Raw genomic sequence first — 71,346 nt, 5'->3', positions numbered from 1 at the left:
GGAGCATTACCCTGGGCTCAGCTTGGGTTATTGGGGTCTCCGAGTCTGGGCGGCGTCAGTTCAGCAGCTCCAAAGCCAAAGGAGGGCAGGAGGTCTCCCTGGGGCGCTCTGGTCCCCGGCCCCTAGAGGTCAAGGCCCGAAAGGCCTGGGGACAGTCACCAGCCCAGTGTCCTCGTCGTTTGCACAACGGGCATGGCTTGGAAGGAGGTCGCGGATTGGGGCACATCCTGGCCCAGTGCCCTTCTTGGCCGCACTTGAAGCAGGCCCCTAGAAGGGGGTTCTGGGGCCCCGAGCCCGCCGCCGGCCGCAGGGCCACTACCAAGGCCTGGGTTTGCTGGTTTAGGAGGCTTGCCTGAAATTCGGCCTTTTGCTTGAGCCTTGCCTTTTGGCTGGCCTCAGCAGTTTCCTCGCGGGCATGGTAGACCTTAAAAGCCATTTTTACCAGGTCTCGGATAGGGGTCTGAGGGCCGTCCTCGGCCTTGGCCAACTTTTTCCGGATATCGGGGGCAGACTGGGAGATAAAACGATTGGCCAAGGTGGCCGCCCCGATGGGGGACTCAGGTGACAGCCTGGTGTATTGGACGAGGGCCTCGGTCAGCCAGTTAAGGAACATGGCTGGGTTTTCATCGGGCCCGTGGGTCACCTCATCTAGTTTGAGGAGGTTTACAACCTTATGAGAGGACGTTTCCATCCCATCGAGGATACACTCTATCATATAGCGTACTCGCAGCTGGCCACCACCCCTCTCCTGGTAGTTCCAATCAGGGTCAGTGTCAGGAACCGCCTGGGCCCCCGGGGGGCGCTCGGGGGAGGGGTTGGCATAGTGCCGCTGATCGGCCTGAGCCTTGGCTGCCGTCCAAATGGCCTGCCTTTCCTCAGGGGTGGTGGTAGACCCCAGGATAACATATATGTCCTGCCATGTTAGGGCGTAGGAGCGGGTCAGACCAGTAAACTGCTTAATGTACTGAGTGGGGTTGGAGGAGAAGGAACCCAGTTTGGCCTCAATCTGTGCTAAGTCTTGGAGAGAGAAGGAGACATGGATTTGGGCCAGACCCTCAGCTCCAGCTACTTGTCGGAGAGGGAATAGCGTGGCTGGGGGAGGGGGAGGGGAGGCTCCCAGAGGGTTGCTGTGGGAGCGAGTGTGGGAGCTAACCGGGGAAGGGGAGGGAGTGACGGGGGGAAGAGGAGGATACAAGGTAGGGTTAAGGGCCGGAGGATCCAGGGCCGGCGGTGGAGTCTCGGGGGCTGGAGCGGCCGGAGTGGAGGGGGTGGCGGCCGTGGGAGAGGTATAGGGAGGAGGGGCCACCAGATCTTCTGGGGGAACAGAGAAAGCAGAGGACTCAGAGACGGGAGGAGCTGGTTTGGCCCGGGAGGGTGGAATAGGGGGAGCCATGGTAAGCAGGATTTGGCGGGGAGTGCACGTGGTGCACAGGGTGGGGCAAGAGCGCAACGCCCGAAAGGCCTGAACATAGGGGGCCTCAGACCATTTTCCCGTTCTCCGGCAGTAGTTATCTAAATCACGGAGGACGTCAAAGTCGAATGTCCCTGTGGCTGGCCATTGTGAGCCATTATCTAGGGGATACTGAGGCCAGGCTTGTGAACACAGAAAAGTGAGCTGCTTGGAGTGGATATATCCCTTTAGTTTTAGGGTCCGCAGGTTAGCCAGCAGGCACTCTAAGGGGGTGGAATATTGGGGATCGGGTTTGGAGGCCGTCGATCCCATGGCGATCACCAAACGGAGACTAACCCTCACTGCCCGAACGTCTTCGGGTGCCAAGGGAAGCCGGGGGTCCACACAGCCGTTCGGGACGTCTCCCTCCCGAGCTGGGGACCGAGGAAGGCCGAAGCCGGAGGTCTACACAGCCGTTCGGGACGTCTCCCTCACGAGCTGGTGACCGGGAGGACCCAGTAAGTGGCCACTGGTTACAGTGTCCTAGGAAGTGGTCGCCAGGGAGGGCGGGCTCCAAAACCGAAGGGACTTACCCCGTATCCTGCCGTCCGGGGGGTTGGTCAGCTGCCTGGGTCTGGGGGTTACCGTGGCAGTGGAGCTCGAGGGGGCCTCAACGGCGAGTGCCGGAAGCCCTCACCTCGAGCCCCACGTTGGGCGCCAGATGTAAGAAACGCCGCGGGAAGAAGGAACCACCCCTATGGACCGTTGAACAGGGCCTTTTATTGGGCGGTCGCTCTCGGGCAGAACTCCCGGGGGCGGGTAAGCAGGGAGCGAGGGGGGTCTGCGAAGCAAAGGGAGTCTGCGGGGTAAAGGGAGTCTGTGGAGTCTGCGAGGTGTGAGGGGTGGGGAAGGGGTTTTATAGCCCAGGCCGGGGCTCCCATATAAGGAAGAAAACGCGGGCTCAGCGGTGATTGGTGTTCAAGGGCTCCGTGTCGGTTCCTGATTGGACAGCAAGGGCTTCATGTCGGCTCCTGATTGGTCGGCTTGGTTGCCAGCCCGTCTCCGGGGTGTGTCTGCAGCGCCCTCTGCTGGGGCATGTCCCGACATGCCCGGGCATGCCTCAGCATGCCTGACCTTTCCCTGACCTTTTGTCCTGACCTCGCCCTGACCTTTCAGTGACAAAGAATGAAATCGTGACATTTGCATGGCCATGATGGAGCGAGGCATGACGACACTAGCTGAACTACTGCAGCGCAGAGGGAGAAAGACAGGATAGGATATCACTTATGGACAGAATATGAAAACCGGCACATATCAACTCCTTACACACCAAGCAGAGGGTCCCAGAATAAAACAAGACGAAAGGCAAAAGGAGGGGGTCAGAGAGTAGCTTTGGATTCACATATGCAAACTCATATGCCCACAGGAAGCTCAGCTGGGCGCTCTGGAATACTTCTAATGGAAAAAGAACTTGAAAAAAAAATCCACATTTCCACTGGAAAAAAGAAAATGGAGCTGCTATTCCCCTCAAACCAAAGGAATGATTAAGTCACCTAGATGCCAGTAAAAAATAAAAGTTACGTGAGAAGAGGAAAGAAAGAAACGCCTGCCAGATTCCCCTGAGGCCTCCGCGTCCTGGCTGGCGTCACACATCTGGAGCCTGAGCTCTCTTGGATCCTGAGGCTGGACTCCGTAGGGGCTGAAGAAGATGCGCAGGCAAGTGAGAACCCGGGAGCAGCAGGGTCTCTTCCCCCATGACTGAGACCCCAACCTGCAATATCCAGACTGGCCCGCCTACAGCAAACCCATGCCAGGCACACCCAACACCTGGGGACCCCCTGGGCTGCAAGAGCTCTTAACAGTCCCTGCTCCAGGAGTCCTGGCAATGTGGGACTTCCACCTCCACAGCCATCCTTAGAGTCTCCCCGCCTACAAGTGGCAGCATCCTCAACACAGCAGTTTTGCAGCGGTTGGAATATGTCTTCCGGGCTGAAGGGGACGGGCAGAGAGGCCAGGAGATACAAGCCCGTGGGTCTCTGTGCTGGCACACTGCACTCGAATTACAACCCACAAACAGGCCTTTCACTAAGGCTCTGGTTGCCTGAGCAAGCCAAGGTGGGCTGGCAACGTGCTGCCGCCTTGTGGACAACTTCCAGAACTGCAACCTGAGACCCAGGGCTGATGGACGTGGCACATTCACAAGGCGTTTTTAGGGGCTGTCAGTGTTACGTGGCACCCCACTCCAGTACTCTTGCCTGGAAAATCCCATGGACGGAGGAGCCTGGTAGGCTGCAGTCCATGGGGTCGCTAAGAGTCGGACACGACTGAGCGACTTCACTTTCACTTTTCACTTTCATGCATTGGAGAAGGAAATGGCAACCCACTTCAGCATTCTTGCCTAGAGAATCCCGGGGATCAGGGAGCCTGGTGGGCTGCCGTCTCTGGGGTCGCACAGGGTCGGACACGACTGAAGCGACTTAGCAGCAGCAGCAGCAGCAATGTCACCTGCCTTCAAGACATCACCGGAGGGGGGGTAACCGAAAGAGGATTCAGGAATGGCAGACATGCCCGAAGCCCACTGCAAAAGATAAACTGACTCACAGGGTTTACAAAAATGGGAAAACAGGCTCAAACATGCCCATCATCAGGGAAATGCCAATCAAAACACCACCAAGGGCTTTGGGGGTAGATCATTGCCCAACAATCCCCTGCAAGGCAAGGGACACCGTTAATCAATTCCTCAGCTGGGAGACCCATATGTCGGGGGTCAACGAAGCCCGAGAGTCACAACTACTCCAGCCGCCTACCCTAAAGCCAGGGCTCCCCAACAAGAGAGGCCACCACAATGAAAGCCTGCCCACCGCAACTACAGAAAAGCCCCCGCCTACTGCGCCCAGGGAAAAACCCGGGCAGCAGGGAAGACCCAGCACAGCGACGGAATCAACTGACTAAGTAAACAAACACAGAAGAACTCAACTCAATAGAACAAATGGACTTTTCTGGAAAAAGAAAGAAAATGAGAGCGAGACAGAGAGATGTCTTATCTTCTCAGTCATAATGGCCATCCTCAGACTGTCTACAAGCAGCAAATGCAGAAGACCTGGAGAAAGCCGCGCCCTCCTCAGCTTTTCATGGATGCGAACCTGGCCACAGACGCTAGAGAGAACAGGATGCAGTTAACTTTAATATCAAAAACCAGAGCCAGACTTCCCTGGTGGTCCAGTGGTGAAAATCGGTCTGCCAACGCAGAGGACATGGGTTCGACCCCTGGTCCAGGAAGATCCCACTCGGTTCAGGGCAACTAAGCCCGTGCGCCACAACTACTGAGCTTGAGCTTTCCAGTCAGTGCTCCACGACAAGAGGAACCGATGCAACCAGAGGCCCGTGCACCACAGTTTGAGAAAGCCAAGGTGCAGCAGCAATGAAGACCCAGCACAGCCCCCAAATAAATAATTTATTAAACAAACAAACAAATAAAACCGCAGCAGGCAGATCTGGTAATCCGACTTTTGCCCACGTCTCCAGAGAAACATTAATTCCAACACACATGAACCCCACAGTTCGAGGAGCCCTGTGGACACGAGTGAGAACGTGGAAGTCCCCCAGATGTCCTTGGACGTGGCAAGGACATGGCTCTATAGAGGCAATGGGCTCTCACTCAGCCTTGGGAGGGAAGTGAAACTGCACCTAATGACATCTGCACCAACATGATGAAGTTAGACACGGTCACGCTGCCTGATCTAACGCACAGACACAAAACCAAATACGACAGGACACCACGCGCAGAGAGAATATGGAAAGCGACACGTGTAAACTGGTTACATACGCAGTAGAGATTACCAGGTAAAGCAAGAAACCTTTGCTACAACAGGGGAAAGGTTAAAGGGAGGGACCAAAGAGGTGCTTTGGAGTCACATATGCAAACTCAAATATATTCACAGGAAGCTCTGCTGGGCGCTCCAGAATATTCCCAATGGAAGAAGAATCCGACAACAAATCCACACTTCCACATGAAGAAAAAAAATCAAGTTGCCGTTCACCTCAAACCAAAGCAACGATTAAATCACCTAGATGCCACCACAAAATAAATGGTTAGATGAGGAAAGGAAAGAAAGAAACGCCTACTATATTCCCCTGAGGCCTCCGCATCCTGGCTGGTGTCGCATTTCTGGAGCCTGAGCCCTCCTGGATGGTAAGGCTGGACCCTGCGGGGGCTGAGGAGCTGTAGAGGATGCCCAGGCGAGTGGGAACCAGCGGTGTCTCTTCCCCTTGAACTGGGACCCCACCTGCAGCTCCAGACCGGTCTGCCTACAGCAAACCCAGGCCAGGTGCACCCAACACCTAGCAGCCCCCCTGGGCTGCAAGAGCTCTTAATAATCCCCGCTCCACGTGTCCTGAGAATGGGGCTTCCATTTCCCATCACCATTTTTAAGAGGCGCCCCACCTACAAGCGGCAGCATCCTCAGCACAGCGGTTTTGCAGCGGTTGGGATATATCTTCCGGGGTGAAGGGGACGGGCAGAGAGGCTGGGAGACACAAGTCCGTGGGTCTTTGGGCTGGCACATTGCATTCGAACTCACAGGCTACAAACCCGCCTTTCACTAAGGCTCTGGTTGTCTGAGCAAGCCGAGTTGGGCTGGCAACGTGCTGCCGCCTTGTGGACAATTTTCGGAACTGCAACCTGGGACCCAGGGCAGAAGGGCACTGCACATTCACAAGGAGTTTTGAGGGGCTGTCAGTGTGTTGGAGGAGACTCTTGAGAGTCCCTTGGACTCCAAGGAGATCCACCCAGTCCATCCTAAAGGAGACCACTCCTGGGTGTTCATTGGAAGGACTGATGCTGCGGCTGAAACTCCAATACTTCAGCCACCTCATGCGAAGAGTTGACTCATTGGAAAAGACCCTGATGCTGGGAGGGATTAGGGGCAGGAGAAGGGGATGAGGGAGGATGAGACAGCTGGATGGCATCACCGACTCGATGCACATGAGTTTGAGTGAACTCCGGGACTTGGTGATGGACAGGGAGGCCTGGCATGCTGCGATTCATGCGGTCGCAGAGTCGGACACGACTGAGCGACTGAACTGACTGAACTGAATGTCACCTGCCCTCAAGACATCACCAGAGGTGGGTAACCAAAACAGGATTCGGAAACAGCAGACATGCCAGAAGCCCACTGCAACAGGTAAACTGACTCACAGGGTTTACTGAAATATACAAACACGAGAGAGGCCAAGAGACACAAGCCCATGAGGATTTGTGCTGGTGCACTGCACTCTAATCAGTTCAGCTCAGTTCAGTCGCTCAGTCGTGTCCGACTCTTTGTGACCCCATGAATCGCAGCACGCCAGGCCTCCCTGTCCATCACCATCTCCCGGAGTTCACTCAGACTCACGTCCATCGAGTCCGTGATGCCATCCAGCCATCTCATCCTCTGTCGTCCCCTTCTCCTCCTGCCCCCAAGCCCTCCCAGCATCAGAGTCTTTTCCAATGAGTCAACTCTTCGCATGACGTGGCCAAAGTACTGGAGCTTCAGCTTTAGCATCATTCCTTCCAAAGAAATCCCAGGGTTGATCTCCTTCAGAATGGACTGGTTGGATCTCCCTGCAGTCCAAGGGACTCTCAAGAGTCTTCTCCAACACCACAGTTCAAAAACATCAATTCTTCAGCACTCAGCCTTCTTCACAGTCCAACTCTCACATCCATACATGACCACAGGAAAAACCATAGCCTTGACTAGACGGACCTTAGTCGGCAAAGTAATGTCTCTGCTTCTGAATATACTATCTAGGTTGGTCATAACTTTTCTTCCAAGGAGTAAGCGTCTTTTAATTTCATGGCTGCAGTCACCATCTGCAGTGATTTTGGAGCCCCCAAAAATAAAAGTCTGACACTGTTTCCACTGTTTCCCCATCTATTTCCCATGAAGTGATGGGACCAGATGCCATGATCTTCGTTTTCTGAATGTTGAGCTTTAAGCCAACTTTTTTGCTCTCCTCTTTCACTTTCATCAAGAGGCTTTTTAGCTCCTCTTCACTTTCTGCCATAAGGGTGGTGTCATCTGCATATCTGAGGTTATTGATATTTCTCCCAGCAATCTTGATTCCAGCTTGTGTTTCTTCCAGTCCAGCGTTTCTCATGATGTACTCTGCATAGAAGTTAAATAAGCAGGGTGACAATATACAGCCTTGATGTACTCCTTTTCCTATTTGGAACCAGTCTGTTGTTCCATGTCCAGTTCTAACTCTTGCTTCCTGACCTGCATACAGATTTCTCAAGAAGCAGGTTAGGTGGTCTTGTATCCCCATTTCTTTCAGAATTTTCCACAGTTTATTGTGATCCACACAATCAAAGGCTTTGGCATAGTCAATAAAGCAGTAATAGATGTTTTTCTGGAACTCTCTTGCTTTTTCGATGATCCAGCGGATGTTGTCAATTTGATCTCTGGTTCCTCTGCCTTTTCTAAAACCAGCTTGAACAAAAGGGAGTTCACGGTTCACGTATTGCTGAAGCCTGGCTTGGAGAACTTTGAGCATTACTTTGCTAGCATGTGAGATGAGTACAATTGTGCGGTAGTTTGAGCATTCTTTTGCATTGCCTTTCTTTGGGATTGGAATGAAAACTGACCTTTTCCAGTCCTGTGGCCACTGCTGAGTTTTCCAAATTTGCTGGCATATTGAGTGCACTTTCACAGAATCATCTTTCAGGATTTGAAACAGCTCAACTGGAATTCCATCACCTCCACTAGCTTTGTTCACAGTGATGCTTTCTAAGGCCCACTTGACTTCACATTCCAAGATGTCTGGCTCTAGATTAGTGATCACATCATTGTGATTATCTGGGTCATGAAGATCTTTTTTGTACAGTTCTTCTGGGTATTCTTGCCACCTCTTCTTAATATCTTCTGCTTCTGTTAGGTCCATACAATTTCTGTCCTTTATCGAGCCCATCTTTGCATGAAATGTTCCCTTGGTATCTCTAATTTTCTTAGAGATCTCTAGTCTTTCTCATTCTGTTGTTTTCCTCTATTTCTTTGCATTGATCGCTGAAGGAGGCTTTCTTATCTCTTCTTGTTATTCTTTGGAACTCTACATTCAGATGCTTATATCTTTCCTTTTCTCCTTTGCTTTTCACCTCTCTTCTTTTCACAGTGATTTGTAAGGCCTCCCCAAACAGCCATTTTGCTTTTTTGCATTTCTTTTCCATGGGGATAGTCTTGATCCCTGTCTCCTGCACAATGTCACAAACCTCATTCCATAGTTCATCAGGCACTCTATCTATCACATCTAGGCCCTTAAAGCTATTTCTCACTTCCACTGTATAAGCATAAGTGTTGGAGATTGCGAGTGAAATGACACAAAGACAACACACACAAAAGACAGACATCACTCTGGCCAGAGGAAAAAGAACTGTGCAAGCAAGCAAGCTTGCGGTTCACTTTTATATAGCCCCCCTGGGCGGAATTCCAGACTGTATGACCAAGCCTTTTCAGTATAGCGCATGTGCATAAATGTTATCATACAGCAAAAGGGAGTGAAATTTCTGCTTACTGCAGAGTCTGTCCAGAGCCCTCCTCCTTCTTCTTATCACAAGAAGGGAATGTTCCCTCGTTTGCAAGGGGCCATCAAACTCAAGGCTATGTCCAGACTCCTTGGCAGAATGCCTCGCTTGCAAGTACGTTCAGCCCGAGCAGAAAGCCCCGTTTGCAGGCACATCTCCACTTTCCCTATTGTGGCTGCATTAACCCTCATCTCCCACTTTTTCATTTGCTTTAATAAACTGTAGCATGGTCTGGATCTTCTCTGCTTCACGCTTTAGTTGTTTCCCTTTCCGCCATTGCTGGAAGACTAGAAAAGCAACACAACATAAAAGTAATATAAACATAGTGTTCCCAAAGGTCGTCCCAATTAGTGTGGATACATGCCCTAATGGATTTAAGTTATTCAATCCTTCTTGAAGACTTTTCAACAAATCAGACCCCACAATGTCAGGTAAAGTCCTGCTAAAAGTACACAAAATTTGTCGTTCCAGGTCCATAATTTCTGTAGTGAGATTTTGATGTCCAGTCAAAGATCGTTTTACTCTTTTCCATCCCTCACTCATGTTAAATGGTACAGGTGTTATACAAAACTGAGAAGAACTCCAATCACATTTCAACACACTTCGTGTAGATAAAACAGCTAATTGATCTCCAAGCCAGGAAACGGTGTGTTGAAGATTGAGCACGTTGGTAGCAAGTTGTGCATCCAAATCTCGCTGTTGTTGCCATAACAAATGAGAGTCTTTATGCCAGTCCCGAACAAAATCAGCTGTTTGAATTCCTTGGTGTAACGCGAGGCCTGCTACCGCCACTGTTGCAGTTACTGACGCAACTGCTAGAATCGAAGCAATGACCACACCAAGCATACGTCGAGATCACTGTAGCAAAGTCTGTACAGCGGTTACTAGATGAGAAACAGCAAAAGAATCTGACCATGGTCTAGTCAGATTTATAGGCAACCATACTTCTGTCCAAGCTTTAACAATTACTAACGAAAAATTGGAGTTACAGTCTCGTCTTTCAAATTCTTTCCACCAAGACTGATTTACACATTGAGTTAGATTACAATAATCACATGACACACACCCCACAGTATCATTCCAGGTCCAATTCCCATATAACAATGCAAAAGGATATTTTACACATGCCATTGCAGAATAAGATTTATTAACATGTAAATTAACATGAAATGGACCCGAAGAGTCGCCAGTATCCAAAGTATAGTTTCCTGACCAGACAGTGAGATTACCAGAAACTGCCCATAGTTTCCAAATATCGCCTTGAATGTGCGGATATCCTTGCAATTGTAATTGAGGAGGGACAAGTGCAAACTGCTGCCAGTTAACTGTTTCATTACCATTGCCCATCAAAGTGCTATTTGCACGATGCCACCTAAGAGACTTATTTGACCATTTTTTCTAAGAATTGCCCATGATCTGGACTCCAATCTACAATGATGGCCCCAGAATAATTCATGACTTTAAAGGGTCGATGACCTCAGCAACGTTCCCACTCCAAAGATTCTAGAGAAGGAACAAAAAAGTCACCAGGACATAGCGACATGTGTTTTCCATTATGAATGTCTATCGGTTCTGTCAAGGTGTTAAAGCCTCTGGTGGAAACAAGCACAGTAAAAGTAGCAAAATGGTGATTATTATACTTTACCCCCCATGTATTATAGGAATGATGAGGATGTTCCTTGGTGGACAGACAAAAGGGGTGTCCTCCTATGCACAAAGGAATAGCTTCTGCTGCAATGGTCAAATTACTAACATTATATTGTTGTTTATGATGAGATAGTTGTTCTGTTCCCCCGCAAGCTGGTGGGGGAAAGAAGGCAGTCTCATTAGTGCATACCTGCACTTCTGGCTCCCCTCAAGAAACTAATGGGGGATTAGGTATATATGCCCAATATGTATGATTACTTGCCGATACATCGATTACCTGACACGTTACCACCGCCATCATGGCAAGCAAAAGATTGGTAGGATTCAGAGGCTGTCCCGCTTTCAGTAACGTCTTTTCTGCTTCCTGGGTCAACTTCTTCATTTGACCCCACGTAGGAGGTGTTGCTTCCCTTGTACAAAAAATAAAGCTTCTCTGCATAGTAAGCTCTTCGAATTTTTGAACAAAGGGATCAGCCATTGTTGATTTTGATCAATCTCGCTGGGGTCCAAAACCTGTAATTATTAACAGAAATGAAAGCATACCTTCGTCCCAGATATATTAATGATGCTGGGATCCAACCTTTCTCTTTATCTTTATACCAAATAGGCATATTCAAGATCTTCTTGTCTTCTTCTTTCCCTTGAAAATGCAACTCTGCTGCTGATAGATTTCCCTTGCTCCAAATATTCAAAAAATTTAGGGTAAGTAAGGTTTTATTCAAAATGTCTTTAGGTTTCATAAGTCTCTCCTGTTCCCCCTTTTTTATTTTTTCAAGATATTCACGCAAGGTATGATTAGCTCTTTCAATGATAGCTTGCCCTTGACTATTATAAGGAATACCAAAAGTATGAGTTATATGATATTGGGATAAAAAGTGAGCTAATTTCGCGGATTGGTAGGCAGGTGCATTATCAGTTTTCAATTCAATTGGTAATCCCATAACTGCAAAACAAGATAACAAATGAGTAATAACAGCATCAGCCTTTTCAGAATATAATGCAGTGGCCCACTGAAAACGTGTGCATGTATCTATAGTATGATGTACATAAATTACATCCATTTGCCATATCTGATTTGCTTGTTGTCCTCTTACATTGACACCTGGTGGGGTAAATGGCAAAGTAAAAGGTGCACATATGGAACAAGAGCGAACAATATTTTGAGCTTGTTTTCGAGTAATAGCATGAGATTTCTGTAACCCTCTGGAGTTGGTATGCTGTAAGAGATGTTCTTGTTTTGCTGCTTCTATAGGATAAAGTAAGGCATCAATTGTAGCATTTCCGAATGATAAGGGTCCAGGAAGGGCGGAATGTGCACGAATGTGAGTAAAGAAAATTAATTCTGAACACTGCAAGAGCAATTGTTGTACTTGGTAAAACAATTTATCAATAGCTGTTTTAAGGGTCAGTGGAAGGGAGACATGGGGAAGCTGTAGGCAAGAGAGAACAGCATATCGAGAATCTGAAACAATCTTAATAGGAAGTTGGGGAAAATCTTGCAAAACTAAATAGATAGCCCACAATTCAGCGGGCTGTACAGAAGAAAATGAATGGGGGAGAACCTTGGAACTTTCCGGGGTCCAACATCCAGTGGTATTTTTATTTGCATCTGTAAAAATAGTGGGTCCCTTAACTGGAACATCTGAAATTGGGGATTGAGATATCATAGAGTTAGTCCGAAGAAAATCAATCAATTTAGATGATGGATAGTGATTACAAAATGAACCAGGAAATGAGGCAAGAGAAATTTGCCAGTTTTCATTAAATTGTTAACATCGAGATATTTGAGCAGTTGTTAACTGAGTAACAATCTGGTGTGGTTCACATCCTGACAGTTGTAAAATACGATGGCGACCTTTCTGTATGAGGAAGGCTAATTTATCCATATATGTAGCCAATTTTTCAGAAAAGCTGTTAGGTAAGAAAACCCATTCTATTAATCCTTTTTCTTGAGCAGTTACACCAGATGGAGAATAAGGGGTATGAAATAGTATAAACAAAATAGGTTGAGACGCATGTAAGTAAATCAAAAAACTGTCATTTAGTCGTTGCTCAACAAATTGAAGTTCCTGTAAAGCCAATGGGGTTAAAGTCCGGGGGCTATCCAGAGCTGTATCTCTCTCTAAAGTAGAAAACAAATGTCGTAATTGAAAAGTAGGAATCCCAAGTACCAGGCGTAGCCAATTGATATCTCCCAATAACTTGAAAATCATTTAAGGTTTTGAGGTGGTCTCTTCTGAATTGCAACTTTGGGGGCCTTATTCTATGTTGTTCCAATATTGTCCCTAAATACAAAATAGGAAAGTCCTTTTGAATTTTTTCCGGGGCTATTTGCAGATTGTATAGTCTTAAAGCCTCCTGTACTTTTAGAAAGAATTCCTCACGTTCAACAATACTAGGAGCTGCTAATAGGAGATCATCCATATAATGATATAGAATATAATTGGGGTATTCTTGACGGAGAGATTGTAAAGAGCGAGCTATGAATTCTTGACATAAAGTAGGACTATTTGTCATTCCCTGTGGTAAGACTGTCCATTGATAACGCTTAACAGGCTGAGAATGATTAAGAACAGGAATTGTAAAAGCAAATTTATCTCTATCTTGCAATTGTAGGGGAATGGCAAAAAAACAGTCCTCAAGATCTAGCACCATTAAGGACCAATTCTGAGGAATAAGCTGGAGAGGGGAGTCCCAATTGTAATGTTCCCATAGGTTCAATACATTTATTAACTTCTCGTAAATCGGTTAACATTCTTCATTTTCCAGATTTCTTTTTTATAACAAAAACAGAATTCCAGGGGGAGGTAGAGGGTTCTATATGACCAAGTTGGAGTTGTTCTTGTACTAATTGTTCTAACGCCTCGAGCTTCATTTGTGGTAATGGCCACTGCTCAACCCATTTTGGAGTATTAGTTAACCATTTTAATGGGAGTGCTCGAAGAATTTGAGCAGTGGCTACTAGTTTTCCGGTGGAATGGTTACAAAAGCCCCCAAAGGAGAGAGAAGATCTCTTCCCCAAATATTAATAGGTATGTTTACAATATAAAAGGTAACAGACACTGATCTTCCATTATGGAACTGGCATTGCAAGGGATGGGTACTCTTCCAGACATCTGCATTAGAGCCCAGTCCCGTCAGCATTAGAGGGCTTTTTTCTTTTTTCCAATCTTGGGGCCATTGTTGAGAAGAAATAACTGAAACATCTGCCCCTGTGTCTACTAGTCCCTCAAAGTTTTTTCCTTGTACAATTAAGGAGAGAACAGGGCGAGAATCTTTGATAAGCATTTCCCAAAATATATGTTGCCCAGTACTTCCAAATCCTCCTGTTCGTTCATTAGGAAGAGCCAAAAAGGGATGATAAGGTAGGAGAAGTATTTGAGCAATATGTTCCCCAGCTAATAATGAAAGCGTGGTAGAAGTAGAAACCATAATCAAAATTTTCCCAACATAGTTGGAGTCTATTACCCCAGGAATTATGGTTAGACCTCTCAAAGCCGCACTGCTACGGCCTAATATTAAGCCAAAGGTGCCTTTAGGCAGTGGTCCAAATACATTTGTTTTTAATTTGTAAATGCCTCCTCCTGGTGACAAAAGAACATTCTCAGCTAGTGGCAAATCAGCAGCAGCAGTTCCTGAAGTAGCAGACCATAAGTCTGAAATCATCATTTGAGGTCCTTTTAATGAGGCATTGACTGGTAACTGTTGCTGGGAGGGAAGGAGGGCAAGGAGGAAAAGTCCCCGGTATTGTTTCTGGGCCCCAAGGACTTAGGCCTGCAAGACAGTTTCCTGGTATCGGGCTGCCCATTTTGTCTGTTTTAGATTTGCACTCATTAGTCCAGTGAAGCCCCTTCCCGCATCGACGGCAAGGTCCAGGAGAAGTCTTATTCCTCCCAGCAAGAGATCTGTCTTTAGGAATTGCACCTTGATCAGCTTTTAATTTCCAACATTCTCTTTTCATATGACCAGGTTTTCGACAATGGAAGCAGTTACCTCCCTTTTGTGGTCTCATAGCTTTGGCCAAGGCTGTAGCAAAGACATTAGCCTGATGCTCTGTTCTTCCTACTCCCGAGCAGGCTCTGATATATTCAGCTATAGATGCACCCTGTCCTTTTAATGGTCCCAGTATACGTTTGCATTCAGTATTTGCATTTTCAAATGCTAAAGTTTGTAATAATATCTCTGAAATTTCATCCCTCCCTACAGCTCATTCCATAGCTACCCTCAATCTTGCTAGAAAATCAGTATATGGCTCATTGGGGCCTTGCATTGTTTTAACAAAGGAGGGCTGGGTGTGGCCAGTAGGCACCACACGATGCCATGCTCGTAAAAAGACCTGGAGGACTTGTTGTAAGTCCTGATCAGAGTACTGAGCCTGTTCTCTTTAAGCCCGATAATGGCCCTCTCCCATTAACTTATCCTCGAGAGAACCAGGGGGATTCTGTCCTTCATTAATCCGAGCCTGCTTTCTAGCTTCTTCTTCCCACCAGCTAGGAGTTGCAACCATTGAGAACCCTCCAAGACAGCTTGGGCAATAGATTCCCAATCTAATGGAATGATTAATTTGCCTTTTCCCAATGATTCCAGCATAGCCAAAACAAAGGGAGATTGAGGACCGTACTGCGCTACTGTAGCTTTAAGATCTTTAAAAAAATTTATATTCCAAAGGAGTGTATTGAACATTTATCACATTGTCATTTTGCTGTCTCTGGATGGGAAACAATTGTGGAGGATCGATAAAACCACCAGGGGGAGCAGGCGAGTCATCATCATGAAGCATAGACAAAGGAAAGGTGAACTGACAATGTTCCCTGCCCACATCGGGTCGACCAACCGCAGTGGGGAAAAGAGAAGCACAAGGAGGAGCAGAAGGCGCAGATCTCTTCTCCTCCCTACGGGATTTCCACCATTCCTGGAATAGATGGGTCATTTCTTTAATCTCTTTACCCTCCTCTGACGAAACCAAAGAAGCCTCTGAATCTGATTCTGAACTATCAGATGTTTCACCATTTACAGGAGGAGGCTCACCTGTATCCTTGCCTTCAGGCAACACAGAAGCCCCACCAACGTTTGGCACATCCTCATAAATTGCCTCTTCCTTCACTGAAGCATTAGATTTACTCTCATTATCAGTAGATAGCAAAGTCAAAGCCTGTGTTATAGCATTACATAAAGTCCATAACTTCAAAGGGATCACATTACCCTTCTGATGCTTTCTCAATTCTTTTTGAATTATTTTCCATTCCTTCAAATTTAACTGTAACTTAGTTTGATATTGAAACCAATGACAATATTTCTCCACCAAGCGAAAGAGCTCACTCAATCGACGAGTCGAGACCTTAACACCTATGGAGTGGAGAAGTCCTTTGACTAACTCCATGTACTGTGTCCGTAATGATGAGGAATTCCCCATGATTTCCTGAAAGTTCCCCAGCTAGGGTGAGGAATTCCCCATGATTTTCCCAAAAGTTCCCCTGCTATGGATTTAAAATCCCCCCGGGGTTACTCACCCTTTCGGTTTCACTCGAGCCCCACGTTGGGCGCCAGATGTTGGAGATTGCCAGTGAAATGACACAAAGACAACACACACACAAAAGACAGACACCACTCTGGCCAGAGGAAAAAGAACTGCGCAAGCAAGCAAGCTTGCAGTTCACTTTTATATAGCCCCCCTGGGCGGAATTCCAGACTGTATGACCAAGCCTTTTCAGTATAGCGCATGTGCATAAATGTTATCATACAGCAAAAGGGAGTGAAATTTCTGCTTACTGCAGAGTCTGTCCAGAGCCCTCCTCCTTCTTCTTATCACAAGAAGGGAATGTTCCCTCGTTTGCAAGGGACCATCAAACTCAAGGCTATGTCCAGACTCCTTGGCAGAACGCCTCGCTTGCAAGTACGTTCAGCCCGAGCAGAGAGCCCCATTTGCAGGCACATCTCCACTTTCCCTATTGTGGCTGCATTAACCCTTCACATAAGGGATTTGATTTAGGTCACACTTGAATGGTCTAGCGGTTTTCCCTATTTTCTTCGATTTGAGTCTGAATTTGGTTAAGGAGTTCATGATCTGAGCCACAGTCAGCTACTGGTCTTGTTTTTGTTGACCATATAGAGCTTCTCCATCTTTGGCTGCAAAGAATATAATCAATCTGAAGGTCAGGAACGGTGGTGGTAAGGAGATACCCCTCGTCCAAGGTAAGGAGCAGTGGCTGTGCTTTGCTGGAGCAGCCGTGAAGAGATACCCCATGCCCAAGGTAAGAGAAACCCAAGTCAGATGGTAGGTGATGCAAGAGGGCATCAGAGGGCAGACACACTGAAACCATACTCACAGAAAACTAGTCAGTCTAATCACACTAGGACCACAGCCTTGTCTAACTCAATGAAACCAAGCCATGCCTGCGGGGCAACCCAAGATGGGTGGGTCATGGTGGAGAGGTCTGACAGAATGTAGTCCACTGGAGAAGGCAATGGCAAGCCACTTCAGTATTCTTGCCTTGAGAACCCCATGAACAGTATGAAAAGGCAAAATGATAGGATACTGAAAGAGGAACTCCCCAGGTCATTAGGTGCCCAATATGCTACTGGAGATCAGTGGAGAAATAACTCCAGAAAGAATGAAGGGATGGAGCCAAAGCAAAAACAATACCCAGTTGTGGATGTCACTGGTGATAAGATCCGATGCTGTAAAGAGCAATATTGCATAGGAACCTGGAATGTCAGGTCCATGAATCAAGGCAAATTGGAAGTGGTCAAACAAGAGATGGCAAGAGTGAACGTCGACATTCTAGGAATCAACGAACTAAAATGGACTGGAATGGGTGAATTTAACTCAGATGACCATTATATCTACTACTGTGGGCAGGAATCCCTCAGAAGAAATGGAGTAGCCATCATGGTCAACAAGAGAGTCTGAAATGCAGTACTTGGATGCAGTCTCAGAAACGACAGAATGATCTCTGTTCGTCTCCAAGGCAAACCATTCAATATCACAGTAATCCAAGTCTATGCCCCAACCAGTAACGCTGAAGAAACTGAAGTTGAACGGTTTTATGAAGACCTACAAGACCTTTTAGAACTAACACCCAAAAAAGATGTCCTTTTCATTATAGGGGACTGGAATGCAAAAATAGGAAGTCAAGAAACACCTGGAGTAACAGGCAAATTTGGCCTTGGAATGCAGAATGAAGCAGGGCAGAGACTAATAGAGTTTTGCCAAGAAAATGCACTGGTCATAGCAAAGACCCTCTTCCAACAACACAAGAGAAGACTCTACACATGGACATCACCAGATGGTCAACACCGAAATCAGATTGATTATACTCTTTGCAGCACTCTAATCACCTTTCTCTAAGGCTGTGGTTGCCTGAGCAAGCCAAGGTGGGCAGGCAATGTGCTGCCGCTTGTGGGCATTCTGCGAAACTGCAACCTGAGATCCAGTGCTGAGGGGCACTGAATATTCTGTCAGTGACACCTGCCCTCAAGACATCTCTGCGGGTGGGTAACTGAACAGAACTCATAAGCCGCAGACTTGCCTGAAGCCCATTGCAACAGGTAAACTGACTCACAGGGTTTAGTGAAATATACAAACACGAGAAAACAGTCTCAAACACGCTAATCCTCAGAATACCACTGAGGGCTTACTGGGTGGCTGACTGCTGGACAATCCACCTGCCATGCAGGGGAAACTATCAATTCCTCATACAGGGTGATGCCATATGCCAGGGATCAACAAACCTGAGACCCACGACTAGTCCCGTCCCGCACCCTACAGCCAGGGCTCCCCAACAAGAGAGGCCACCACAACGAACACCTGCCCACCACCCAGCACAGAGGAGCCCCAGCTTGCCACTACTAGAGAGAAACCCGGGCAGCAAAACACACCCAGCACTGCCTAAAGGAGTCAAGTGACTAAATAAACACATAATAACTCAACTAAATTAATGTATTTTTTGAAAAAAATGAGAGACAGCAAGAGATGTCATATCTCACCAGTCACAATGGCCATCCTTAGGCTGTCTCAGTTCAGTTCAGTTCAGCTGCTCAGTTGTGTCTGACTCTTTGCGACCCCACGTCTACTAGCAATAAATGTTGGAGAGGGCCTGGAGAACACTGTGCCTGCCTCAGTTTTTCCAGAGTTGGGATACTGGTCACAACCACTGGAAAGAACAGGATGGAGTTTAAAGTCTAAAATCAGAGCTAGCAGAAGATCTGTTAACCTAACTTCTGGCCACATCTGCAGAAAAAAATATTAATTTCAAGATACAGCACCCCAAGTTTCAGTGAGGCCCTCTTGATGTAGGCCAGGACATGGCATGCTCCAAAATGTCCTCTGTATACAGAATGGCAACTGTGGTTTTTCAGTTCAGAAGTCTGACAGGTGGAGAAATCAGTTGCTACTCCTAGGGGAGCTATCGGACACACAGTTCCAACAACTGGTTCCAACTGGTGTTGGAACGATGTCCAATAAAACCAAGTCTCTAAGGACTTCCCTGGTGGTCGAGTGGATAAGACTCTGTGCTCCCAATGCAGGGGCCCTGCGTTCGATTCTGGGTCAGGGAACCGATATCCCACATACCGCAACTACTGAGCCCAAGAGCCGCAATGAAGACCCACTGCAGACAAATAAATACATAAAAATAAATAAATAAGACAAAGTCTCTAGCAGACAGGAAAAACACCTAGGCAGTCCACATGATCTGACTTTAAAACACAGGTGATATGGGAGGCCCCATATTCACATGGGTAGGGTAGGAGAGCCTGGAAGTTACCTCAAAGAGAGAGGAAGTTATCCATTGGAGAATCTGGGATTGAGAGCTGATTTTCATCAAATTTGGAAGGTATGTTATGATATAACAAACATCATTCCCGTGGGATTCATGAAATTAAGGTTGTGGTGTGAAAGGCACCTATTTTGACACTCAACCTCCAAGCAACTGAGATGGAATACAAAGGAGGAGCTTGTGTGGCAACTAAGAGAAAATGTGATATTAAGGTGCTGTCCAAGGAAATAGTGCCTTCAAATAAAAGCCAGGATGACTATGATTAATTTTCAAATGATAGAAAACCCAAATCTACATACTTTAACTAAAGATGTTTATGGGCTCACGTGACTAATAAGTTGAGAGGTAGGTCTATGTCAGGTAAGCTTGGGCTAGTGGCTCAACTGATGTCACCAGGGACCCAGGGTCTATTTTACCACTTGTATTCTTAGTATTAGCCTCATCCTCATGATCCATATGCTGGACCCAGGAAGCCCAGACTTCCCCCACCCCAAAAGAAAAGCTGTGGATACAATTCCAGGCCTCATACCTTCTTCCTACATATCCTATAAAGGAGGATAGAGAACATCTCCAGTGGTTGTTCTCAAAAAGAAAAGCCTCTCTCTTTCAGAAAGCCCAGTAAATATCTCTTCAGATCTCACTGGCTCTGTAGCCAAGGGGATAGGTAGGTGGATGGACTTAAGCTCAACAGGACCCACTGGTAAAGCTGAAGGTGGAGACAGAGCTGAGCCGAGAGGATGAGAAAGGATACTTTCCCCAAAAACATTTGGGTTACTGTTCCCAGAGAAAAGGGGAAAGGATGCTGTGAGCCAAATAAAAGGTGAATGTTACAGAACCCTGGCTGCGAAACCACAAGACGTGCTCAGAATAGCAGATACTGATTTACACTTGGGCTTCCCGGTTGGCTCAGTGGTAAAGAATCCACCTGCAAATGCAGGAGACACAAGAGACACGGATTCGATCCCTGTGTCGGGAAGGTCCCCTGGAGCAGGAATAGGCAACCCACTCCAATGTTCTTGCCTGGAAAATTCCACGGAGGAGGAGCCTGGAGAGCCACAGTCCAGGGGTTGCAAAGAAGACAGGACTGAGAACACATGAACATTTGCAACTGAGCAGCTTCTCACACAGGCATCTTTGTAACTGGCTCTGAGTGGCAAAACAGGAGGGATTTAATTATTCATTCTGCCAAGAGACTCCTGGCAGGCCAGCTAATTTTCACTGTGTGAAAAAAACAAAAAATCTATTCACTATTTCTCCATTTCCTCACTTTCCAGTCCTAGTTTTGATATTTTTGAAGACAAAATTGTACCATAATCAATGACTGTTTTTAATATTTGCTAATTGCAATGTATTAGAAATTATCATCAATTTTTAAATATAAACCCTTTCTATTTCTCCAAAATTTAAGAACTGAGTACAGTCTTATATCTGTGGATTCAACCAATGGTGGATCAAAAAATATAAAAAAAAAAAAATTTACAACTTTCCCCAAACAAAACTTGAGTTTGCAGCATATAAATTATATGCAAAACCATGGTATTTTCCTTTACTTTATCAGCCATGCCACTTGGCTTGTGGGATCTTAGTTTCCTGACTAGGAATCAAACCTGTGCCCCCTGCAGTGGGACTCCTAATCACTGGACCTCCAGGGAAGTCCCCCATGACATTGTATATAAGGGACTTGAACATGTGTGGATTTTTGTGTCTCTTGGTGGGAGGTGTCCTGGAATCAATCCCCCATGGACACCAAGGCACAACCGTATTAATTTTATCCCACTTCTGACTTTGAGATGTGTGCATTGTCACTACAAATTGAAAGGTCTTCCATGTTACAAATCCTTCATCGCCCGACTATGGAAACTTTATCAGCTCAGGGTTTCCAAGAGCTTGTCTCTGGGCCTCGGGTAAGGAAAAGACCAGTTAGGAATTCTCTTGGTAGGGGCCATCTAGCTCCACGTGCTATTTCTTAATCCTCCTGGAACACCTATCTTTTGCCATGTTTTGCTCATTCTCTCATTGTGACACTTCTAAAATCTGTCTTGTCATTCCATCGCTCTGCTACATACATTTCCATCTTTCAGTTTCTAGGGTTGTTCATCCACTTCCATGATGCTCTTCTGGAAGTCCCAACTGTTCCATTTCCATGGGTTCTTATTCCTATTCATCCTCTCTCTCCTCCAGCTTGAGGTACTGACCTCATCTAACAATATGTATCAACTTCACTCTGGGAGCTTTTGAATATTTAGGATTTTAACAATCTCTGTAGTCCTAGTTGGAAAGTCAACCTTATTACAGCTGTTGCTTGCATAAAGTATCCACAGGTAATGTTGCCAATTGCTCACTAACTGCTCTTTTCTTTTAAATACTTATTTGTTTGGCGGTCCATTGCAGCATGCAAACTCTTAGTTGCAGCATGTGGGATCTAGTTCCCTGGCCAGGGATTGAACCTGGGTCCCCTGCATTGGTAGCACAGAGTCGTAGCCACTGGACCATCAGGGAAGTCCCTGATTGGTCTTTCTTAGCATTTATTCCTGGTGCTTCCACCTGTCTGACTCCCTAAATATTGAGTCTTATTCCTTAAGACTTCATCCTGGGTCCTCATATTTTGCTGTACTCTCTCTGGGGGCAGTACCGTCCAACAGACCTTCCTGCAATAACGAAAATGTTCTACACCTATACCATTTAATAAGGTAGCCAACTGCCACATACAGTTACTGTGTGCTGGAAATCTGGCTGTTGTGCCTAAGGACCTAAATTTTTAATTTAATACCTATATGTAGCTAGTGGCTACAGTATTAAATAGTGCAGCTCTAGATTTCATTATTTCTTCCCATAGCTTTAAATACCTTCTGCTCCTTTGACCACTCCCAAATGTACAGCTCCAGGTATGACCATCACTTCATGGCAAATAGATGGGGAAACAGTGGAAACAGTGACAGACCTTATTTTGGAGGGCTCCAAAATCACTGCAGATGGTGACTGCAGCCATGAAATGAAAAGACGCTTACTCCTTGGAAGAAAAGCTATGACCAACCTAGACAACATATTAAAAAGCAGAGATATTACTTTGTCAACAAAGGTCCATCTAGTCAAAGCTTTGGTTTTTCCAGTAGTCATGCATGGATGTGACAGTTGGACTATGAAGAAAGCTGAGCACCAAAGAATTGATGCTTTTAAACTGTGGTGTTGGAGAAGACTCTTGAGAATCACTTGGACTGCAAGGAGATCAAACCAGTCCATCCTAAAGGAAATCAGCCCTGAATATTCATTGGAAGGACTGATGCTGAAGCTGAAACTCCAATACTTTGGCCACCTCATGCAAAGAGTTGACTCACTGGAAAAGACCCTGTTGTTGGAAAAGATTGAAGGTGGGAGGAGAAGGGGACGACAGAGGATGAGATGGTTGGATGGCATCACCAACTCAATGGACATGAGTTTGAGTACACTCCAGGAGTTGGTGATGGACAGGGAGGCCTGGCATGCTGCAGTCCATGCAGTCAGACATGACTGAGTGACTGAACTGAACTGAGGTATGACCATCCAGAGCTTCAGTCCATATATAAAACCATCTACTTGAAATTTCTAGTTGCACATCTCACACATAGTGCAAATGTTAATATTAAATAGAGTTTTAGATTTTTCCATTCCAGACCTATTCTCATTCCAGTAAATGGCACCACTAACTCAGCTATTCAAGCCAGGAAGCTACCCCCTGACTCCTCCCTGTCCATTATCCTTGCATCTAATCCATTAGCAGTTCACTGATTTTCTTCCCAAAATATATCTTCAATCCACTTTCATTTCCATTATCACCACCCTCTCCGGGCCACCATCATCTCCAACTTGGGCTGCTGGCAGTTTCCAACATGCTGTCTACTTCCACTTTGGTCCCTTTAGAACCCATTTTCTCTCAGTAGCCAGAAGTTCACCGTCATCTTATAATAGGAATCAAACATGTCATTTCTACATTGAAAACCCTTCAGTCACCTCTTCTCACTTAGGATGAAATTGAATGATCTGGCCCATCGATCTCTACAATCCCAACTGGTGCCACACATGCCCTGATCATTTTGCTAAAACCTTGTCTTCTTGAATATGCCAAACTCTTCACACATCAGGTAGTCTGCACAGCTCTTCCCTCTATCCATTCTTCCTGTTCTTGATATAAGAGGTTCTTTCTCATCCTTCAAGTCTTAGCATTGATATTACTCTTAGGACAGGCCTTCTGTGAGCATCTTTAGAAAGAGGGCCTCCCCTTTCTGATCTTGTTCATTCTCTTCAGAGAACTTGGCAACCTTTAATGATTTGGTTCACTTGATTTTTCTCGGTTGGTCCCTTTAATCCTCACTAGGTTAATATTCCAGGAAGGCAGGGTGCAGGTCTGACTTCTCATTCCTTGGCAGCACCTCACATGGTGGTTTGCATACAGGCAGTTGCTTGGTAATACGTGCTTAATAAACAACTTGCCCAAAACACTTGTTCACATTACTCATTTCCATTTTCTGGTTCTGTGTAGTACAAAATGTTTACTGCATATTAGAGGTTCTCTAGCTGGATAATGTTAGGCCAAGTTCTGGAGTTATCAATGTGTTTGTGCTTTTCAGAAAGCAGAAGTCTCGTCCAAGGAGGCCTCTGGCTTCTCTTCCTTGCTCCTTTAACAAATTCTTTTCACTGGTTGAGAGTTTATAAAAGTGGGATTCTAAATAGCAGTGGAGCAAACTGCAGTCTGGAGAATGGCTCTAAAGGTGGAGAATCTGGAATGGATGTTTCATCTGTGTTGTCCAGCATTCTGCTTCTCTGAATCGGGCCTTTGGTTATCTGATCTTTTAAGATGGTTCATGCCATTCATTAATATCCTGCATTTCTTCACAGTTAATATTTTAACATCTTTAAAAAATATTGTCTTACCTTATAGACTCGATATCAAGCACAGTTAATTTTGGAATCCTTTACTGACCCCTTACTTGCTGCAGAGAATCTAAGCATTCCTAGCATTCATCTTTGATCCTGGACCTCTGCAGGGCATTTGTGACCCTGACGCCAAGATACTTGATTATATTTCCACTGCTGGCTGACTGAGGATACCCAACAGAGTGCGAACCCTCATCAGAGAGTGACCATTTCTCCCTCCTTTCGATGGCCCCACAGCTGACTTCAGGATGTGGGTATGATGGCAGTGAGAAGGGGAGAGACGAGGAGAGAATTAGGAGAGTGGTGCAGTGACAGGGGTTGCAACTATACAAATTTTTATGAAAAAATATTCCACTTTATTTACATTTTCCCAGTCCCAGAGTACTCTCTCATAACACAAGGGCAATCAGGTGTCCCAAGACTGCAGGACCCCGACCATCCCCACTGCTTTCCTTAAGTCACCTCAGTGGCATCAAGGAGGCTCACAACTTCTGAGGAAGAGAAGGTCCTGGAGTTGGCAATGTAACAGCAATATCCTCATATCAAATACAGTTTTAAGTGGGGTAGACTTACAGAAAGCAGTATTAATAAATACTCCGTGTGTGTGTACCCAGAAAGGCACAGAAATAACGTATTGTCTCTGAGGAGGACTGAGAGACAGGAATGACAAGGAACATTTGAACCATTTCAATTTTTTTTTTTATCATGAGCATGTTATATCTAGTCAAAAGTAAATACGCTTCAAAATTTGAAAAACAGAAAGAAATGCCATGCTCCAGAGAGCCGTTTATAGCTGGACTAACAAGCATGAAGCTATTAGAAAAATATAAGACAGCACATAATTAACTACCAACTTGGGGGGCACTGACTACCATTAGAAGAGGAAAAGAGGTCTGTTCAATGGAAGGAGCTGGGTCTTAGATAAGGAAGGGAGCCTTTTAGCCCAGGGAAACTTGAGAAGTAAAAACAGGCAAGACTAGAAATGTGCACAAAGAATAGTAGATTTAGAGTCAACTGGGCCTGGTTCCAATCTCAAGTCTAAAGTTTACTAGCTGACTGGACTTGAGTATTATAACCTCTTTCATATTTCTCATTTATAAAATGAGGATAAGAATACCTACATTACAGGATTAAAAAAAAAGTAAGGAATGTGTGTAAAACAGTTAGCACAGTACCTGACACAGAGTAGGTGCTCAACTAAACGTTGCCTAGTATGAATATGGCTGAACAGGGAGACCAGTCTTGCTGGAGTACAGGGTATTCACTCAGAAAGGGCGAGATAATACTGGTTGTGGCAGTCCAGCAAACTGTGGGCCATCATTTCATCTTGTGGTTGGGGTTCCTGCAGCATAAGAATTATAAACAAATATCACCATTACGCATTCTCTACTGTTCAAGAAGGTGAGAAGTCTGACGGTTATACGGTTTCTCTCCAGCATGGCCCCTCTGATACGTAATCAAAATAGAATTCTAACTGAAGGCTTTCCCACAGTTGTTACATGTCTAGGTTCTTTCCCTAGTATGGATTCTCTGATAACAAGTGAGATGTGCCTTGCAAATAAAGCTTTCCCCACAGTTAATACACTCATGAGGCTTCTCTCCAATGTGGACCCATGGGTGCCGAGCAAGACCAGAGTTCCACATGAAGCCTTTCTCAAAGCTCTTACATTCATAAAGTTTCTCCCTAGTGTGAATTCTCTGAAGTGGAAGAAGGACTGGGTTCCAAGTAAAACTATCCCCACATCTCTTACAGGTACATGGCTTCTCCCTGGTGTGAAGCCGTATACCTGACACTGTGTATTGCTTGTGTTCTGAATAAAGCCCTTCCCACATTCCTTACATTCAAAGGGTTTCTCTCTTGTGTAAATTCTTCGGTGTTGAATCAGGTTTGACTTCCAACCAAAGGCTTTAGCACATTCTTGACATAGGCATGGTTTCATCCCAGTGTGAGTCCTCTGATGTACAATGCAATGTGACCTAAAACTGAAATTCTTCCCATATTCCTTACATCCATAGACCTTCTGTCCATTATGAACTCTCTGATGTTGATCAAAGTCTTCCTTTTGATCCAAACACTTGCCACATTCTTCACGTATATAGAATGCCTCTTCACTTAGGCTTTTCTGATGTACAAGGTGGGTGTTAACATCGGCATCCTCTGAACGCTCTTCTACTAAGATCATCTCATCTTTGACAATCACTGCTGTGATGTCACGTGTAGTGTTCTCCACACTTGCCCTATTTAGGGCAGTCAGGCCATCTCCCTACAGTGCTTTTCTCCTCTTCACACGTTTTTCCAAACCAGAATTCCTGGGAGCCACAGAACTGGGGTCCACTCAATAGCAACATGTGGTCCTGTGCCTGCTCGTGAATGCTCTCCTTCAGGATAAAATGTTCTTTCTCACTCTTCAACACCCACTCTGAAAGAAGAAAACAGAGCTGCAAATGTCATCAGTACCCATGACAGAGCGACTAAAGTCATCAAGCAGTATTAATAAGGTCCATTTTTCTCAAGTGCCACCCCTGTGTCTAAGCAGGAGGGGAGAATGAAGGCTGGGGAAAGACTGGTAACACAGATGACCTGAAACTTGAGAGTAATAAGAATATAAAGGACAGGAGAGAGAGGTTCAGGGAAGTTGGGATTCCATCAGTTCACCAAAATACAAAAACTTGTCACTCATTTTAAAACGTCAAGAAGAAATAGGCAAGACTAAGGTCTCTGCACCTGCCCCTAGGAGCTGAAAGCCAATTCATATAGAAAAGTATCCTGATAGGATAGAATTTCAAAGAGCTGCTCCTGAGGCTGTGTTGGGAAATCACCATTTCTTACTTCCCTTCCTTCCTATCCATCATAGCCTTCTCTTTTTATAAGGGTCAACAATGAGTCTTTCTATGGCATCCATAAAAATGTCCTCATAGCCTCACTCAGCCGTTTCCAGAAGTCACTTCTAACTCTAATGATAAACACCTAAGGATAAAACTCTAATGATAAAAATATGTAAAGCACATATTTACAAAGGTCCACTCTAATAAATTCTTCAGAATTAGTTAAGCTCTGTCTCTTTGTAACTCCCATCCAAGCCTGTAGAACTGTAGACCAATTCTACAATTTCCAAGGGAAACTGAGTAGGAACATGAGCTCCAAGAAAGCCTGCTGCAGGTCAGGGAGTTCAGGTTTTGCTCAAGGAATAACCTCGCTGTTAGCTTTCTGTCTAAAGCAGAGATGGGAAATTCCCTTGAGTGGTGGCGAGAGCAGGTACTGAGATCCTGAGAGAATCTAGAGGACACTGCAGTTCCCTCCCTACATCCATTCTCCTCCCCCTCCCCGACTAGGGAGCAGCCAGGCCTTTTGGGTGGGAGCAATCCCAACTCCAGCTTCTGGCATAGGCGCCCACTGAGATAAGCCAAGCAGGCTCTCCCATCTGACTCACTACATGAGAGACCCATTCAGGGACCAGCAATCCAGGCCAAGTCAATCAGTGCACAGCATCCCCCTGGCTACGGGACCAATTTAGAGCCGGCATAAGACTTAAGATGGTGAGTAGAGCAACACGTGGACTGTGACCCACCAGGGTTAGAGCCTAAGGAAGGCCTGCAACTGTTCCTCCCCCTGGGTGCGAAGAAGCACAGTCCTGGTTACACTACCAATCACCTTACAGCCCTGAGAGGAGCCAGACTGGAGAGAAACTAACATATGAGGAGACAGAGGGGCAGAGACTGAAATTCTGATCAAAATCTATGGACTTCCCAATCACACAAAACAATAAATTCCTCTTTATTATTTAACCCAGTTTGAACTGGGCTATTACTTGCAATCAAGGGTCTCCTAACATGGAAAGACTTCCAGACACAGCAAGGAACTGTGAGAATGCGAAATTGGAGAGCACAGCTCAAGTCACACTGTGGAACAGCTTCTGTGGAAAGAAGATGAAGCGGGCCTACGGAGGCAATAAAAGGACATAGTTCTTAGTAGGAAATCAGGAGCAGGGAAGCCCTGTGTTGGGCCTAGACAAATGCCAGGGCTTTCCTGCCAGAAATCCCTGAGGAACAGGAACTATCTGGCTTAGGGTTATTTAGACTGCTTGATTTCTAATGATAAAAATGGCCATGCTACCCTCAAAGGACAGTCAGAATCTTCAGCTGGAAGATTATAAGCAGGCCAGGATAGTTAAAAAAGGGGGGGGGGGCACCTCAGATCAGAAAGCAAACAGAAAAGTAGTCAGGGAGTAAAGATAAATGGTGGTCAGATGCATGCAGATGGCACAGAGAGGAGCCAGGATGAATGAAGCAAGGACTCAAGAAGACGGAAAACCATAGGAACACAGAGGAAAACAAGGAATCCCACCGGTGTCTACAGCAGTAAGTTAAGAGAACACATACCCAGGACAACTTAAAGATCAAGACAAGCGAACTGCTCAGATGACTGGCACGTGTCCTCACTCACCTAGGAAGATGCCCCTCGGGCTCTCTCCATTCAGACCTTCCCGAGGAGCCAAGCTCCAGTGTGTTCCCCCTCACTCCAGCTGCAAAATCAGAGCCAGTGTAGGAAATGGACACGCTGCCCATCAGGAAGGAATCGGGACAGGCAGGTAAGCAGGGTGACACAGAGCAACCCCAGGGCTCCTCCCAGGCCTATCTTCTGGGGTGGGAGGGGAAAAAAGGGAAATTACTAGGGGGAACAAGAAAAGAAAATCCAGGGAAAGGGGCAGAAGTACTCAGGTGAGAGGGGCCCGGAGACTCCTGAAGGTCAGGAAGCAGAGAGGAAGGGATGCTCGACAACAGCGTGAGTGAGCAAAGAGATGACTTCCCTCATCGAGAAACTGGGCCCTCCCTCTCTAGAGCTCTCGAGTTCAGATGTCTGCATGAGGATGCTTGCTATTGGGCTGCGTCTCCCAAACTGAGGTGTGGGGAACTGAGGACTCAGAGGGGCACCAGGAACCGTCTCTTCATCTGTTGTACCCACAGCACATGGATTAGAAGGTCAGAAGCTCTTAGCCGGGGGTAGAGATGTCCTATATGAGACCCAGATGGATGCCAGGACTTCCTGCTTCACAGCTACCACTAAGGTTGTGTCATTAAGAGTCCAGGAGCCTGAAGGTGCCACTCAGCTGAGGGTTAGTTACCAAAGACTACTGAGCTTTTGAGGAAGAAGGAGCCAAGAAATTCAAAAGGGTAGAGGCAGAGTCCAAAGGGAAAGATCCTTACCCAGGGAAGCCACAGCCCCATAATTCTCCAGCATCACCTCCCTGTACAGGGCCCTCTGAATAGAAGCCAGTGGTCCATTCATTCTCAGAGAAGTAGATGACCATGTCCTCAAGGGTCATCGACTCCTGAAACGACATGTTTATATGCCATAGGACAGTCTGAGGACCCGGGCCTGGAGTCAGGGTAGACGAGGCACTAAGAGGTACTGGAGGGGTTGCCCACTGAGTTTCTGGATTCTGAATGTTGAAGGAAACTCTCAGCAGATTTTTGCCCCCTACTTATAAAGATACAAGTGATCAGCCACCAATCTTCTCACGTCTCTTCATTTTCACTTTGGCAAACATTCTCTCCTCTTCTTCATGAGCCTCTGCAAGTTTTCCCTTTTCATTCCCACATGAGCTCTGGGAGCCATCCTTTCTCCACCATGTGTCCTGTTCCTTCAGACGTCACCACCTTTGATAACAAGAGCAACCACGACTGATCAAGCCTGTGCCAAGCACTATACAAATACTACTTTGAGTATGTCTCACGGGCCTTTGAGGAGGGTATCAGATCCATTTTATGGAAGAGAACCTGAGGCTCAGAGGTTAACTCTCCCCAGGTTACAGAGTTCTGAGACAGAACTCAGGCCCGCCTGGCTCTCTGCTCTCCCCTGCCATACACACTGCCTGCCACCCTCACTCCTGCCAGTCCTCTGCCCCGTGAGGGACTCTCACTCGTCCCTCCCTCCCAGTCACTTCCAGCAGCCCAAGAAGCAGCTAGGGACACCTCAGACAATCAGGCTGCTGGAGAGGCTTGACTCAAAAGGACAGAGCCCAGCTGTGACTACTCCCTGCACATTCCCACCCGATATACTCCCTAACACACTCAAAGACTTTGGCTGACTCACCTTTGCCTACCCAAAAAAGTCCAAGTCCTCTGCTGTGCAGACAATTCCAGTCACTGTTCAGGGACCCAGCTGACTTCCCAAGGGTCCTTTCCTGCATGACCACCCTCAGGCCGGATCCTGTCACCATTTGGTTCTGAACCCAGACTTTTTCCTTGTCCAGCTCTGTGCCCTTAGACCTGCAGCCCCCAGCCCCCAACCCTGCCTGAAGATCCAGATCCTCCCTCGTATTCATCTAAGTGTTAAGTCAAAGTGTTAGTGGCTTAGCCGTGTCCGATTCTTTGTGACCCTCTGGACTGTAGCCGGCCAGGCTCCTCAGTCCATGGAGATTCTCCAGGCAAGAATACTGGAGTGGGCAGGCAGTCATTCCCTTCTCCAGGGGATCTTCCCAACCCAGGGATCGAACCCAGGTTTTCTGCACTGCAGGCAGATTCTTTATCATCTGAGCCACCAGGGAAGCCTGTTCATCTCAAGACCTACCTCAAACAAAACCAGCTCTGTAAAACCAGTCGTGGAAGTTCTGGCCGTTCATTGCTGCACACAGCGGTCTGTGGACACCTCTAAACCAGCACTGGCTCAGGCCTGTGTACCTGCTTCCCCTGCCGCCACAAGCCTGGGGGATGACAGATCCACTCTGCCCCTGCCTGTTCCTCGGGTCCCTCCACTCAGGACTGTATCCCAATTTCTCCGTCACTGCACTGCCTGCTTTCCGCCCCTCATCTGGTTCTACAGGCAGCTTCCTGGCATTGGCTCACCTTTGACAACGTGGGCTGTCCCGGCAGCAGGTTGAGCGCTGGGCTGAAACGGGTCCCAGTTCCCAGGGCCACCGGCCACTCGCCGAGTCAGACCGGGGGTGGCCGGGTGTCTGGGAGGAAGGCTCCAGAACCGCTCGAGACTGACATACCAGCCATCGGCCTGGGAGAGAACCTGGGAAGACGCCGGCCTCACTCCCCCGCCAGCCCCATGCGCAGCTCTCCACGTTCTGTGTTGGCCAGATCTCTGCTCGCGAGAGGTGGAGTCCGGCGCACTCCTGCCATTCCAGCTTCTCTAGGACTGTGGAGGGCTCCGCGACTCTGCGGTCCTCCGCCGTGGGCAGTAGGAGAGGAGAGGGGCCCAGCTCTCCCAGAGACACTGATGCTGTAGAATTCTTCCCTGGCCCTTTCCTTCCCACTTCTCCACCTCGTTGCACCTTTGCAGGATAGATGCTGATACAAGATAGCCCACACTTCCCTTGATTAGGCCTGTTCACATATCCTACTGTGTCCTGGATATGCTCACCTTCGTGTCTCTAGTATCTGCCCCAAATCTAGCACTTCTTAGGACCCAATTTCTTCAAGTGCCATAGAATGTCTGTTGAATAAAAGGATGATTAACTGTTGAACCAGTTTTTCAGTTGAAGTAAGGCCCAAAAAGAGGAAACGACTTACCTACAGTCACAGAGTATGCCAGGAAGCTAAGCTTTTAAAGAACGTTGTGGAAATAAAGGAAAACCTCAGAGATGAGAACAAGCAATGTCTATTTATTCAAAGATCAGCCGCCATACTTGCATTTGGCAGAGAAGTGGAAAGTTTGATAGCAGGAAAAAAGGAAGGCTTCAAGTATGTGCTGATTAAAGATTCTAAGTATAAGGCCTTATTAGAAGGCAATGGCATCCCACTCCAGTACTCTTGCCTGGAAAATCCCATGGACGGAGGAAACTGGTGGGCTGCAGTCCATGGCGTCACAAAGAGTCGGACATGACTGAGCGACTTCACTTTCACTTTTCACTTTCATGCATTGGAGAAGGAAATGGCAACCCACTCCAGTGTTCTTGCCTGGAGAATCCCAGGGATGGCGGAGCCTGGTGGGCTGCCGTCTATGGGGTCGCACAGAGTCGGACATGACTGAAGCAACTTAGCAGCAGAAGCAAAGCATCTTATGTGATTGGTTGGGAGGCATTATTCAGACTCTGGCTGTTTAGGGATGATTACTACAGGGGTTACTTTGGCTTCCTCGACTGATTGCTACAGACAGCAGTTTGACCTCTTGGATTGATTATTGCTAATAGTGTGTTGGTTTTCTGGACAGGTTGCTGCAGATTCAGAGTCAAAGTTCTGTTTTTCTATATGGTCTGGCCATTGTCCATTTGTATATTCAGTCTCTAGGTTGAACCAATTAGGAAGATGTCTGCTTCACAGGAATTCAAAATCAGGTTCAGGTACCTCAGGTACTGGAGCTTACAGATGCCATACCTGTGGAAAGTTACAAAGAAGCCCTCATATGAACTCCCAGGTTTATTGGTTGGTTGGTTTGTTTCTAAGAGAATACTGGAGTAACTCATAAAAGGACAATAGCTGATAGTCTGCAGGTACTGAGAAGGAAGCAAAGACTCTTAACTTGGGGAAGATCACTGTGAAGGGTGAGCATACAACAATCTGATATATGTTCACCCCATGATTTTCCTCAGGACCAGCTGGAGAAAACTGAACTGGTGACCAAACAATTGTTGTAGCTCAGAATAAGGAGCCCTCAAATACCTGATTTACCAAGTTATGGTCCACCTGAAAAGAGGTATCTATGGCTATGATCAGTGTTTGGTTCATATTTTTTTTAGAAAACTAAAGAAGCAAGGAAGAGTCTATCACATTTAATCCCATAGTTTTACTCTATTATTCTTCTGTCAAAGACAGGGCAGCAGGCAAAGTCAAGGCCAAGTCTTAATTGATTTGGCCACTAAACATAATCTGTCATTCTGAGATTCATATAATGTACTAATTACAAAAACAGCAAAAGGAAGAGTAGGCAAACATCCCAATCCCCCAGGTCCTTGTCCCACACACCAAAAACAATGACACAAAGACAAAAGGGGGCTGGATGACTGCAACATGGGTTGTGGGATACACCTTGCTGAGGAGTCAATTTTAGGCTGCAGCTTAACAGTGTTATATTGTTGTTGTTCAGTCGCCAAGTTATGTCTGACCCCTACGAACTGCACCACTCTGGGCCTCCCTGTCCCCGACCATCTCCCAGAGTTTGCCCAAGTTCATGTCCATTGATGCCATTCAACTATCTCATCCTCTGTCGCCCTCTTCTCCCTCTACCTTCAGTCCTTCCCAGCATCAGGGTCTTTTCCAATGAATCAGCTGTTCACACCAGGTGGCCAAAGTATTGGAGCTTCAGCATCAGAACTTTCAATGAGTTTTCAGGGTTGATTTCCTTTAGGATTGATTGGATTGATATCCTTGCTATTCAAGGGACTCTCAAGAGGCTTCTCCAGCACCACAGTTCAAAAGCATCAATTCTTCAGTGCTCTGCCTTCTTTATGGTTCAGCTCTCACAACTGTACATGACTATTGGAAATTAGTTACAGTGTTATAGTCTGCAGTTAAACCAGAGAAGAGTGGGAGAGAAAGTCTCATTACTTATCTGGGAGGCAGTGAGAAACTGTCTCATAACAGCCTCCCACAGGGATAGAGACAGAAGTGGGAGATGGCCTGAAAAGCTTGTAAAGATCCTCTTTTGTTCTGGAAGGATCACAAGGTAATCTGCCAAGACTCAGATTAGCTATAGTTCAAGGCTTTGCCTGCATGGCCTATATATTGGCCAATCCAATAGGTATGAGTGAAACTGCCAGAGCACCATGGTAGAGGCAATTCTCCTACAACTTTACCTCTTAACTTTTTGCCATGCAACGTGTGCAATTTTAGTTCCCTGACCAGAGATCAAACCCACACCCCCTGCATTGGAAGCATGGATACTTACCCACTGGACCACCAGGGCAGTTCCTAACTCCTTACTTCTAACACATAAAGAATTCTCAGAAGCATGTCACCACGTAGGTCACCAAATACTCTAATTTATTGTACTGAAAGAGAATTGGGCCAAATATATTCCATTTGTCTTAGGCAGCATTGGACAAGAGTGACAGTGATTGTGATTCACAGCAGTATAACCAGGCTCACTGTAGGAAAGACCATGGTGAGGCTTCACATCCAGAACTAAATGTGCCATTAATCCATGTGGGGCAAGAAAAACTGGCAATGGCACATACCTCAGCTAAACTGGCCAGTGAGAAATCTAGGGCAATACAATTGTCCATCATCATTCATGCTAGAGAATTTAAGAAAATCAGTGATCTGGGAAAAATGTACAAGAGACTCCAACAGTAACATAAAGCTAAAGGGAATTATGTCAATGTCTAGAAAGTTAATTCTGTTCTGCTGTTTTTTGAGGAGGCTGTTCCTTCCTGGAGTCTGGCTGTTGGGAGGATTCTGAGAACTTTTAAACTAAGATCTGGCCAGTAGTCAAATTGAGGGTAGTGGCAAAAGCCTGGGTTAAATTGGCCAGATATCCTACAGACAAAAGCTAAGCTAGATTAATTATCTCTGCCTCTGCTCCTGACTTCCCACAGTCTAGGGTGTTTTTGTCTTACAAACCAGGATTGTTTCTCTCCTCCCACAGCCATAGGATCATTACACTCAGTCTCTGGAACAATCACTTCATCTTTTCCCCAATCCATCCCACGTCTTCTCACACTATATGCTACAGCTCATCCCTAGTTAGCTAAGAAGTTCCTTTCTTATATAATGTATAGCACCCAAGACCATCTACCACCATCTGACATGTGAGCCATGCCAAGACCACATTAGAATTATCACCTTGTAAATTCCTGATCACTCTTTGTGATCTCATGAATTACATAGTCCATGGAATTCTCCAGGCCAGAATACTGGAATGGGCAGCCTTTCCCTTCTCCAGGAGATCTTCCTGACCCAGGGAGCAAACCCAGGTCTCCCGCATTGCAGGCAGATTCCTTACCAGCTGAGCCACCAGGGAAGTCCAAGAATACTGGAGTGGGAAGCCTATCCCTTCTCCAGGGGAATCTTCTCGACCCAGGAATTGAACTGGGGTCTTCTTCATGGCAGGTGGATTCCTAACCAGCTGAGATACCAAGAGATCCCTACAATTATCTATAATTGCCCAAATCTAATTACATCTGTAATTTTTCATCTGAGTACTAATTTCACTATATGCCGTAACCTTTGGTTTTCATTTTCATTCATCTCAAGGTATTTTCTAATTTTTCTTGTAAATCCTTCTCTCAGGAAAGCATTAGGAAGCTTGTACATAGATTCTTGCAGACTCCATGTGTGTCTCTTCCCCTGATGATTTGGCTATGTACCTTTTTAATACACCACTGTAATAAATTTCAGTTATGAGTAAAACTATAGGCCAAGTCCTCTGAGTTCTTCTAGGCAATTCTCTGAATGAGAAGGTGGTTCTAGAGGTCCATGACGTGGGTCATGGCAACTAGACTGCATAACAGATGTCAAGCAGTTCACTTAATTCCTGGCTCATGGTAAATTCCTAATATAAAAACGGTAAAAATCTTAAATGGTAAAAATGTAAACGGTCATGGTGGCAAGAGACATGACCAGCACAGGGCCATGAACAAGACAGAGACCCAAGCTCCCAGATTTACTGCCATAGAGTGCCTCCAGACTGAGGACCCCCAAAGCGCCGACCTAAAGTCGCTATTAGGCGCAGGGCGGGGCAGCAGAAATGTGTCATCGGCCTTCCTGCCCTGGCCGAGGTCCCTCTAGCGAGTGCGGAGGACACCTCTGCAGGTCGTCAATCCTCCCAGTTCAGTTCAGTTTAGTCGCTCAGTCATATCCGACTCTTTGAGACCCCATGGACTGCAGTAAACCAGGCTTCCCTGTCCATCAGCAACTCCTGGAGTCTACTCAAACACATGTCAATTAAATCAGTGATGCCATTCAACCATCTCATCCTCTGTTCTCCCCTTCTCCTCCTGCCCTCAGTCTTTCCCAGGATCAGGGTCTTTTCCAATGAGTCAGTTCCTCACATCAGGTGGCCAAAGTATTGGAGTCTCAGCTTCAGCATCAGTCCTTCCAATGGATATTCAGGACTGATTTCCTTTAGGATGGACTGGTTGGATCTCCTTGCTGTCCAAGAACTCTCAAGAGTCTTCTTCAACACCACAGTTCAAAAGCACCAATTATGCAGCACTCAGCTTTCTTTATAGCCCAATTCTCACATCCATACATGACTACTGGAGAAACCAAAGTTTTGACTAGATGGACCTTTGTTGGAAAAGTAATATCTCTGCTTTTTAATATGCTGTCTAGGTTGGTGATAACTTTTCTTCCAAGGAGTAAGCATCTTTTAATTTCATGGCTGCAGTCACTATCTGCAGTGATTTTGGAGCCCCCCAAAATAAAGCCTGTCACTGTTTCCACTGTTTCCCCATCTATCTCCCATGAAGTGATGGGACCAGATGCCATGATCTTTGTTTTCTGAATGTTGAGCTTTAAGCCAACTTTTTCACTCTCCGCTTTCACTTTCATCAAGAGGCTCTTTAGTTCTTCTTCATTTTCTGCCATAAGGGTGGTATCAGCTGAGTATGTGAGGTTATTGATATTTCTCCCAGCAATCTTGATTCCAGCTTGTGCTTCATCCAGCCCAGCATTTCTCATGATGTACTCTGCATATAAGTTAAATAAGCAGGGTGACAATATACAGCCTTGATGTACTCCTTTGCCCATTTGGAACCAGTCTATTGTTCCATGTCTGGTTCTAACTGTTGCTTCCTGACCTGCATACAGATTTCTCAGGAGGCAGGTCAGGTGGTCTGGTACTCCCACCTCTTTCAGAATTTTCCACAGTTTATTGTGATCTACACAGTCAAAGGCTTTGGCATAGTCAATAAAGTAGATGTTTTTCTGGAACTCTCTTGCTTTTTTGATGATCCAGCAGATGTAGGCAATTTGGTCTCTAATTCCTCTGTCTTTTCTAAATCCAGCTTGAACAGCTAGAAGTTCACAGTTTGTATACTGTTGAAGCCTGGCTTGGAGAATTTTGAGCATTACTTTGCTAGCGTGTGAGATTGAGTGCAATTGTGCAGTAGTCTGAGCATTCTTTGGCATTGCCTTTCTTTGGGATTGGAATGAAAACTGACCTTTTCCAGTCCTGTGGCCACTGCTGAGTTTTCCAAATTTGCTGACATGTTGAGTGTAGCACTTTCACAGCATCATCTTCCAGGGTTTGAAATAGCTCAACTGGAATTCCATCACCTCCACTAGCTTTGTTCATAGTGATGCTTTCTAAGGCCCCCTTGACTTCACATTCCAGGATGTCTGGCTCTAGGTGATTGATCACATTATCATGCTTATCTGGGTCATGAAGATCTTTTCTGTATAGTTTTTCTGTATATTCTTGCCACCTCTTCTTAATATCTTCTGCTTCTGTTAGGTCCATACAATTTCTGTCCTTTATTGAGCCCATCTTTGCATGAAATGTTCCCTTGGTATCTCTGATTTTCTTGAAGAGATCTCTAGTCTTTCCCACTCTATTGTTTTCCTCTATTTCTTTGGACTGATCACTGAGAAAGGCTTTCTTATTTCTCCTTGCTATGCTTTGGAACTCTGCATTCAAATGGATATATCTTTCCTTTTCTCCTTTGCCTTTCGCTTCTCTTCTCAGCTATTTGTAAGGCCTCCTCAAACAACCATTTTGCCTTTTGCATTTCTTTTTTGGCAATGGTCTTGATCACTGCCTCCTGTACAATGTCACAAACCTCTGTCCATAGTTCTTCAGGCACTCTATCAGATCTAATTCCTTGAATCTATTTGTCACTTCCACTGTATAATTGTAAGGGACTTGATTTAGGTCATACCTGAATGGTCTAGTGGTTTTCCCTACTTTCTTCAGTTTAAGTCTGAATTTGGCACTAAGGAGTACATCATTTGAGCCACAGTCACCTCCTGGTCTTGTTTTTGCTGACTTATTTATAGAGATTCTCCATCTTTGACTCCAAAAAATATAATCAATCTGATTTTGGTATTAACCATCTGGTGATGTCCATGTGTAGAGTCTTCTCTTATGTTGTTGGAAAAGGGTGTTTGCTATGACCAGTGCTTTCTCCTGGCAAAACTCTATTAGCCTTTGCCCTGCTTCATTCTGTACTCCAAGGCTCCCGGACTGCCCTACAAATCCACTGTGATGCCACCCCCACCCTGCCCTGGAGCTGCGGCCGGACTGTGTAAGGCTGAGACTCGCCATAGGCTTGTGGTGCACACTCTGCACTGCTGGGTCCCAGCCACTCCAGAGGGTTGGGAGGGCAGCACCTGGGCCAATACCCTGGGACAGGCCACCCTTCAGCAGCCCTGCTGAGCTGGTCCCATACACAAAGGTGGCTGGACCTGCTGGCATCAGAAGAGTTCAGTGCAATGGTGATGGGTCAGAGCTCAAATTCGCACTGAGCTGGAGACTCCTCCTGCTCTGAACACTCTGGCCACACTGGCCCTCTTGAGATGACCCTGCCACTTGCTTTAGAAGAATGTCCCCTATATCCTTACACACAGCACACATTTACCTGGTCTTGCTGTCCTCCCCTAATGACTTCCTGATCAGTGCAACCTCCATGATTCCCCATCCTCCTTCCTGTTCTGCCCTTCTCTGTAGCACTTAACACAATTGTGATTATATGCTTCTTTGGTGGAAGGCATAAACTCCAAGAGGGCAGGGACCAGGTCAGTCTCATTTAGGGTTGCAGCAAAATTTCTGGTTTAAGTGCACAGCAAGTATCTGTTGAATGAATAGACAGGCCTGTTCCAAGAAAGGAAGAAATGAATGGATGAGCGGGTATGAGTGAATGAATGAATAAATGAAGGAAAGAATGAATGTAAGGTAGTGGTGGTGGTTGTTGTATAGTTGCTAAGTGGTGTCTGACTCTTTTGTGACCCCATGGACTATCCATGGCATTTTTCCAGGCAAGAAAACTGGAGTGGTTTGGCATTTCCTTCTCCAAGGGATCTTCCTGACCCGGGTGGGTTCTTTACTGCTGAGAAGCAAGGTGGGGCTGCCATCCATTAAAAACTGAGGGACAGGGACTTATCTGTTGGTCCAGTCGTTAAGACTCCAAGCTCCCAAACAGCAGCATGGGTTTAATCCCTGGTAGGGAAACAGATCCCACACGTCAAATGGTACGACAAAAAAAAAAAAAAAATCCCCAAATACAAAAATATACTAAGGGACAAAGTTCAGCTCTTTGGACTTGACCCACAGTTTCTGACCTTTTTCTTTTTTTGGCAGAGCCTCAGCCTGTGGGGTCTTAGTTCCCTGACCAGAGACTGAACCCGGGCCACAGCAGTAAAATCACTGAGTCCTAATCACTGGGCCACCAGGGAATTCCCTTTCTGACCATATCCTAAGGATGGGGAGAGTTGTTGGAGCTGAGTATTTGCTGTGGTTGCCCTGAGCAACCAGAGAGGACTTCGTGGATGCTGAGTGTGGATATTTTCAGCTCCATGCTGGGAGGAGCTGCACACAGAAGCTCACTCAAATCGTATGATCGTCTGAAGAGACAAAGTCCCTGTTTGCAGGTCATTTCAGAAGTTAAAGAGTAACTTGAGGGTTGTCACAACTGGTTGAATTCAGTCTGAACCTCACATATTGCAACAATGAGCTAGGCTGCTGAACTAAAGTCTTAAGAGTCAACAGTAGTTTTCTCCTTCTTGGGCCTGCTGACAGGGTCTTGGCCTGACATGTCACTAAAGGTCCCTAGTAAATGGTCAACTCACCTCACCCAAGCCAGGGCCACTGTCAGAAAAAGTCCCTGCTACACTCTGAACCGAGATCCTTCTTGTGAAGTAAAGCAGTTGGTTTGAAGTCCCTATCATCTCTGACATTTCATAATTCCATGAATCACACTCTGTATTTCTTGGTAGAGAAGTGTGCAAGTCAGTTGGTGAGAGACTCAGAGACTCAAGTCTGAGCCTGTGCTTGAAGGAGCCTCTGTTTGGGAGATTCTGTGGGTCTTTTAAAGAATGAGGAGGAGGTGGATGTGAAAGTTAGTAAGTACTTGGTGCATCTCTGTTGAAGGAACTAGCAAATTAATGCACATATGAAGTCAAGAGTAAATAAAGGAGTGAGTGGTCAGTAAGTCACAAGGGTGAGGGTTGGGTCAAAGAAGTCTTGGTAGAGAAAATGCTGGAGCTGTGTCAGGAAAGGTTGCAACATAGTCTGAAGCTCGTGCGGGGCTGTGACCACAGCAAGAGGCTTCCTTCTGGCCTTCTTCCTGCTCCCTCCCACCTGCTGCTCTCACATGACCAGGTTCTAACAGAATCTAGGGGAAGGATTTGCTCTCGGGTACTGTCTCGCCAGGCTTATTTACGGCAACTTGCAGCCACAGGGCAAGGTCCAGGTGGGAAGACCTTTCTATCCCCACCGTGTCCTCCCAAACCCTCTGGCACCCAGAGAACAGCACATCCAGACTCAACCTGGAAGAGATCAGCCATGGTGCTCTGGGGTCCGGTGCTGGGAGCCCTGCTAGTGGCCATTGTGGGATACCTGTGCCTGCGGGGGCTGCTCCGGCAACGAAGACCCAAGGAGCCCCCTCTGGATAAGGGCCCCGTGCCCTGGCTGGGCCATGCTATGGCTTTCCGGAAGAATATGTTCGAATTTCTGAGGCACATGCAGGCCAAACATGGGGACATATTCACAGTACAGCTAGGGGGCCAGTACTTCACGTTTGTCATGGACCCTCTGTCTTTTGGCCCCATCCTCAAGGATGCGCAGAGGAAGCTAGACTTCGTGGAGTATGCGCAAAAACTGGTGCTAAAGGTATTTGGATACCGCTCTGTGCAGGGAGACTATAGGATGATACACTCAGCCAGCACCAAGCACCTCATGGGGGAAGGCTTGGAGGAGCTCAACAAAGTCATGTTAGACACCCTGTCCTTGGTTATGCTGGGGCCCACAGGCCCCAGTCTGGACACCCACCACTGGCGTGAGGATGGCCTCTTTCACTTCTGCTACAACATCTTGTTCAAGGCTGGCTACCTGAGCTTGTTCGGCTACACAAAGGACAAGGAGCAGGACCTGCTGCAGGCAGAGGAGCTATTCCTGGAGTTTCGCAAGTATGACCGCCTGTTCCCCAGGTTTGTTTACTCCCTGCTGGGGCCCCGGGAGTGGCTGGAAGTGGGCCGGCTCCAGCGTCTCTTCCATAAGGAACTCTCGGTGGAACACAACCTGGAGAAGTACGGCGTAAGCAACTGGATCACCTACATGCTTCAGTTTCTGAGGGAGCAGGGCGTCTCCCCGGCCATGCAGGACAAGTTCAACTTCATGATGCTCTGGGCCTCCCAGGGTAACACAGGGCCGACCTCCTTCTGGGCCCTCCTGTTCCTCCTGAAGCACCCAGAGGCCATGCGGGCTGTGAGGGAGGAGGCCACCCAGCTCCTGGGAGAGGTCAGGCTGGAGGCTAGGCAGTCCTTTAAGTTTGGTGCCCTGCACCGCATGCCGGTGCTGGACAGTGTGATGGAAGAGACACTGCGGCTGAGGGCCTCGCCTACCCTCCTCAGGGTGGTGAACGATGACCAGATCCTGCAGATGGCCAGTGGGCAGGAGTACCTGCTCCGCAATGGAGACATCCTGGCCCTCTTCCCTTATCTCTCAGTGCACATGGACCCCGACATCCACCCTGAGCCCACCGCCTTCAAGTACGATCGCTTCCTCACCACCAGCGGCAGCCGAAAAGTAGACTTCTACAAGGCAGGCAAGAAGATCCGCCACTATACCATGCCGTGGGGCTCAGGTGTCTCCATCTGCCCTGGGAGGTTCTTGGCCCTCAACGAGATGAAGCTCTTTATCCTGCTCATGGTCATGAACTTTGACCTGGAGTTGGTGGACCCTGACACACCTGTACCACCCGTGGACCCCCAGCGCTGGGGCTTTGGCACCACACAGCCCAGCCACGAGGTGCGATTCCGCTACCGCCTGCGGCCTGTGGAGTGAGCTCTGTCCAGGTGGCCGAAGTCTGGCTGGGGGAGCTCCCCTGGGTCTCTGCTTCCTCTCACCCACCTCTCTAAAGCCCCAGACCATCCCCCTCCTCTGTCCTGCTTGTCCTCCCTGCTCTTTGGCATCCTTCTGATCACCTCACAGGCTGATACTTCTCTCTTGAAAACACCGTCTCTCACAGCAAATGCTGTATAACTCGCCTCTCACAGGAAGTCCAAGCAAGGGGAAATATCTGTGGGCAACTCAGTTTGGGGGATAATACATGCCATGACAAATCTCACGCAGTACAGACACCGGTTACAGTGAGTCATGTAGCATCTTGCAAACATTGGTCTCCACCCTCCCACTCCGCTTTGCTTGTTTTCCTCAACACTTACCCTGTGGGATTCAGGGTCTAAAACAGTGTCATCTGATAGCCGTATGAGGCAAGCCACACGTGTAATTTTTCATCTCCTAGCTGACACGTTTTTAAAATTAAAAAGAAAGTGGTGAAATTCATTTTTCTACTGTATTTTACTTGTCCTGATGTACCTAAAATATTAGCATTTCAACAAGGAGTCATACAAAAGTGTTAATGAAATATTTTTACATTTCTTTTTCCCTCCAAAATCTGGTCTGTACTTTTCAACCCTTCACACTGAGTGCTCAATAGCCGCATGGCTTCTGTATTGGACAGAGCAGCTCTAGAGAAGGGTGGCCTTTCATGGAGGAGATATGCAAGGTCCCTCCTCCCTGCCCTCCTCTCCCTTCTGCACCCCCACCTTCGGGTGATTTCAACCCCTCATTTGGTTTCCACAACCATCGCTAAGCTCAGATCTCTCTCCTACCTCCAGACCCCCAATCTCCCCACAGCGGTCTCTCAGCACCTCTGATTCAGTTCGGCCCACACAGAACTCAGCATCTGTCCCCACCCACCGCCCCCCCACCTCTGCCCTGAACCATGCCCATCTCCTGATTTCCCTGCCTCTCTGCTCAGGACACCACCATCCACCCCATCCCCTTAGGCAGATAGAGAGGACACACCCTCAGCCCCTCCCCTTCTCTCCCCCACAGGGAGAGAGCTCTGCCATCTGACCCCTGTGGTGCCACTGAACCCTGTCCCCACTTCCCCACCCCTGCTACACTTCTTAGAGCTCAATCTCAGCACCTCTCTCCACATGGGGCCTGTGGACTCTCTGTTTACCCTACTGCCAGAGACTTTTTTTCCAAAAGCACCTCTGAGCATCCCCTTTTTACTTTTCTGGCTCCTCATCACCTCCCCACAGTTGATATTTAAGTTTTGCCACATGTAGTCCCCGAATTTTCAATCCAGGGCAATTCAACTTTGACAACTTTCTCCAGTAGAACTGTCCATACAATGCTTGTTTTCACTCTTAGCCCCAGGGCCGGCTATTCCTGGAAGCCTCTTGAACCTCACCATCTGGCCAGAGATGGCCTCCGCCCCAGCCCCTCCCTGGAGCACTCTGCCACTGCGTGTATCACAGCCCATCTGTCATTGTTTTCTGTGTCCTCTTTCCTGCCACCTGCACCTGCTTCAGATTGCAGCACACAGGGCTTGGTATCTTATTCCTTCATCTCTGACCTCAATTCCTTAAATGCAGATTAAATTACAGAAACCTGACTTCCAGTCTTGTCTACTTTACTTTGGCTCATGTCCTCCTAGCCTCCATTCCATCCAGCCAAAAATTTTGTTCTGAGCACTACTGTCTGCCAGGCTCTGAGCTGGGTTTTGCAGGTGGCTCTGGGACATGGGCGGAGAAGGCAATGGCAACCCACTCCAGTACCCTTGCCTGGAAAATCCCATGGACGGAGGAGCCTGGTAGGCTGCAGTCCATGGGGTTGCTAAGAGTTGGACACGACAGAGTGACTTCACTTTCACTTTTCACTTTCATGCACTGGAGAAGGAAATGGAAACCCACTGCAGTGTTCTTGCCTGGAGAATCCCAGGGACGGGGGAGCCTGGTGGGCTGCCTTCTCTGGGGTCGCACAGAGCCGGACATGACTGAAGCGACTTAGCAGCAGCAGCAGCTGGGAGGTGGGAGAAAGCAGTGATGCTTTAGAAGCTCAGGAAGACAGAGACGGCACTGTGGCTCAGGGGCTCCCTGGGAAAGGTTTCTCAGTGACGTATCAGTACACAGGGAGGATGTTGACCGTGGGAGACATGGGGCATCCAGGCAGGGCATATCCGTTGGGAATCTGCAGGTCGCAGGTACCAGAAGACCACCACCCCAAACTGAAAAGACATCCATTGGTTCGTGTCACTGTCAAGTGCAGGCTTGGGATGTCCTTCTGCCAGGCCTTGATTCTGGGGCTTTGGCGTTGACCCCGGGATCTGCTCGCTCACTGCTGTCACCTCCCCTTCTGAAGTCCAAGCTGACGGAGGAGCAGCCCTAGACCTCACAGCCCCCTGGCTTCAGATTCATGCCTCTCTTCTAGCATGTTCTAGTTGAGTTGCATTTCACAAGCTCTGCCTGTGTCTGGGCCCATCCCTAAATGAATCACTGTGCCAGGGAAATGTAAGGCCGAAGCTGGCCCAAGACCCGTGCCCCACCCAAACACCACCCAAAGCACAGGGCAGAGTGACTCTGGAGTGGTTTCCCAGAGCAGGTAGGACTCAGTTACATAACAAGGGTGAGGGGATACTTGGCTGGAAAATGACCCCTGTTCCATGAGGGAGCCAACCAGCACAAGAGCAGAGATGGGAATGTGAAGGAAACAGCAACAGGTGTGGCACCCAAGAAATGAAAAGCCAGGAGAAGGAGTGTAGGGGTGAAATGGTGTGGGGATTCTGATTGTGAAAAGTCCAGCCTTAAGACTGGACAAAGGTGCTGGATTTGATGGTGTAGGCTCTGAGGGACCCCTGAAGGCTCCTGAGTGAGGGCACGGGAGGCAGGAGAGAGAAGCTCCTGGACCACCAGAGACATGTGTTTACTCTGCCTCCCACCTGCAGACTCTCATGGGTGGAGCCCCTCCAGCCCCTCCTGACTGCCAGCCCCTGGAGCCAGCATGAGCGCTGCGATATTAAACAAAATTACGATAATATTTTCCCAGCTGAGCTTCGGGGAAAGAGGAAGCCTGGTGGGTGGGAGACATCTGGCTACTCTGCAGGGCATGGGCGTGATGCTGAGGGTGCTGTGGTCAGGGGCTGCTGGGTGCAGATCAGATGACACGCGAGCCCAAGAATGGGCAGCACAGAGGTCAGCTGTTAAACTAAGGCAGCCATTCAGGCAAGCGAGTACGGACTCTGGGAGGGCAGTGAAGGAAGAGGAGGGTGAGGGCTGGAGAGAGTGAACGCTGCTGATGGCTGAGGACTGAGAACGGACCAGTGGGATCAGCAACATGGTCACTGAGGCCTCTGAAGGGAAGACTTCAGTGGATGCACCGAGGGGCTGGGTCCCCTCTGCTCTCATGGACTGTGGTGTGACTGCTCAGGCTGAGTTTTTCCCTCTGTCTCCCTTTTTGGGGAAGCTCTCAGCCTGCCTCTCCCCGAGGTCACTCATGCCCATTACATCTTCCTGGGCAGTGAGCCCGCTACTCTCAGAACAGCTGGACGGCAGGGCCTGCTGCCTCCTGAGCGCAGCGGCCAGGAAAGCCTTGAGGTACTGGCGGAAGCGGCGGCTGGAGAAGGCGTAGAGGACGGGGGTGAAGCAGCAGTGCAGGAAGGCGACGCTCTCCGTCACCTGCAGCGCATAGTCCAGGTGCTGGCTGACCCTGCAGTCCCCAAAGACTTGCAGGTCCAGCAGCGAGTGCAGAAACAAGGTGAGGTTGTACGGGAACCACAGCACAAAGAAGGCCACCACCAGAGCCACGGCCATCCTCAGGGCCCGGCTCTGGCCCGGGGGCCTCAGCCTCACCAGCACAGAGCCAATGCGGGAGTAGAAGAAGATCATGGCGAGGAGGGGGAGGAGGAACCCCAGGAGGTTCTGCTGGAAGCGGAGGAAGAGCTTCCAGATGGTCCCATGTCCCCCAAAATCCGCATAGCACTCCCACACGCCCGGGGAGTTTTCATGCGTCCTCACAAAGACCATGTCAGGAACGGAGACAGCCAGGGCCACAGCCCACACAGTGGCTGCCAGCAGCAGGCTCTTGGCTCGGGTCCTCAGTCGGTGGTAGGGCCGAGCGCAGACGATCTCCAGGTACTTGTCCAGGCTCATGCAGCTGATGAAGAAGATGCCACTGTAGAAGTTCACGGTATAGAGGGTGCTCACCACCTTGCATAAGAAGCTCCCAAAGACCCAATGCCACACCACAGAGACGCCCCAGAAGGGCAGTGTCACCACAAACAGGAGGTTGGAGATGGCCAGGTTCAGCAGATAGGTCTCGGTCATCCGTCTTCGAGGCACGAACCGGAGCAAGACCACTAGGAGGAGGAGGTTTCCAACCAGGCCCAGCACAAAGATCAGGCTGTAGAAGGCAGGTAGAAACACTCTGCCAAATGACAGCACCTCGTCCTTCCTACACAGCATGAAGATCATGTCCTCCAGGTAGTACTCATAGTCATAGAAGGAGCTGCTGTTCTCAGAACTGGCCACCTTGGTGGTGGGCGGCAGAGGGGAGGCGGTGGCGGCCATGGCGGGAGGATGCACCCAGTCCTGGAGCTCTGCGGGCCAGAGAGCAGTGTGAGCCACAGGAGACGGGTCCAGGCCTTCCTGCCCTCCCTCCAAACCCACTGGAGCCCCTTTTCTGGGGTGTCCAATAGAGTCTCCATATTTACACCGGTACCTGTGGGCTAGGGACTAGGAATACAAGTGCGGACAGCCCAAGGCTACCCCGTGATACTGAGGTCATCTTGGGTAGGTGACGTAACCTCAGGTGTTCTCACAGTATTCACTTCTCTTCTTTATTTTGTCCTTCATTCTTTATAAAGACTGATATGGTCATTTGTGTTTTTTTTATTATTGAGGGACACCGATTCACCTGGCCTTCCCAGGTGGCACAAGTGGTAAAGAACCCATCTGCCAATGCAGGTAGATGTAAGAGACGTGAGTTTGATCCCTGGGTTGGGACGATCCCCTGGAGGAGGGCACAGCAATATTCTTGCCTGGAGAATCCCATGGACAGAGGAGCCTGGCAGCTTCCAGTCCATAGAGTTGCACAGAGACGGACATGACTGAAGTGACTCAGCACACACCATTTCACCTATTTATTGTGTCTGTATACCCTTCCTCATGTGTGGCTTAAAATTAATCTTCTTTGTGTGGTTTGTAATTTTTTTTTTAATGGCCATGCTACACAGCTTGCAAGATCTTAGTTCCCTGACCAGGGACTGAACTCACTGCTAGACCACCAGGGAAGTTCTTTAAAAAAAAAAAAAAATGAGAGCTTCTCTTCAGTAGGCTTGCTTCTTCTATATTTAGCTAGTGTGTCCACTCTGGCTTTGAGCTCTCTTTACTTCTGTCACTTGAGGATTTCCCTTGTTTTGGTTATTTTAAAAGTATTTTTGGGAGAACAAGATGGTGGAGGAGTAGGTAGACATGGAGTACATCTCTCTCCACAGATGCATCAGGAATACACCTTCAGACACAGAAGATCTTGCAGAACAACAGCTGAGAGCAGCAGGAGGACCTGACCACTGGAAAAGAATATACAGAACCATGCAAAATGGAGCCGGAGCCAGAGGAATCGACCGTCCTGACTACAGACTATACTACAAAGCTACAATCATCAAGACAGTATGGTACTTGCATAAAAACAGAAATATAGACCAATAGAACAAGATAGAAAACACAGAGATAAACCCGCACACCTATAGCTACCATACTTTTGACAAAGGAGGCAAGAATATACAACAGGGTGAAGACAGTCTCTTCAATAAGTGGTGCTGGAAAAACTGGACGGCTACATGTAAAGGAATGAAATTAAAACACTTCCTAACACAAAATACACAGAATGGATTAAAGACCTAACTGTAAGACAAGAAACTATAAAACTCTTAGAAGAAAACATAGTCAGAACCCTCTATGATGTAAGTCACAGAAAGATCTCTATGACTCACCTCCTAGTGTAATGGATATAAAAACAAAAATAAACAAGTGGGACATAATTAAACTTAAAAGCTTTTGCATAGCAAAGGAAACTATAAAGGTGAAAGATAACCCTCAGAATGGGAGAAAGTAATAGCAAGTGAAACGAGTAACAAAGGATTAATTTCCAAAATATACAAGCAGCTCATACAAGTCAATACCAGAAAAACAAATAACCCAATCAAAAAGTGGGAAAAAGACCTAAACAGATATTTTTCCAAAGACATAAGATAGCTAATAAATACATGAAAAGATGCTCAACATTGTTCATTACTAGAGAAATGCAAATCAAAACTACAATGAGATATCACCTCACACCAGTCAGAATGGCCATCATCAAAAAACCTACAAACAATAAATGCTGGAGAGAGTGTGGAGAAAAGGGAACTCTCTTGGACTGTTGGTAGGAATGCAAATTGATACAGCCACTATGGAAGACAGTTGGAGATTCCTTTAAAAATTAGGAATAAAACCACTATGTGACTCAGCAATCACACTTCTAGGCATATACCCTGAGGAAACCAAAACTGAAAAAGACACATATACCCCAACGTTCACTGCAGCACTATTTAGAATAGCTAGGACATGGAAGAAACCTAGATGTCTATCAACAGATGAAAGGATAAAGAAGCTGCGGTACATATATACAATGGAATATTGCATGTGTGTGTACTAAGTCACTTCAGTCATGTCTGACTCTTTGGGACCCTATGGAATGTAGCCTGCCAGGTTCCTCTGTCCATGGGATTTTCCAGGCAAGAATACTGGAGTGGGTTGCCATGCCCTCCTCCAAGGGATCTTCCCCACCCAAGGATCAAACCCGCATCTCCTGCGACTCCTGCATCTCCTGCGTTGCAGGCAGATTCTTTACCACTGAGTCACCAGGGAAGTCCACGGTGGAATATTCTTCAGCCATAAAAAGGGATATGTTTGAGTCAGTCCTGATGAGGTGGATGAACCCAGAGCCTATTATACCGAGTGAAACAGGTCAGAAAGAGAAAAACAAATATCATATACTAACGTACATGGAACATAGAAAGATGGTACTGATGAAATTACTTGAAGGGCAGCAATGTGGAGACAGAGACATAGAGAGCAGACTGATGGACGCTGCGGGGGTGGAGGAAAAAGAAGAGCATGGGGTATATAGGATATATGGAGAGAGTGACACGGAAACATCCATTACCGTATGCAAAATAGATAGCCAATGGGAATTTGCTGTATGACTCAGAGAACTCAAACCGGGGCTTTGTAACAACCTAGAGGGATGCAGTGGGGAAGGAGATGGGAGGGAGGTTAAAGAGGGAGGGACATAGGCATGCCTGTGGCTGATTCACGTTAATGTTTGGCAGAAACCAACACAATACTGTAAAGCAATTACCCTTCAGTTAAAAGTAAATTTATTTTTACAATATTTTATGTATAAATATTTAGTTTTATGTCAATAATTTCATTTGTAAATATTCAATATGTTAAAAATATTTTATCCCCTCCTTCTAGGTTTGCAGCAGAAAGATATGAACCATCATGTTGATAGACTCAGAACCTACAAACCTACTAATTCCTCAGTTTTCCTGTCTTTAAAATGATATTAATAATTGTGCCCATTTCATGGGGTTCTCACAAGGCTTAAACATGATCATTCAGGCAGAGCATTTCAAGCTCTATGAAGAATAGAATGCTCAGGACATAGGAGGCACTCAGCAGACATTTGCTTAACCTACTGCTTTGCCCAGAAGTGAGTTCACCACCTTCCAAATCAGCCTCTTCTCTTCCATCTAACTGAACACCCACCACCAGCTACTCGGTCTCCTAAGACTGAACTGTAAGAGACATCGCAGACCCCTTCCTCACAGCCCCATCACCACCCTGGGCGTCTCTACCTTCACACTAATGTCCTCAGGTCCCATTAAAATACACACGTGATAAAAATACAGACATAATACTCTTTTAATAAAATTAATACAAATGAAATATATATATAAAACCACCTCACGAAGTATACAAACATATGCTATGAAGGAGTACAAAGAGGTGAAAGGCAGGTAAGAGACAGGCAGAGGACTCACAATGGTGGCTGCCTGGGTAGGAGAAGCCAGCGACACGGGATGGAGCAGGTCACTGTTCAAGGTCAAGTTCCCCTGGACAGCAGTTTCCCAGGTTTCAGTTGTACTATTAAACACAATATTTAAAAGAAAGCCTCACATGAACCAGTGGAAAAAACCCTGTCATGAACCAAGGATTATGCTCAGTCCTGTTCTGTGTTCTACAGGAGAGAAACTTCATGTTCAACACATTGAATTGTTCACCAATGGTGAGAGGAAGGAGATAAAAAAGAATTTGTTGGCCCAACAGGCACCCATGCGCAGTCACCAGAACAAGGCCTGTAGGCTGGTAATGGTAATGGGCCACAAACCCCGAAATACAAATCAACTCCACCTTGTCCCTCTGCATTTTAGTTTTTATTCTTTCAGGGGAGGAGGAACTGTACTGCATGGCTTGTGAAATCTTAGTTCCCTGACCAGGGATCAAACCTGGACATTCAGCAGTGAGAGCCCTGAGTCCTAACCACCAGATCACCAGCAGATTCCCTATTTCTTATGCTATGGTTGTAAATGAGGTTTAATATGTTCAGTGCCAATCTGTATTTCTTCTGGGCATGATTTGTTGTTTTAATGGGTGGGATTCTCATTTTATAAGAGGTTTTCTATAGTAAGATTTTAGCTTTTTGCAGATATACTGGAAATATTGTTCCCAGTCCTTTCTGGTAGAAATTTTGTCTCTTTTTCTTTCTTCCAGGTAGAATTTTGAAAGAAATGTTGATTCAGGTCCTCAGCTGACTCTTCCAGTATCCATGACACTGTGACCCAGTGATGGAAATATGCATTCTGCGGAGGCTGAACCTCTCCCAGGAGTCCTCCTACTCCTTGAGCCTCTGCCCCACCCTTGGGCTTCTGTCAACTGGCCTCTGGGCCAGAGACTGGGGAAACATAAACGCCCTATCCCCACCCCAAGGCCTCAGCCTGGGTGGCTTTAACTAGGGCTGGGCTCTGCTCCTGACTGGACTTGAGAACTTGGCCCTGTGCCTTCATTCCTGGTCCTCCACTCCCTTCCTGTGCATCTGGGGTCTCCTGTTTGTGAGCCCCTGACTTTCCTGGGCAGCAGTCATGACATCCTCCAGCACATGGCTGGTTTGCGAGTCTGAGCTGCTGGGGTTGGGAGGAGGGACTGCCCTTCTGTATGTGGGCCTAATTAGGGTTTTCAGTCAGGAAGCTGTTGTTATTTAGTTGCTAAGTCATGCCCAACTCTTTTTGTGGCCCCGTGCACTGTAGTCCACCAGGCTCCTTTGTCCATGGGATTTCCTAGGCAAGAATACTGGAGTGGGTTGCCATCTCCTTTTCCAAGGGATCTTCCTGACCCAGGGAGTGAAATTGGCAGGCGAATTCTTTACCACTGAGCCACCAGGGAAGCCCAGTCAGGAGTTACCACTAATTAAATAACAGCTCTTGTAGTCTCTCAGCACTGACCTTGATCCTGATCTGGCTTCTCAAAGTCCCTGTCTTTTGCTTTAATAAACAACCAAATCTGATGATTGTTTTGATCAAAGCCAGAGGTCAGGGTCAGCATGCCCCAGCTGGACCAGATCACCTTTACAAGGCTCCCTTTGCCTGGAACGCTCCATTCTTTTTCTCTGGGGGCCACAAGCCTCCTGATCTTTCACCCTGGGACTCTTTCCACATTCTCTTAACCTCTGGGGCCACAACCCCTCCCACCCCTTCATCAATAATACCAGCAAAGATGACAACAGCAATAAGCATTCCTGTACTCACATGACAACTGGCCAGGCACCTTATCAACTGTGGTAGTCCTATAAGGCAAACCAGGAAGGACCCACCAGCCCCACTTAATCCAGGAGCAAAGTAACTTCAGCACAGTTACACAGGAAGTCACTGGCTGAACTGCATCTGGATCCAAGGGCTTCATCCTCAGCAACAGTACTGTGGCCCTAGCCCCATCTCATTCTCAGCCTCTCTTCTGCCCTGTCTAGCAGTTATCAAAAGGGGCCACTTGAGAGAGGTATGATTTGAGCTCAGGAGCTCTTGGTTGCCCGGGGTTCACCCTCACTAGCTAGTCTTGTCTTTGTAGATTCCACCATTAATCACCTGAAGGCTTTATGGAGCCTCCTTGGGAAACATAGCTTCTCTATGGTCAACGGAACGGCCTCCCCAAATATCCATATCCTAATCCCTGAAATCTGTGGATACTTATACCTTATACTTAAGAGTGACATGACAGATGTGGTTAAGGACCCTGAGCTAGGGAGAATACCCTAGATTATCCAGGTGGGGCCACTGTAACCGCAAGGGTCCTTTATAGGGGAGGCAGGATCTTCCTGGGTCGGGAAGATCCCCTGGAGGAGGGCATGGCAACCCCCTCTAGTAATCTTGCCTGGAGAATCCCCATGGACAGAGGAGCCTGGCGGGCTACAGTCCATGGGGTCACAAAGAGTCGGACACGACTGAGTTACTTTATTAAGCACAGGAGTGTCCGAAGCAGAGAAGGGAATGTGACTATGGAAACAGGTCAGAGGGACGGGGTTCCAAGACAGTGGGTGCAGGTAGCCTCTAAAGGCTAGAAGAGGCAGGGAACAAATCCTCCCCAAGCCTCTGGAAGGAACATGGTCCTGATGACCCATTTTTAAGACTTCTGACCTCCAGAACTTTAAGATCATACATCTGTGCTGTTTTAAGCCACTGAATTTGTGGTAATTTGACACGGTGGCAATAGGGTCACTTCCTGTGACCCTCGCGTGCCCTCTGAATCTCAGACTGAGGGGGTGAGACTGCACGATGTCTACCTCCTCCAGCTTACAGGTGGGGAAATGGAGACTCACTGAAAGGGAACTACTTGTGCAAAGCATACAGTGAATCATCAGAGGCTGCGCTGAGCTATGGACCCCATGTTTCTGACTGCCCTTCATGTCTCCGTTACCCCACTCCTAACTGTCCCTCAGGCTTGACCATTTAAAGGCATAACACTTTTCATTCATATAGAGACAAAAATTTATGGAACAGAAAATAACATGTGTCTTGTTGAAGGTTTACAGGAACATCTGAGCAATCCCATGAGGGTAGTTGCAAAAACAAAGGATTAACCTGTCCCCACCGGGGTCTGGCTGACACCCAGATGTCTACAACATACAGTCACACCCCCTCCCCTTTGGGTGTAAAAAAAGCCTGAATTCTAACTCAAAGACGGCTCTTTGGGATACGAGTCGGCCATCTTCTTGGTCTCTTCTGTTGGCTTTCTGAATGAAGTTTCTATTCCTTTGTCCCCTGTTGTGTGCAGCAGCCAGCACAAGCTCAAACTCGCTAACAGAACTGGTGATACCCTTTTCACCCAGCTCCCCTTTTTAACAGGAACCAAACTTGAATTTGAAGGATGAGCTTCTGATAGTGGGACTTCTGGCCTCATCAAGGGGTGGCAGAGGAGATTCTAAGTCTGCCATATGTGGGCCTGGCTTGTACTGGCTGGCAAGAGCCAGTAATGCAACACGTGGGAGGCCTTCAACAAACGATCATGGAATTAACCAATTCCACCTTCAGTGGTAAGTCAGTAGCTTGAAACTGGTTATGGTGGGAATGTTTATACCATGGCAAAGGCCACATATTGGGGCTTCCCCTCCCTCGCTCGCCACTGCTAAGAGTTGGTTGTTAAACCTTTACCAGGACCGCAATCCAGACCCCATGGAGCCTGGGCAGACCTACCTGTCTTGCTCTCTCCCTGTCTGTGTCACCCCCCCACCTCCCCTGGTCCCCCTTTCACATCAGCCCCACAGCTGCCCTCCTCCCCAGCCAAGGTCCTGGCCCTGGAGGTCAGGGTTACATGCAGGCCCCTCCCAGGCCCCCAGAGCACTCCCACACTGTGTGCTGCCTGGGACCAGTGAACAAACAAACAAGATCAAACGTGACCCCAGGAGGCCACACCAGCTTTCATAACGTAAAACAAAGAGTAACACTGGAGATCACTTCAAGTGGACACTAATTCTGCTGGCTCCCCTGGAAAAGGATCTGGAAATTATAGCCTTTAAAAAGGCCACCTTAATGCTCCCCTCCCAGAAGCCTGCCTGGGCCCGCTAGCCTGGTGAAACTCCCTCCCCGCCCCGCCCCGAGCACTCACAGAAGGTTGCTCCTCAGCCTCAAATCCACCTCCCCAGATGCACAGTCGCCTTGTGAGGATCACCTGCCTCCTCTGTGGACTGGGGATTCCCAGAGGTTGGAACTCCCCGGCACAGGCTAGCATCTGAGAGGCATTCAGCAAATGACCACGGAATTAATTAGCACAGTCAGGCCTCTCTCTCTCCCTACTCTGCCTCTTTTCCTGGCCTGCTTCCTCCCTCTGCCACTGGTACCCTGCATACAATGGAGCCAAAAGCCTCCTTTCTTGAGTTAATACTTCCTCAGCCTGGGCAAGCCCTGCCTCAGTGACCTTGGAAGCCAGTGACCATGGAGCGTGACCAGCCCACAGCCCCCACTATTTCCATTGTAGCCAAGTTCAAGGCCAATTCCAGCTCCCTGTGACCTCCCTGTGACCACCCCACACACCTCTCCCCTGGCCCCTCCCGTCTCTCAGAAGTCTCCTCTGACTGCTTTGAGAGGACAGTGGTAGAGGTGGAGTCCCAAGGTCTGGACTCATCCTGGCTCAGCTAGCAATAGGACCCCCGCCCCAACTCGATGATAACTCCAGCATTCCCAGCCTGCCTTCCTGGCTCAGCTGTGGCTGGAAAAGCTGAGGCTGGTGTTGTGAAGTGACTCACACTCTGACTGCAGTGTCAGGCTGTGGAAAGTGCTCTGGGGTTGGGGAACTGGTAACTGCACTGGGATCTCTATTTTCTTCCTCCTGGGTTTGGCAAAACATCAGATATAGCCACCAGAGCAACAACAACAGCACCCATCACTTACAGAGCACTTACCGTGGGCCAAGCTCTGTTCTCAGAACCTTACATGTATTAATTCATTTCAGCCTTGCAATACCACTCTGATACTACTGCTATCTCTATTTTGCCTGTGAGTAAACTGAGGGAACACGCCTGAGGCCACACAGCTAGTAAGTAGGGGAGTGGGGATTTGAACCCAGGCTCAGAGTCCGGGCTAGCTCATTAAAAGACAGGGGTGAAGGCTGGGGACTAGAGATGGAAAAGTGATAGGAGACCACACTGCCATGGCTCAAGATGCCTGAATGGAAGGCTGCTTGTGGGGCTGATGGTATGTGAATGAAAAACAGGAAAAGGAACTGGGAGCCACATAAGGACAAGAGGGAAAAGGTCCAGGGCCATGGGAATGGCACGCAGGGAGAGAATTCAGGAAAGACCAGCTCAGGGGGTGGGGTAGGTCTCTTCTCCACTGCACAGTGTGGGATGCCTTTGGGCTTAAACCTTCAGGCCCTGCAGCCACAAGACAAAGTCAGGGCTTTATTCAGAGCCCTTGAATTCCACAAGGCTATTTTCTCATCATAAAATAAAACTTCTGGCAAAGGATTCCGTGGGATTAAATGTGGTACAGCTATTAGAGCACCACCAGGCCACCACCATGGACGCCTGACAGTGTGCTGGGCGCAGGAACAAGGAGCTTCACATACATTAACTTATTTAATCCTAATATTTACCTTATAGAAGTTAAACATGATTATTAGTCCCGTCTTATAGCTATGAATACTGAGGGACAGAGACTAGGGAACTGGCCCAAGAGCAAGTGAGTAGCACACCAGAACTAAAATCCAAAATTCATGCCTGTTTTTTTTGGACCATGCTTGGCTCCCTGACCAGGGTTGAACCCATGCCCTTGGCAGTGAAAGTGCAGCATCTTACCCACTGGACTGCCATAGAAATTACATTCCCTCTCAAAGAAAATAACAAGCGAGCTGCAGGCCCACCCACCCCCAACTTCATCGTCAAGTTTTATGTGTGTTATGGTACACGCTAACCTCATAAAGACTTTTTGAGACAAGCACTATTATTATTTCCATTTTACAAATGACGAACTGAGGCTCAGGGAGGGGAAGTAACAATTGCAAAGACACACAGCAAGTATACTGCAGGATTAGCAGTCAAGTCTCAGCAGTCCGCTTGAGATCAGAGCCTTGTCGGGGGAGCTCTCAGCCTGCCTCTCCCCGAGGTCACTCATGCCCATTACATCTTCCTGGGCAGTGAGCCCGCTACTCTCAGAACAGCTGGACGGCAGGGCCTGTTGCCTCCTGAGTGCAGCGGCCAGGAAAGCCTTGAGGTACTGGCGGAAGCGGCGGCTGGAGAAGGCGTAGAGGACGGGGGTGAAGCAGCAGTGCAGGAAGGCGACGCTCTCCGTCACCTGCAGCGCATAGTCCAGGTGCTGGCTGACCCTGCAGTCCCCAAAGACTTGCAGGTCCAGCAGCGAGTGCAGAAACAAGGTGAGGTTGTACGGGAACCACAGCACAAAGAAGGCCACCACCAGAGCCACGGCCATCCTCAGGGCCCGGCTCTGGCCCGGGGGCCTCAGCCTCACCAGCACAGAGCCAATGCGGGAGTAGAAGAAGATCATGGCGAGGAGGGGGAGGAGGAACCCCAGGAGGTTCTGCTGGAAGCGGAGGAAGAGCTTCCAGATGGTCCCATGTCCCCCAAAATCCGCATAGCACTCCCACACGCCCGGGGAGTTTTCATGCGTCCTCACAAAGACCATGTCAGGAACGGAGACAGCCAGGGCCACAGCCCACACAGTGGCTGCCAGCAGCAGGCTCTTGGCTCGGGTCCTCAGTCGGTGGTAGGGCCGAGCGCAGACGATCTCCAGGTACTTGTCCAGGCTCATGCAGCTGATGAAGAAGATGCCACTGTAGAAGTTCACGGTATAGAGGGTGCTCACCACCTTGCATAAGAAGCTCCCAAAGACCCAATGCCACACCACAGAGACGCCCCAGAAGGGCAGTGTCACCACAAACAGGAGGTTGGAGATGGCCAGGTTCAGCAGATAGGTCTCGGTCATCCGTCTTCGAGGCACGAACCGGAGCAAGACCACTAGGAGGAGGAGGTTTCCAACCAGGCCCAGCACAAAGATCAGGCTGTAGAAGACAGGTAGAAAGACTCTGCCAAATGACAGCACCTCGTCCTTCCTACACAGCATGAAGATCATGTCCTCCAGGTAGTACTCATAGTCATAGAAGGAGCTGCTGTTCTCAGAACTGGCCACCTTGGTGGTGGGCAGAAGAGGGGAGGCGGTGGCGGCCATGGCGGGAGGATGCACCCAGTCCTGGAGCTCTGCGGGCCAGAGAGCAGTGTGAGCCACAGGAGACGGGTCCAGGCCTTCCTGCCCTCCCTCCAAACCCACTGGAGCCCTTTTCTGGGGTGTCCAATAGAGTCTCCATATTTACACCGGTACCTGTGGGCTAGGGACTAGGAGTACAAGTGTGGGCAGCCCAAGGCTACCCGTGATACTGAGGTCATCTTGGGTAGGTGACGTAACCTCAGGTGTTCTCACAGTATTCACTTCTTTTCTTTATTTTGTCCCTCATTGTTTATAAAGACTGATATGGTCATTTGTGTTTTCTTTATTATTGAGGGACACCGATTCACCTGGGCTTCCCAGGTGGCACAAGTGGTAAAGAACCCACCTGCCAAAGCAGGTAGATGTAAGAGACGTGAGTTTGATCCCTGGGTTGGGACAATCCCCTGGAGGAGGGCATAGCAATATTCTTGCCTGGAGAATCCCATGGACAGAGGAGCCTGGCAGCCTGCAGTCTACAGAGTTGCGCAGAGTCGAACACGACTGAAGCGACTCAGCACACACCATTTCACCTATTTATTGCGTCTGTATACCCTTCCTCATGTGTGGCTTAAAATCCTTCTTCTTTGTGTGACTTATAATTTTGTTTTCACTTTAAGGTCACACTGCATGGTGTGGGAGATCTCAGCTCCTTTCCCAGAGAGTGAACCCACACCCTTGTAGTGGAAGCACAGAGTCTTAACCACTGGACTACTAGAGAAGTCCCAATTTTTTCTTTTAAAGAGCTTCTCTTCAGTGGGCTTGCTTCTTCTGTAAATAGCCGGTGTGCCCACTCTGGCTTTGAGCTCTCTTTACTTCTGTCACTTGAGGATTTCCCTTGCTTTGATTATTTTAAAAGTATTTTTGGAATAACAAGATGGCGGAGGAGTAGGTGGACGTGGAGTACAGCTCTCTCCACAGATTCATCAGGAATACACCTTCAGACACAAAAGATCTTGCAGAACACCAGCTGAGAGAAGCAGGAGGACCTGACCACTGGAAGAGAATATATAGAACCATGCAAAACTCAGCAGACGAAGGAAGTAGGGGGGGAAAGAGGAGAGTGAGCAGGACTGGACCTGCACCTGGGGGGGAGAGGAACTGAAATAGGGGTCAGAGCCTCACATTGGAGCAACTGTTTAGGACAGAGGAGAAGCATTTGAGGCTGCTGAAGGTGAAGCAGCTGAGCTGTGACAGCGTGAACGGAATGAGAATCACACAGACAATCCTTGCTGCAGCCTTATATACCCTGGACAGAGACGCAAGTCCCCTAGAAAGCACAGGGGCTGGGAGTTGGAACGTAGGGATTGGAGAGCAATCCCAAGGCGAGGTCTGCTGTTGACTGTGAGGAGACAGACCCATGGGGCGTGAAGGAGGCGATCTCAAGGGGAAATTCCTGTGGAGGAAAACCAGGCAACCATGGAGGTAAGGTGATACTGCAGAGTCATGTGCGGTGGGTGGAGCCATCACTGTAGTCTCTCTCTCCCCACATGCCAGCACTGACAGCTGAACAACAGAGAAGCTCCAGAGAGGCTGGCCCTTTAAGTGCCTGATGCACCAAGCAACAGGAAAGGACCAGGCAAACAGGCTCTCTGACCGCCTGCTGCCAGAGGCTAGAAAAAGACTGTGATAAGCCCATAGCTCTAGGAGTTCTTCTAGGTCTTCATAGAACTGATCAGCTTCAGCTTCTTGGGTATCAGTGGTTGGGGCATAGACTTGGATTACTGTGATGCTGAATGGTTTTGCCTTGGAAACGAACAGAGATCATTCTATCAAATATTTGAGACTGCACCCAAGTACTGCATTTTGGACTCTTTTGTTGACTATGAGGACTACTCCATTTCTCCTATGGGATTCTTGGCCACAGCAGCAGATATAATGGTTATATGAATTAAATTCATCCATTCCTGTCCATTTTAGTTCACGGATTCCTAAGATATCGATGTTTACTCTTGCCATCTCCTGCTTGACCATGTCCAATTTACCTTGATTCAGGGACCTAACATTCCAGGTTCCTATGCAACACTGTTCTTTACAGCATCGGATTTTACCTTCATCATCAGACACATCCACAAGCACCTTCAGTTTCAGCTCTGGCCCAGCCGCTTCATTCTTTCTGGAGCTATTAGTAGTTGTCCTCCACTCTTGCCCAGTAGCATACGGAACACCTTCTGATCTGGGCGGGGCGGGGGGCGGGGAGCTCATCTTTTAGGGTTATATCCTTCTGCCTTTTAAACATTTCATGGAGTTCTCTTGGCCAGTATACTGGAGTGGTTTGCCATTCCCCGCTCCAGTAGATCACATTTTGTCAGAACTCTCCATGACCCAACTGTCTTGGGTGGCCCTACACAGCATGGCCGATAGCTTCATTGGGTTACACAAGCCCCTTCACCATGACAAAGCAGTGAACCTTGAAGGAGAGACCTAGAAGACCTCAGAACTAACACCAAAAAAAAAAAAAAAAAGATATCCTATTCCACTTAGGGGATTGGAATGCAAAAGTAGATATCAAGAGATACCTAGAGTAACAGGCAAGTTTGACCTTGGAGAACAAAATGAAGCAGGGAAAAGGCTAACAGAATTCTGCCAAGACAGTGCACTGGTCATAGCAAACACCTTTTTTCAACAACACAAGAGATGACTTTACACATGGACGTCACCAAATGGTCAATGCCAAAATCTCTCTTGGTATTTGGTCAAAACCAAAGAATGATAACATTCTTTACAGCCGAAGATGGAGAAGCTGTATATAGTTAGCAAAAACAAGACTTGCAGCTGACTGTGGCTCAAATCATCAGCTCCTCATAGCAAAATTCAGGCTTAAACTAAAGAAAGCAGTGAAAACCACTAAGCCAGTCAGGTACAACTTAAATTCCCTATGAATATACAGTGGAGGTGACAAATTCAAGGTTTTAGATCTAGTAAACAAAGTGCCTGAAGAACTATGGACAGAGGTCCATAATATTGTACAGGAGGCAGCGAACAAAGCCATCCCAAAGAAAAAGAAACGCAAGAAGGCAGAGTGGCTTTCTGAGAGGGCTTTACAAATAGCTGACAAAAGAAGAGAAGTGAATAGCAAGGGAGAAAGGGAAAGGTATACCCAACTAAATGCAGAGTCCTAGAGAATAGGAAGGAGAGACGAGACGGCCTTCCTCAATAAACAATGCAAAGAAATAGAGGAAAACAAGAGAAAAGATAAGACAAGAGATCTCTTCAAGAAAACTGGAAATATCAAAGGACAATTTCATCCAAAGATGGGCACAATAAATGGCAGAAACGGTAAAAAACCCAACAAAAGCAGAAAAGATCAAGAAGAAATGGAAAGAAGAGATATACAGAAAAGATGTTAATAACTGGGATAACCACAGTGGAGTAGTCTCTCACTCAGGTAGGAAATCAAGTGGGCCTTAGGAAGCACTGCTGTCAATAAAGCTAGTGTAGATGATGGAATTCTAGCAGAGCTATTTCAAATCCTAAAAGATGATGCTATCAAAGTGTTGCCCTCAATATTTCAGCAAATTTGGAAAACCCAGCAGTGGCCACAGGACTGGAAAAGGTTAATCCTCATCCCAAATTCCAAGAAGGGCAGTACTAAAGAATGTTCAAACCACTGGACAATTGCACTCATCTCCCATGCTAATAAGGTTATGCTCAAAATCCTCCAAGTTAGGCTACAATAGTACGTGAAACAAGAACTTCCAGATGTTCAAGCTGGATTTAGAAAAGGCAGAGGAACCAAAGATCAAATTGCCAATATTTGCTGGATCATAGACAAAGCAAGGGAATTCCAGAAAAAACATCTCTGTTTCACTGACTACGCTAAAGCCTTTGACTGTGTGGATCATAACAAACTGTGGAAAACTCTTGAAGAGATGGGAATACCAGAACATCTTACCTGTCTCCTGAGAAATCTGTATGCGGGTCAAGAAGCAACAGTTAGAACCCTGTATGGAATAACTGACTGGTTCAGGATTGAGAAAGGAATACAAGACTGTTTATTGTCACCCTGTTTATTTAACTTAAGACGCTGAGCACATCAGGTAACATTCCCAAGGACACACAGCGAGTGTACTGCAGGATTAGAAATCAAGTCCCGGCAGCTGGCTCAAGATCTGGAGCCTTGAACCATGCAGTGGGAGCTGCTGTGAGCCCTCCCAGACTCACAGACTCGACAGTTGTCCCCTGCATGGCCCCCCTTGGGAAGCATGGCATTTGGATTCATAGCAATGTATAAAACACAATGAAAACAATACAAACCAGTCTTGACAATTATGGGAAGCTTTCTTATGCCCTAGTGCTTGCAGGTCTTCCTGGCTTCCCTGTGAGAAGGGGAGCAGGTATGCCCTCCCTGGTTTCACAGGAAGCCCAGGGCCATACCACAAGCCAGGCAGGGTTGACCCTAGAGCCCTGATCACTGAGTCCTGGACCACTGCACACACGATCCCTCATTGCTTTTTAATAGGCATTTTTCCTGATTACCAAAGTAATTATATGCTCAATGGAAAATGTGAAAATAGAAGAAAAAATAGAAAAGAGACTACAGATCTCTCCCTAATCCTACCCTCCCCCCTCCAAAGTAACCCTTGGGAACATGCTGGTATATCTTTTCTTTTCCATGCCCAGAGCCCCCATCTGCCACCTTGATCTTTCCTGGGTGTGCGAGTCACCTGCTGGCTTCCTGGCTGAAGAGAGTGGCCTTGTCCAGTCCCCATGGAGTAGGGGACCCCTTGCAGCCACCTGATAGACATGCCATCTCCTGCTCCCTGGTATCCATGAGGCCCACCCACTCCCCACGCTCCCTGGGACCCCATATTACTCAATGTTTCCTGGCTCTTATCAGGAAACAGGGATGTTTGTGACATTGATGAAATCACAACAGCAACCCCTCCACCCAAAGTTTCCTTCAATTAATAAAAACTAGGTAATTTTAGAACCCAGCTCTTCAAGGAGCTGCTGCGGAAGACTTTCACATCTTTCTTGAATCATTTTTTTCCCCCTTCCTTTTTTTTTTTCTTCTCTTGTTGCCTGAACTTTCACCACTTGAGCTCCTGGTTTTCATTTCAGCATTATCCTGCGGTCAAAATGAAATGCTCACCCCACTGCCACTACCCCCAGGGAGGGTGGTATACTCAGCATGGTGCAGCATGCAGGAACAGACTACAGGCTGGTTCACTTCATGGCTGAGCACCCCTGAGCAAATTACTTAACCTCTCTGAGCCTTAGTTTTCTCATCTCGGAAATGCTTCCCTGGTGGTGTTTCCATAATATTAATTAATAATTAAATAAGTGCCTAGCACATGACTATTGGTTCCTCCTCCAGACCCTAAAATGACACTTCGCTTAAGTTGGGATGGATAAAAGGATATCCTGGGACTGTTTGGGACAGATGGAGGGGTTGAGATCTTGTCAGGGTTTGGGGATAAAAAGAGAGGATGTGGGCTTTTAAGAAGAGAGTGTGGATGTGTGCTGGGAACCTCAGCCCTGGGAGTGGGGCCCCTTAAAGGTCATCTCATCTGTCCCCATCACAGTACAGCCCAGAGAGCAGAGGGAACAGCTGAGGTTACCTAGCCTCGTCTGGTACCAACCCTCAGGGATTTCCCAAACCCACAAAGCAGATCCTCAGACCCAGAGTCAAGGGCGTAAGGGGCCAGCAGGCCACCTTCCTCCCCAGCTGCCTGGGCCACTGCTCCAACAGCTGTCCTAAAGAGAGAGTGCCACGCTCACCCTACCTAGCTCCTGTCTCTCCCCACACCTGTCCTCTCTCCTGGCCATGGGATCTGGTCTCTTCCTGTGGCCCCTACATAGGGCCCACCCACCCCATTCCCAGAATAGCTGAAACCTACCAGAGCCAGACCTACTTGCCTGGGGACACCCACCTGGCAACCAGCAGGAGAGCAGCAGCGTCTGTGTCCCTCTTCCTCGGGGAAGCACTGAGGGAGTGACTCTTCTTTATAAGCTCTTCCCCTCCCCAGACTGCTTCCTGCCCGCATCCTCTTTGCATATCCCTTGTGCTTGCCCCAGCCCCACCTCAGCTGCACACTGAACTTGGGTCAAGCTCAAATGACCACCTTGTTGAAAGATCACCACCCCCAAAGATACACTAATTATTTTAGAAAACATGTGTCCCCAATCACACTTCTCTGGAACCATTCTCCTGCGGCTGGGCCAAGGACACGAAACGCCTCAGTCCAGGCTTCCAGGCTTTCACTTATTCTTGTCCCCTATCTTACGTAGCCTTCCCAGCCTCCAGCTTCATCGGTCCTGGATTCTGCACCCCCTGCCGCTCCCCGCCCCACCACCCAACCCTCCTCCTCTGATGGTAACTCTGCACAATCAGAGCTATGTCTGGCTCACCCATAGTGACACCAGTTCTCTCATCTACTAGACTTCTCAGACCAGCTTCCCTCTTCCCCTTCCCTGCTCCCCCCGCCAGTCCCATCACAGCATGAATCTCTTCAGAGCTAGCTGTCTGTTCACATGTCTGCTCAAGGACCATATGTGACCCACCAGGCTGAGCCCAGGGCCAGGCAAGAGCAGACCAAATGAACGAATACACGTGTGGAACACACTGCCCGTCACACACTCAGCAGTATGAGGGTACCCCTCCACCAGGATGGCACCTGTGGTCCACTGTGAGTCTCAGCTACCTTCATCTCCAGCCCCACTGCCAGCCCGTCACACAGCAGATGCTTGGTGAATGCTCACTGCCTCCTATCTGAACTGAGCAGTTAACAGAATAATGGCAGGTGGTTACAGGCACTGGTGATAGTGTCACCCAGAGCTGGGCTTGAATCTGGCTATGTATGTGCTGTGTGACCTAGGGAATGTAGCCTCACCTCTCTGAGCCTTGGTTTCCAGATCTTTTTGAGGAGGTGGGGTTGGTGTCTCCCCCAGACAGGCATGAGAACTAAATGCCCCCAGAGAGGTGGACAAAGACAGACATTTGCCTTTCTCTGGGGTCCACAGGCCACAGGAGGCCAAGCCTGTAATGGGTTCCACTCCCAACAGCAGGGAGCAAGGGACCTTCCTTGTGAGTGGGTTTCCAAGTCTCTCTGGGGCAAATGTTAATTACCAATAGGGAGAATAAGGCCACAGAGTCCTGGTTCCATCTAGGGGAACAGCTAGGTTCTAGAACTTGGGCTTCTTCCTCACCACCCCATTTTCAATTTTAATTTTTTAAAAATTTTTAATTTTTTAATTTAAAATAATTTTTAGACTTGCAAAAATTGTGCATAGAATTATCATTAACATATTACATAAGCATAACACAATTATCTAAACCATGAAATTGACATCGACATAGTATCATTAACTGGACTTCCCTAGTAGCTCAGCGGTAAAGAATCCACCTCCCAATGCAGGAGACGTGGGTTCAGTCCCTGGGTCAGGAAGATCCCCTGGAGAAGTAAATGGCAACCCACTCCAGTATTCTTGCCTGGAGAATCCCATGGACATAGGAGCCTGGCAGGCTACAGTCCAAGGGGTCACCAAAGAGTCAAAGAGTCAGACACGACTTAGTGACTAAACAACAATAATACTTCAACTAATCCACAGACCTACTCGGATGTCACCTTCTGTCCCACTAGTGTCCTCTCTGGTCCTGGATCTTAAGCTGAACCCCGTTGTGCATTTGGCGGTTGTGCCTCAGTGGTCTCTCCATTCTGGGACAGTTCCTTGGCCTTGCTTTGTCTCTTGTGACCTTCACCATTTTGCAGAGAACTGTAGAATGAACCTAAATTTTGGTTTGACGCTTCTTCATGATTAGATTGAGGCTACGCATTTTGGGTAGGAACATGTGTTCCAGAGAAGTGATGTGTCCTGCTCACTACATGATACCAGAAGAAACTGATTTCAATACGGCTCATTACTGACCATGCTAACTTTGATCACTGGGTAAGGTGGCTTCTGCCAGGTTTTTCCTCAGCGAAGGTACTGATTAACCCTTTGTAATTAATAAGCATCTTGTGGGGAGGTATTTTGAAACTATGTAAATATCCTGTATCTTCTTATACTTTCACTACTAATTTTAGCACCCATTAAATGATGTTTCTGACAGTAATTATTACTGTAATGTTTGCCAAATGGTGATTTTCTATTTCCATCATTCTTTCTACATTACCTGGAATTTTACCATTAAGAGTTGGTCCTTTGTCCTATTTATTTATATATATTGGTAGAGACTCATGAGTACTACTTTCATTTCATTTTTGATGTTCAAATCATCTCATGCTCTTTTGAAATATTTCAACCCATCTGTTTCCTGCTGACTTGATTTCCCAGCCACAGTCCATCATGGTGGCCAGGGCAGGATACTGGGGCAGCTGTCTCTGCATGAGTGGCCAGGTTTCCCTAAAATTCACTCAGGCATCGTCCCAGTAAAAGCTGGGCCTTTTCCTGGAATAGGCAGGTTCCAGTCAGAGGAAGTCAGTCATGGGCTCCAACGCCAGGAAGGGCTGACCAGGTAGGTCCACCTCCTTCCACTGCCTTCCAGTCCATCATCCTGCTCTCCACCCCAATCCTGACCTGGTCCATGGCAGTACCAGCCGACCTCATGCCCTGAGCTTTTCATTCTTGACTCCCCTTTCTCTGCTCTGCTGCAGGGACAGTTGCTGAGAAGCCCGGGTAGCAGACAGCTGGGTAACATTTACCTAGATTCATAAAGAGGAACTGAGCTCCACCCAAGAGATAGCTGCCAGATGTCCTTCACCAGCTCCAAGGGCAGCCAAGGCAGTGAGTGCAGCGCGCTGCAGCAAGAGAAACTGGCCAGGGAGCAGTGGGCCTGGCCCGTGTCAAGGGAGCTGAGGGAGACCGGGGCGGGGGCGGGGGGGGGGGGCGCGGGGGGGGTGCCTCTGAACTCATTCTCTTTGCTCTCTTTAATAAGACTGTCTGACCTGCGGAAGGGCTGGACTCAGTCTCTGAAACCAGACAAACAGGATGCTCACAGGCCTCTCCCACAGGGCACAGTGCCCTTGGACTACAGGTCTGTGACTTGACAATCTTTACTATTCCGACATACTCCTAACTCACTGAACACATTTACTAACTACAGTGAAAAGTGGCATCGCATTTTCAAAACACCTGCTTCTCTCTTCAGCTGAGCACGGACTGTGAATCTGCCAAGCTTCCGCATGCAGCCTGTCCTCCATGAGCCACCTGAAGGCCTGTCTCCCCTGCCACGAGCCTCCCCAAGTCCCTCCAGCCCACCCTGATGCCTGGCTCTGAGCCTCTGCCCAGCGCTACCCACACTCCACAGGAACGGGAGAGGCAGCTGGTTAACTTGTTGATTGAGTCTAGCCAAACTTGACAAACTGGATTTTAGGGGAAGGAGCCCTGGTTTGGCCCAGACTCAGCTTCTGTCTCACTCACTGTCTCTCTTTCCCCATTTCTCTGTAATCCTTGGGCAAAGCTCACTCCATTCAGGGCTGGGCCCACGAGAGCATTAATCTGGTCCAACTCCAGGGTTTTAGAGTTGGAAATCCTAAAGCACAGACTGGCTGCCCAATTCAGAATTTCTATAGGTGTCTATGTCGAGTCACTGATTCAATGTTGTGACAAATCTCAGAGCAGCTTCTTCCTACTGTGCTCCACTGATGGCCCAGCAGGAGAGAAAAGATGTTTATCTCGCCTCTTCCATTTCCTCTTTCTGCACCTTCTGGCCCCCTCCAGCCACCCCAGACGTGCGTTGTCTCCCCTTCCGTATATCTGCCCAGGGCCTCGTGCTCAGGGCCTCATGAGGGGGCTGATTTCAGTTAAGGTGGGAAGGGGTATGTAACCTTCTCACCACTCAGCAGCCCCTCGCCAGGGTACAAACATACCTGTTCGTAATCAACATATTTATTCCTTTATCACAATACCTTCAACCACATATTCCATGTTAATATAGTGGTTTGCCACATGCCTTCTCTGTGGGTTGGGCCAAGCTGAGGTTATCACACCCATTTTGTGGACGTGGCTGCCAAGGCTCAGAGAGGGAAAGTCACTTGTCCAGAAACCTGTAGTTGATAGGCGCCCCTGGACTTTCTGATTCCTACTCAAGTGCTCTCTTGCCCACAATATATGAGAATACTCTGTTTAATTGTTTGCTTCTTCCTTCTCCCTCCCTTCCAACTCAGATCTGATTAGCTATTCTAGGACAGAAATTATTTCTTACTCATCCGCGAATCCCTCACAGAAAAGCCCAGCAAGGGCTTGAGATGAAGTAGAACAGTAATACAAGTGTACTAGGTGAACAGATGCTTCCCAGGTGACATTAGTGGTCAAGTAAAGAACCTGCCTGCCAATGCAGGAGACATCAGAGACGCAAGTTCAATCCCTGGGTCGGGAAGATTCCCTGGAGGAGGGCATGGCAACCCACTTCAGTGTCCTTGCCTGGAGAATTTCATAGACAGAGCCTGGTGGGCTACAGTGCATGGGGTCACACAGAGTCAGACACGACTGAAGCGACTTAGCATGCAGCACATGCTTTGATGTAGGAAGCTTCCCAGAATGACTTAGATCCACTCCCTGGGGCTTCTCTGGAGAGTGGTGGCAGAAGGTCGGTCAGATCTGATGTCATCCATGCTCCATCAGCTGGGTTACCCTATTGTTGGCTCTGGGACTTTGCCCATGAGGGCATGACTGACATCCAGTCAGAGTGAGGTCAGGGTCGGCAACCAGCAGCAGCTGCACACATCCTCGGGTTCCAAGCATAGATGACATCATGTAGGGCTTGAAAACTGGTGCTCACAGCAAAGCCCGAAAGTAGGTAGGAGGCAAGGATGGGCTGAGGTGCCAGCTTTCTGTGGCCAGGTTCATTTCTGTGGAATTATTTTCTTTCAAACATTTTTCCGGTCTTGGAAACTGTGACAGCTGTTAATCAACTGTTGAGAACTGAAAGCCTTGCCAAACACTCCTTTACCTTTTTACCCCATCTGCCCAACCACAAGGCCCTCCCACATGTCTGTCTCAGGACCAGGCGGCCTGACTGCATTCCCACCCTCGGCCCCCAGCCAGGTGCTGATGGCAACTTCCTTCCAAATCCAGCTGTTTTCTCCTCACCACATGTTTTAGTTTTATTAAGTTTATTTATTCTGGCAATTTTCAAATATATACTTTAAGAAAGTGCCAGAATAGTATAAATAACTCTCATGGATCCATCATCCAGCTTCAGTGATAATCAACTAGTGGTCAATCTTTCTACTCATACTCCCACCCACTTATCCCTTTTCAAATGAGTCAGTTTTTCACATCAGGTGGCCAAGATATTGGAGTTTCAGCTTCAGCATCAGTCCTTCCAGTGAATATTCAAGACTGATCTCCTTTAGGATGGACTGGTTGGATCTCCTTGCAGTCCAAGGGACTCTCAAGAGTCTTCTCCAACACCACAGTTCAAAAGCATCAATTCTTCAGTGCTCAACTTTCTTTATAGCCCAACTCTCACATCCATACATGACCACTGGAAAAACCATGGCTTTGACTAGATGGACCTTTGTCGGCAAAGTAATGTCTCTGCTTTTTAATATGCCATTTAGGTTGGTCATAGCTTTCCTTCCAAGGAGCAAGCATCTTAATCTCATGGCTGCATCACCATCCACAGGGATTCTGGAGCCCTCTCACTGTTTGCACTGTTTTCCCATCTATTTCCCATGAAGTGATGGGACCAGATGCCATGATCTTCATTTTTTGAATGCTGAGCGTTAAGCCAGCTTTTCACTCTCCTCTTTCACTTTCATCAAGAGGCTCTTTCACGATTCTTCGCTTTCTGCCATAGGGACGGTATCATCTGCATATCTGAGGTTATTGATATTTCTCCCAACAAACATGATTCCAGTTTGTGCTTCATCCAGCCCAGCGTTTCTCCTGATGTACTCTGCATATAAGTTAAATAAGCAGGGTGACAATATACAGCCTTGACGTACTCCTTTCCCCATTTGGAACCAGTCTGTTGTTCCATGCCCAGTTCTAACTGTTCCTTCCTGACCTGCATACAGATTTCTCAAGAGGCAAGTCAGGTGGTCTGGTGTTCCTATCTCTTTCAGAATGTTCCAGTTTATTGTGATCTACACAGTCAAAGGCTTTGGCATAGTCAATAAAGCAGAAATAGATATTTTTCTGGAACTCTCTTGCTTTTTCGATGATCCAACGGATGTGGGCAATTTGATCTCTGGTTCCTCTGCCTTTTCTAAATCCCGCTTGAACATCTGGATGTTCACAGTTCACAGACTGTTGAAGCCTGGCTTGGAGGATTTTGAGCATTACTTTGCTAGTGTGTGAGATGAGTGCAATTGTGCGGTAGTTTAAGCATTCTTTGGCATTGCCTTTCTTAGGGACTGGAATGAAAACTGACCTTTTCCAGTCCTGTGGCCACTGCTGAGTTTTCCAAATTTGCTGGCATATTGAATGCAGAAGTTTCACAGCATCATCTTTCAGGATTTGAAATAGCTCAACTGGAATTCCATCAGCTCCACTAGCTTTGTTCATAGTGATGGTTCCTAAGGCCCACTTGACTTCACATTCCAGGATGTCTGGCTTTGGGTGAGTGATCACATCATTGTGGTTATCTGGGTCATGAAGATCTTTTTTGTATAGTTCTTCTGTGTCTTCTTGCCACCTCTTCTTAATATCTTCTGCTTCTGTTAGGTCCATACCATTTCTGTCCTTTATTGAGTCCATCTTTGCATGAGATGTTCCCTTGGTATCTCTGATTTTTTTGAAGAGATCTCTAGTCTTTCCCATTCTATTGCTTTCCTCTATTTCTTTACATTGATCACTGAGGAAGGCTTTCTTATCTCTCCTTGCTATTCTTTTGAATTCTGCACTCAAATGTGTATATATTTCTTTTCCTCCTTTGCCTTTAGCTTCTCTTCTTTTCCCAACTATTTGTAAGGTCTCCTCAGACAACCATTTTGCCTTCTTGCATTTCTTTTTTGGGGATGATCTTGATCACTGCCTCCTGTACAATGTCATGAACCTCCATCCACAGTTTTTCAGGCACTGTCTATCAGATCTAATTCCTTGAATCTATTTGTCACTTTCACTGTGTAATCATAAGGGATTTAACTTAGGTCATACCTGAATGGTCTGGTGAATGGTCTAGCCACTCACTAGCACAGTAATCCAAGTCTATGCTGCAACCAGTAATGCTGAAGAAGCTGAAGTTGAATGGTTCTCTGAAGACCTATAAGACCTTCTGGAACTACCCAAAAAAGACATCCTTTTCATCATAGAGGACTGGAATGCAAAAGTAGGAAGTCAAGAGATACCTGGAGTAACAGGCAAGTTTGGCTTTGGAGTACAAAATGAAGCAGAGCAAAGGCTAACAGAGTTTCACCAAGAGAATGCACTGGTCATAGCAGACACCCTCTTCCAACAACACAAGAGAAGACTCTACACTTGGACATCACCAGATGGTAAATATTGAAATCAGGCTGATTATATTCTTTGCAGCCAAAGATGGAGAAGCTCTATACAGTCAGCAAAAACAAGACCAGGAGCTGACTGTGGCTCAGATCATGAACTCCTTATTGCAAGAGGTTATACTGGGAGAAACTAGATGAAAGGGATACAGGATCTTTCTGTATTATTTTTTGCAAATGCATGTCTAAAATTATGGTAAGATAATTTTTAAAAAGGTAAAAAATTATTCTGAAATACAGTTTTTAAAGTATTTTTAAAAATACATTTATGATATAGTAACATTTGCCTGTCATTATTAACACATTTAAAAAGATACAGCAACAAATCTTACAACTACCATGACAGTGATAAATATAAATTATATTTTTAAGATACCTGTGATAAGATCCTGCTAATACTGCTACTTTGGGGCTGCTTACAGTCATAATCAAACATGTTAATTTTGTCAGAGGTTAATGAAAATAAAGG

The 71,346-nt window shown here is 47.4% G+C and overlaps 4 protein-coding genes and 1 non-coding gene across 5 annotated transcripts; 1 reads left to right on the top strand and 4 right to left on the bottom strand.

The window, feature by feature from the left end:
- Positions 1-21,798: 21,798 nt before the first annotated feature.
- TRNAG-ACC (transfer RNA glycine (anticodon ACC)) lies at positions 21,799-21,871 on the bottom strand. The gene has a single exon. It is a non-coding gene; the product is annotated as a tRNA-Gly (tRNA).
- A 3,798-nt stretch (positions 21,872-25,669) lies between these two features.
- Positions 25,670-29,625, bottom strand: ZNF662 (zinc finger protein 662). The gene is given in 6 exon segments (XM_068983101.1): positions 25,670-26,068; positions 26,071-26,532; positions 26,534-26,703; positions 28,728-28,841; positions 29,489-29,559; positions 29,561-29,625. Coding segments are annotated over 6 exon segments (1,281 nt in total).
- Positions 29,626-40,670: 11,045 nt separating this feature from the next.
- On the top strand, positions 40,671-42,810 carry CYP8B1 (cytochrome P450 family 8 subfamily B member 1). Its single transcript, XM_068982758.1, has one exon. The coding sequence runs from the start codon at positions 40,671-40,673 to the stop codon at positions 42,168-42,170; it is 1,500 nt and encodes a 499-aa protein (XP_068838859.1). The 3' UTR covers positions 42,171-42,810.
- Positions 42,811-45,601: 2,791 nt separating this feature from the next.
- On the bottom strand, positions 45,602-46,744 carry LOC138087633 (atypical chemokine receptor 2-like). The gene has a single exon (XM_068982909.1). It carries the CDS (start codon positions 46,742-46,744, stop codon positions 45,602-45,604), a length of 1,143 nt encoding a protein of 380 aa, XP_068839010.1.
- Positions 46,745-56,295: 9,551 nt separating this feature from the next.
- On the bottom strand, positions 56,296-57,450 carry ACKR2 (atypical chemokine receptor 2). Its single transcript, XM_068983100.1, has one exon. It carries the CDS (start codon positions 57,448-57,450, stop codon positions 56,296-56,298), a length of 1,155 nt encoding a protein of 384 aa, XP_068839201.1.
- Positions 57,451-71,346: the final 13,896 nt, after the last annotated feature.

This window comes from Capricornis sumatraensis, chromosome 10, assembly GCF_032405125.1.
Source record: "Capricornis sumatraensis isolate serow.1 chromosome 10, serow.2, whole genome shotgun sequence".
In the NCBI taxonomy this organism is placed as follows: domain Eukaryota; kingdom Metazoa; phylum Chordata; class Mammalia; order Artiodactyla; family Bovidae; genus Capricornis; species Capricornis sumatraensis.
Note: the sequence above shows the minus strand (reverse complement) of the source record. Positions and strands in the feature narration are given on the sequence as shown.

Bases quoted from the DNA above. Each gene is read 5' to 3' on its own strand.
- CYP8B1 (XM_068982758.1), top strand. From the start codon at position 40,671: ATGGTGCTCTGGGGTCCGGTGCTGGGAGCCCTGCTAGTGGCCATTGTG.
- ACKR2 (XM_068983100.1), bottom strand. From the start codon at position 57,450: ATGGCCGCCACCGCCTCCCCTCTTCTGCCCACCACCAAGGTGGCCAGT.
- LOC138087633 (XM_068982909.1), bottom strand. From the start codon at position 46,744: ATGGCCGCCACCGCCTCCCCTCTGCCGCCCACCACCAAGGTGGCCAGT.